The sequence below is a fragment of the Gossypium arboreum genome, chromosome 10, assembly GCF_025698485.1.
Source record: "Gossypium arboreum isolate Shixiya-1 chromosome 10, ASM2569848v2, whole genome shotgun sequence".
NCBI lineage: Eukaryota > Viridiplantae > Streptophyta > Magnoliopsida > Malvales > Malvaceae > Gossypium > Gossypium arboreum.
This window is the reverse complement of record NC_069079.1, coordinates 50565460-50637548: the sequence shown is the minus strand read 5'-3', so window position 1 is coordinate 50637548 and position 72089 is coordinate 50565460. Positions and strand designations below refer to the sequence as shown.

General features: G+C 33.9%; 2 protein-coding genes and 1 long non-coding RNA gene across 4 annotated transcripts; 1 reads left to right on the top strand and 2 right to left on the bottom strand.

Moving 5' to 3' along the window:
* The first annotated feature begins 27101 nt into the window (after positions 1 to 27101).
* Positions 27102 to 29588, top strand: LOC108465737 (60S ribosomal protein L13a-4-like). The gene is made up of 4 exons (XM_017766121.2): positions 27102 to 27610; positions 28497 to 28613; positions 28724 to 28811; positions 29254 to 29588. Exons 1-4 carry the CDS (start codon positions 27339 to 27341, stop codon positions 29395 to 29397), a joined length of 621 nt encoding a protein of 206 aa, XP_017621610.1. The 5' UTR covers positions 27102 to 27338; the 3' UTR covers positions 29398 to 29588.
* A 474-nt stretch (positions 29589 to 30062) lies between these two features.
* LOC108465739 (uncharacterized) lies at positions 30063 to 30867 on the bottom strand. The gene is made up of 2 exons (XR_001868536.2): positions 30641 to 30867; positions 30063 to 30369 (listed from the first exon to the last, which is right to left on the bottom strand). It is a non-coding gene; the product is annotated as an uncharacterized LOC108465739 (long non-coding RNA).
* Positions 30868 to 47783: 16916 nt separating this feature from the next.
* On the bottom strand, positions 47784 to 57276 carry LOC108465837 (protein arginine methyltransferase NDUFAF7 homolog, mitochondrial). Of its 2 annotated transcripts, XM_017766214.2 has the most exons (14): positions 57017 to 57276; positions 56861 to 56934; positions 56467 to 56578; positions 55938 to 56020; positions 54928 to 54993; positions 53761 to 53861; positions 52756 to 52874; positions 52232 to 52272; positions 51627 to 51715; positions 50640 to 50808; positions 50441 to 50557; positions 49386 to 49430; positions 48739 to 48867; positions 47784 to 48141 (listed from the first exon to the last, which is right to left on the bottom strand). In XM_017766214.2, the coding sequence occupies exons 1-14, from the start codon at positions 57075 to 57077 to the stop codon at positions 48007 to 48009; spliced, it is 1341 nt and encodes a 446-aa protein (XP_017621703.1). In that variant the 5' UTR covers positions 57078 to 57276; the 3' UTR covers positions 47784 to 48006. The 2 variants fall into 2 exon arrangements, with proteins under 2 accessions (XP_017621703.1, XP_052876700.1); XM_053020740.1 differs by lacking the exons at positions 56861 to 56934; positions 57017 to 57276 and having other exon boundaries at positions 55938 to 56063.
* Between the last annotated feature and the right edge of the window lie 14813 nt (positions 57277 to 72089).

Below are 72089 nucleotides of genomic sequence, written 5' to 3'. Positions count from 1 at the left end.
CCAGTTTAATAGTATAATAATAATAATAATAGAAAATAATAATAATAGAGAATAACAGTACATTAATAATAATATATGTTAATAACAATAATAATATAAAAATAGGAAATAATAATATACTAATAAGAATAATAATAGGTTAATAATAATAATAGTAATAATAATAATAATAATAATAATAATACTTGTAGTAGTAATAATAATAAAAATAGTAATAATAATATTAAAAATAATTAATTTAATAATAAAGTAGCCAAAATAACCAATAAATGACTAAAATTGAACTAAAAACAAAAATTTGGGGCAAATCTAAAATAAAAAGAAAGGGGGAGGGCCGAATTAAAAGGCGCGAATAACATGGAGGGGCTAAAGGGAAAAATATCCCTCCCTCCAAAACGCACAGCTTAAGGGGGGACCAATTTAAAATCGAAATAAAATCGTGGGGCTAAATTAAAAAGTAAAATAAATTTAATTGCAAAACCATAAAAAAGCGGAAGGGCTAAAAGTGAAATTAGTCCTTCCAAAATAAAACACACAGATCCTAGCTTGGAGGGTCGGGTCTCGCGGGTCAGGCATGAAACGACGTCGTTTTGGCCACTGATGCCAAGGTCCAAAACGAAGTCGTTTTGAAGGCCTTTATAAGTCAATTTTTTTTAAAAAAAATTCATTCTTCATTTCTCAAAAAAAAAAAAAAAAACAAAACCTTTCTCCAAAATTTTCACTCAACTATCCAATATCGGGCCAAGGTCCGATCGCCATCCGATCACCAGGCCACCACGACAGCCGTCGGTCCCCGCAGCCGTCCGCGATGACCGAAAAAATCAAAAACTCCCACTTAGCCTTTTCGACCCCTTCGAACCCGTTTTTGAGCCCAAAAAACTCAAAAATGCCCTCTAAAGAGCAAAAATGCATAAAGACTCCTCGGATCCCATCTTCGATTGCAACAAAAAACAAAGGTAAAACCCCTTTTTTTACTCTTATTTTTTTACACCTTAAAGCAATATAAAAAAAACTAAATAACAAATATAAAAGGAATCACCTTTTTATTTCAAAATCTATTTTTTTGTATTTGATACACTTTTTTGTATTGATTTCTCTCCGTCTTTTTTTTTTTTATCTCATATCTATTTTTACATTCCAAATGTAATGGCCTTTATAGCCATTTTACAATGCCCTTTTTTAATCTATTTTTTGTTGCTTGCGTGTTTGCTTCATTTTTACAGAGTGAAGGTGGAGCAGGTGGTGGCAGGTGGAGTGGCAGTATAGTGGCTGGCAGAGGCTAGGGCGGCTCCTAGGGTTTCTCTTTGTCTTTTCTGTTTTTTTGGTGTTGTATGTATTAGGTTTGGGTTGTTGGGTTTGGCTGATTGAGCTACTAGGGTTAGGTCTAGTTTGGGGTGGGTTTGTTTTTGGGTCTATTTGGTTTGTTGTTTTACAGGCCCGGGCAAAAATGGGTTATTACAAAATTGATGTATTTATTTTTTTAAATTTGTATGATTAAATTAAAATTAAAATTTTAAGTATATATTTGAACCATAACTAGAACTTCACGTGTATAATTACACCAAATTAAAATTTATGTATATAATTATACACTAAATTAAATTCATATATAATTTTAAGATTTATCTAAGAAAATGAAACCTATTGCATCTTATGTTGAATGTTGGGTAAGGAATTCATATTCCTCTAGTGCACCTTAAAACTTTTGTCTCATTACCATCTTCTTTTGAAATTTATTCATCCAAACGCTTCATCACCATCATTTATCCAAACAACCCAGAACCTCAAAATTAAACTTTCTTAATGTTCAATCAGAACCCCAAAATCAGAAAATTTCTTTATGAGCACTTAGTCAAATCTGCAAAATTTTAGGAACTATCCCAAATCTATTAAATAAAAAATTTCTTTGTTGAACACTCATCCATTCCACACTGATGCTCAGCCCCATGAGTTCACCACCATATTCCCATTCCTCCATCGTTAGTCCAAGAAAGGAAGAAGGGAAAAGCCCCCCAAAATAGTGTTAGGAAGTCTCCTTGTAAAGTTCTGTTCTGTCTCTCTAACTTTCAAAATTTCTCCAATTGATCCGCTCTCCTGATATGGATGAAAGTTTGAGAACAACGAGAGTGGCGGCTCATGTCAATAGCAGTAGTGGCAGTGATGGGGTTTTGATAGAAGAAGAAAGAAAAAGAAAAGAAAAAGAGAGAAAGACGGGAAAGAGAGAAGAGGGAAAGAAAGAAAGAAAAAAAGGGGGGTGAAGGACAACATGAAAAAAATAAAAGGGTAAAAAAAAAAAGAAATAGAAAAAATGGAAGGAAAGAAAAAAATAAAAATAATTATTTTCATTTTCTAATTATACATTACATGATAAAAATTCAATAAATTTATTTTTATTTTTATTTTATATATTTCTTCTAATTTTTAATTTAATTTTTGAAATTATTCTATATAAATAATAATGTGGCATTGTTATTTTTCACCATGTGTCACTTGGTGAATGGGCCACATTATTATTGACTATAGTTTACTAATAGTTGATTGACCAAAGTGCCAATTTCGGAAAAAAAAATTACATCTCTTTTGACTAAAAAAATTTTATGTACCAAAATAGAAAACAAGTATAGTTTAGGAGCAATTTTATATTAAGCAATTAAAAATTATCATATACAATTATGTTGATCAGTTTAATGATTAGATTGTTAAAATTAATTGTATGAAAATTTATTGAATTGTGTAAATTTACTTTAGTTTTATACTAGTGCAAGTAAATTCATCTTTTACACATTTGTGTAACTTTTGTAAAATTAATATTTTATCAATCAAATCGTCATACACATTGATGAATTTATACATGTCAAGTTTGAGTAAAATTATAATTTCTTAACTATTTGGCTTATATATATATATATATATATATATTAACAAAGACAATATTTCAAATTGATGTGATAAAAATCATATCGATTCGAAAATTTACATGCATAACAAGTAATTAATAAATTCAATGGTTGGATTGGGGAGGGAGCAATGTATTAATTTATTAACCTGATCGTGGAATATTTAAATCCTAAATGTGATATTTTGTAATGTTGTACTAGTATATAGTTAATGATAGGGATGATATAAATTTTGACCCTCGAATTTGGCAACTAGATTCACTTTAATACCTATATAATTTTTTATTCACTCTGTCACTTGAACTTGACAATTAGGTTCATTTTGATCCAAAAACTTGAAAAGTATAAAAGTTCGGTGATGTGACACTCTGAGATTATGCCACATTATCACTTGAAATTTTAATGGTTTAATAACTGGACCATTGGTTAAACAGGTCAAACCGTCAAACCAACAATAATTAATTAAATAATTAAAAATTTATTACATTGGTTCAACTGTCTATTTTTGTCCTAATTTTTTATTTTTATCAAATTCAAGTAGTTCTTGAGTCAACCGATTCAATCCCTTCGTTCAAATTGTTATATCGATTAATTTTTGATCTGTCCGATTTGGTCTTGTTCTAGTAACACTAGTCAAATCATTTTGTTCAAACCGTTATATCGATAAATTCTCAATTCATCTGATCTAGTCTTGTTTCAGTAACACTATTACATCATCACATTTTGGCAGAATCTAAGTTTAAGGACTAAAATGAATCTAATTGTAAAGTTCAAGAACCAAAGTGGATAAAAAAAAGTACTGGTACCAAAGTGGACCTATTATCAAGTTCAAGTTAAAGGCCTTAGGTTAGTGTAATATATAAGTGAAGAAATATTAAAGAGTGTGTGTTGAGAGTAAAAGAAAATAACAAGCGTGTGTAATAGAAAACTAGCAACAATTGATATATAGAGAGAAAATTTATTTGTATTGTGTAATATTTGTGTATGATAAAATTATCTTTAGGTATTAATTGTCCACACGCTTCCAACAAGTGGTATCAAAGCTAGGTTCATGTTGACATCATAATGACAAACATGATTCAACTGCAGATCTTGAAATTAATAAAGACAAAATATGGCAATTGAGCATTCAAATGAAAGCTTTGCTCGACTTTCAATATTGTTGGAATATTGTTGAAGAAGGCTATTTTGAGCTTGAAAATATAGTTGTAGAAGCGACTTTGTCAAACAAGAAGAAAAGAGCATTAAAAAAAGTTCGTAAAAAAGATAAGAGGGCATTGTTCCTTATTTTCCAAGGAGTTAACGGATTAACCTTTGAAAAAATTTTAGATGCGAAGACATCAAAGGAAACATGGGTAATTTTGCAAAAATCCCTTTAATGAGTAGAAAAGGAAAAAAAGTACGCTTACAAGCGTTTAGAGTTGAATTTGAGATGTTGAAAATGAAAGTTTCAAAAAGTATTGATGATTATGTCACTCGAGTCAAAGCAGTGATAAATGAAATGAAAAGGAATGAAAAAACTCCTGATGACGTAAGAGTAATGGAAAAAAAATTTACAGTCATTAACACACAAACTTGAGTATGTACTTGTTGCTATCGAATAATCAAAAGGTCTATCACAAATATCTATCGGCGAACTTGTGGGTTCTCTCCAAGCCCATGAGCATAAAATGAAGCAAAATGATGATACTAGAAATTTGGAGCAAGTCTTGCAAAGCAAGTTGTCCTTCAACAAAAATTGAGCTAGCAATAGTTTTGGACATGGTAGAAGCAATCATGTAGGATATTATGAAAGATACATAGGCAGAAATAGAGGTGGATGAGGAACATGTGGACAAGGCAATCAATCATATGGTACGGGCCAAACAAGTGAAGAGTATCAAACATCAAGTCATGGACAAGGAGTTCGAGGTTGAGGTAGAGACAGATTTCAACAAGGAAATAAATCTCAAATACAATGTTATAGCTGTAATATCCCAAAATATGGCCTAGAAGTTTGAGCCTAGTGAACAGAAGTTGCTAGCTGCTTTGGAGAAGCAGGGTTCGCAAGTGGATTTGGTGAACTGTGATCGCCGATAGGCTTGGTTAGCTGGAGTTCGCCAGAAGGCTTGGCGAGCTAGTATACACCAACAAGACTAGCGCAATGTTGTGCACCAGTAGGACTGGCGAGCTAGTGTTCGATAGTTAGTCTGGTGAGTTGGTGTTCTCTAGTAGGCTTGGCAAAGCAAGGATCGCTAATAACCTGGCGAACTGGGGCCGCCAGTAGGCTTGGCAAACTGTGATAGTTATTTTGGGCTGAGAGTCAAAACTAGGAGTAGTTGAAAGATAATTATACCAAAATTAGGAAGTCAACTTATTTTACAACATCATTCATGCACGAAACTTCTTTCCTACTTCTACTGCAACTAGGGTATTCTAAGAGCATTAGAACACTTAGTGCCTATAAATTAAGCCATCTCCATTAGAAATTTCATATTTTTTTAAGCATCAAAACTCTTTCAAATTCATCATCGACTATTCTATTATCAAGTTTTAAGAACTTAACACTTAACTATAAGGATCTAAGGTAAGACTTTGTTTCCTTGTCATGTTTAGAAGTAATTAAGGAAAGGATCGCAAACAAAGGAAACTAGGTTCGCCAAAAGTTTGGTATGTGCGAACTTAGTATCGTTTGTATCTATGTATGATTTTTCATGTGTTTTGTTTGTTAGTGACTTTTGAATGTTTGTAAAATTGTGAAACTGATAGAATCATCTACAAGCAAGGACAAGGGAAAGAGAAAATTTGTCTAAAGTATTAGTGAGTGTTTAAGGATTGCCACTTGGATGTGTGAACTATAGTGTCAACCTGGAGCTTAGGGTTTTAACCTAAGTTCTAAGAGTAAGCCTTCTCTAGAACCCTAATTCTGTGTTTAAGTTATGAATATGTGTTTTTATGAACATTGACATGCGAACTCCTTATTGTGAACTCAACATAAACAATACCCTGCGAGCTCCTCATAATGTGTGAGCTCTATGTTTTAAGTACATGTTTTGACAAATATGTTTTTCTGAAACCTTTGGATATAATGACATGCCATATAATTGTGAGTACTCATATTTATGTTTTTTTTATTTGGGCAAGAGGCCTTGGAACAGGTTGGAAAGATAAAGAAATGTCGAGCTAAGCTCCATTCACTAGGACATGTTGGTGTGATAGAGAGTGTTTAGCTTCATGCTACACTTATGGGACATGTTGAGACTCATTGATTCATTTTGAGGCATTATAAGAAGATTCGCTTATCCAATAGGAGTGTAACACCCTATAACCCATATCCGTCGCTGGAATGGGTTATGAAGAATTACTAATCCGAATTTCAACATTAGTACATACACATTTACATAATTTAATTAGCAGTTATACTTATAGCCAAACATCATCAAAGATAGAAATTCAACTTATATCGACATTCAAAAGTTGCCATATTCACATGGCATATATACAAAAACATCTCAAAATAACATTCACTTAAGTCTATTCTATACATGCCATACTAGTTCCAAAATATAGTAGTACCAAAAAGACAGATAGTGTGACGAGTTGTCGACAATCCCTCCTCAAGCGTGTGCTGGAATCGACAATCTATAAAAGCAGAGAAATATAACAAAAGGAGTAAGCTTTCATAAGCTTAGTAAGTTTTAAGCAATACAACAGACAAACTCAATTATACATCAATTATCCAATTTCTCAAAAGGTCATTTCCTATATATTTATTACCATTGGCCGAATATACACAAGCATATAATGCACACTTAGCATTCTAATTACACTTAATCTGAATTCATATGGCATAAATAAATCGAACATTTTCACATACATTCACACCTTGACCGAATATATCATAATCATAGATATAAATATATCATGTATTCACATATGTATCAAATTATACTCTTATGATTCAATTTAAATCATACTCACATATAAATACATAATACGTACCTGGCCAACTTAACGTATTGAATGTATTCATTCGTCGTTCTAACACGTGGTATCTTAGTTTTAGACTTTTATCAAATCATCGGCATTCAGCCTGCTAGGTTTAAAAAGCTGAATTCATTCACCGGCATTTCGCCTGCTAGGCTCGAGGCTCGAATAATATCTCACCGACATTATAGCCTGCTAGGCTCAAAGGCCCGAATAGTACTATACAATATTCAAATCAACAAGTTTTATACAACACAATCACACCAATTTAGGTATAATCATCAGTCGAATATATCATCCTATACTTCATTCACTTTTATCTCATTTCATCACTCACATTTAAATACATAATAGTTTACACGTAAAATCTTACTCATTCTCATCTCACGCTATCATTTGATCATGAAAACATATCACTTTTTACTTCCAATACAAATTGATATATGACAAGTAACACTTAATTCTCATAATCTGTCATATCATTTTCGAATAATATTATATATAACTACTTAAAACTTACCTCGAATAGTTTCAAATAGTCTCGGATCGGCTATTCAACTACTTTCTATTTTCCCTTATCCGAATTTGCCCCTCTATGCTCTTGAGCTTAAATTCAACAATTTTAAACTAGTCATTATTCGACTATTCAAGCATTACTTAAAAATATATATATATATATATATATATATATATATATATATTCGAATTTCAAACATATAGATCATAGTAAGTTTATAAGAAAACAATAAGCAACTCATTAACAAATTTTTATCAATGTTTACCACATAATCACAAATTCACTATAAGCTGTCTTCCTGAGCAACAGTCACTAAATTATTTATAACCGGAGCTACGAAACTCCAATTCAATTACCGTAAATTTTTCTTGAAAATAGACTCATATATATTTTATCCATAAAATTTTCAGAATTTTTTGTTTGGCCAATCAATACCGGATTTTTCTTAAAGCTTCCCCTGTTTCACTATTTGACTAATTTGACCACCCTTTACTACGAATCAAATTTCTAATTGTACAGAAGTCAAAATATGTTCTCGTTGATTTTATTTGCAACTAGACTCATAAGATTTAATTACATAATTTATTCAGCTTCTAACTCCACTCCCACAATTTATGGTGATTTTCCAAAATCACGTTACAGCTACTGTCCCAAGCAGATTTATTACAATTTACTCTTTCACAACTCTTTGCATTCATATTATTTAAACAGGTATATCACTAATCAATTTCATCACATATCTATAATTTCACTTAAACATAATCTTAATACACTACATCGTGCTCAAATCATTATTCAAGTTCAAATTTGGCTAACACACATATAAACACTAGCAACTAAATATTAACATTGCATTTATTCCTATTAATAAACTTAAGCTATCATGGAACATTTTCCTAACTTATTACCTTGCATTTTCAAATTTTTATAAATTAATATACATACACATCCAATTATCAAATCATGGACAAGTGCCGAATTACAAATTGAAATAAAATCAAAGCATAAATCTTGCTATGATATAATTATATTAAAACATTTTATTTATTTATTGATCAAATTCGGGTATAACAAAATAACCCTAACTATCAATTCTCTCTTACAACACATTGATTAAATACCACCACCTAATACACCTATACTATTATCCATGCATATCATAACTGAACTAGCCACAAATTCAACCCAAACATATTAACCTTTCTCAAAAACATAATACTTATCTCAAACTTACTTTATAACTATCTAAATCATTTGAAACATCCAACAACAAATTCTTCTTTAATTAAACACATATTCGGCAATGACAATGGTAATTTAGAAAACCTTAATTTAACTTATAATTGTTCATAACACATTTAAGGCATCCACTCCATTCCATCATTTTAAACACAAGCATTGCTCAACTATTATCTATGTTCACATTCGGCATTTTCACAATTACACAAGCCAATTGTTTTCTATCATTCAAACTATCTATAAGAACATTAAACTAGTTCAAACATCACCCATTCCTAATTATACCTTAAATCATAAAGGCAACAACCATTCCCTTAAACATCTTCCATAGCCGAATACTCATATTACTACCAAATTCAGAATTTTGACATGGGCAAGTAAGGGACTTAGTAACTAGCTTAATATATGCAAAAATTTCAAAAACTAATATGGATTTCATACCTTAATTCAAGCTCAAAGTGACCGAATGCTATATCCGCTTTTCTTCTTTAAGGTTCGGTTACTAAGGAAGAAGATGAAACAAATATTTTGTTTTTCTTTTGTTTTTCTAATATCTATTCTTATTTTACTTAATTTTTATTTCATAAATTAAACCATTATCATTACCATTATTATATTATTATATAATACATATTTTACTTATCATCATTATCATGGCCGGCCACTACAACTAAAGAGGGAAAGTTGACATGCAAATTCACTTATTTTACACTACAATTTATTTGGCCACTACAAATTAACCTATAGCATTTTCAAAAATTTTCACATAAGTCCTATTTAATAAATTTCACATACAAATGACAAAATCGAAGCATGAAATTTTCACACATGCAGTTTCACATATATTAAGCACAGAATATAACATCTAATTATTTTTGTGACTCAGTTTTGTGGTCCCGAAACCACTTTCTTACTGGGGTCAAACTAGGGCTGTCACAACTCTCCCCCCTAAGGAATTTTCGTCCCTGAAAATCTTACCAGCGAAAAGGTTAGGATAACGTTCTTTCATTCAGTCTTCTGGCTCTCAAGTCGCTTCTTCAACCCCGTGTTTGAGCCGCAGTACTTTCACTAATGAGATTTTCTTGTTTCGTAGTTCTTTTACTTCACGAGCCAAAATACGAATCGGTTTCAACGGACCATCGAAACATGAAAAACATTGTGAATCTTTTCAAGTTCAGGTGGCAAAAGTAGTCTATAGGCAACCAGGCCAATCCGTTCTGAAATTTCATATGGTCCAATAAATCTCGGGCTCAATTTGCCTTTACGGCCAAATCTGAGTATATTTTTCCACGGTGAAACTTTAAGAAACACTTTATCTCCGACATGATACTCTATATCTTTCCGTTTCAAGTCTGCATACGATTTCTGACGATCTGATGCTACTTTCAAACTTTCACGGATCACTTTTACTTTCTGTTCGGCCTCTTTAATTAAATCAACTTCGTAAATCTTATTCTCCTTGAGTTAGGTCCAAAACAAAGGTGTACGACATTTACGACCATACAAAGCCTCGTAAGGTGCCATCTTGATGCTCGATTGAAAACTATTATTATATGCGAATTCAACCAAAGGCAAGTATCGCTCCCACGAGGCACTAAACTCAAGGATGCAACATCTCAACATATCCTTGAGTATCTGAATAATTCACTCGGATTGACCATCGGTCTGGGGATAAAAAGCAGTGCTAAAATGCAACTTAGTACCCAATGCTTCTTGCAATTTCTTCCAAAATCGCGATGTGAATCTCGGATCTCTATCCGACACAATAGAAGTAGGTACCCCGTATAACCTTACAATCTGAGAAACATACAGTTCGGCTAACTTGTCAAGTGAATAATCCGTATGTACGGGAATAAAATGAGCCGACTTTGTCAATCTATCAATAACAACCCAGATCGCATCTTTCTTGCTTGGTGACAATGGCAACCCAGATACAAAATCCATCGTGATTCGATACCATTTCCATTCGGGCATCATAATCGGCTGAAGTAATCCCGAAGGCACTTGATGTTCCGCTTTCACTTGTTGACATATCAAACACTTTGAGACAAAGTCAGAAATATCTCGTTTCATACCATGCCACCAATACTGACGTTTTAGATCGTTGTACATTTTAGTACTACCCGGGTGAACTGACATTCGACTGCTATGAGCCTCTCTCAAAATCATTGGAATAAGCTCTGAATTTCTCGGAACACATAGTCGATTTCTGAATCTCAAACAATTATTGCTATCAATTAAAAACTTTGAATCCTATTTCGAAACACATAATGCTCGATTTGCAATTAATTCATCATCAACTTTTTAAGCTTCACGGATTTGTTGCACCAATAATGGTTTTGCTTTTAACTCCACTATTAACACATCATCAGCGGACACAGACAGGTGACATTCATTGCTCGCAAAACAAACAGTGACTTACGACTTAAAGCATCAGCAACCACGTTAGCCTTTCCCGGATGGTAATCAATGACAAGCTCGTAATCTTTCAATAATTCTAGCCAACGTCTTTGCCTCAAATTCAAATCTCTCTGAGTCATCAAGTACTTGAGACTTTTGTGATTGGAATACACATGACACTTTTCCCCGAACAAGTAGTGGCGCCAAATTTTCAAAGTGAAAACAATAGCAGCTAACTCGAGGTCATGAGTCGGATAATTTTTTTATGTGGCTTTAATTGTCTCGAAGCGTACGCTACTACTCTACCCTCTTGCATCAATACACAGCCCAAACCATTCAAAGACGCATCACTGTAGATCACAAATTCTTTACCAGATTCTGGCTGAACTAACACTGGGGCTTCGGTCAAAAGAGTTTTCAATTGATCAAAACTTTTCTGGCACTTTTCTGACCACTCAAATTTGATATCTTTCTAAAGAAACTTTGTCATCGGTGTTGCTATCATCGAGAAACCTTTCACAAACCATCTGTAGTACCCGGCAAGTCCCAAAAAACTTCGAACTTCTGAAACATTTCTCAGAGGTTTCCAATCGAGTATAGCTAAAATTTTACTCGGATCAACTCGGATACCCGATGCGGATACAATATGCCCCAAAAAGCTTACTTCCCTCAACCAGAACTCACATTTACTGAACTTTGCATATAATTGCTTGTCTCGCAAAATCTGCAATACTAACTTCAAGTGCTCGGCATGTTCAGTTTCATCACGTGAATAGATCAAAATGTCATCTATAAACACGACTACAAACCGATCCAAATATTGTCTGAAAATTCGATTCATTAAATCCATGAAAACAGCAGGGGCATTAGTGAGCCCAAACGGCATCACTAGGAACTCATAATGTCCGTACCTCGTTCTGAAAGCAGTTTTAGGCACGTCAGAATCTCTAACTCGCAACTGATAATAACTCGATCTCAAGTCTATCTTCAAAATATTGAGGCTCCTTTCAGTTGATCAAACAAATCATTGATTCGTGGCAACAGATATTTATTCTTTATAGTTACCCTATTAAGCTGACAATAATCAATGCACATTCTCATGGTTCCGTCTTTATTTTTCACAAATAGCACTGGTGCACCCTAGGGAGAAAAACTCGGTCGAGCAAAACCTCTATTTGTCAACTCTTGCAACTGAGATTTCAATTCTTTTAATTTTGTTGGTGCCATACGATACGGAGCTATCGAAATAGGTGTAGTCCCTGGTACTAGTTCAATACCAAACTCTACCTCCCTAACAGGTGGTAATCTAGGTAATTCCTCGGGGAACACATCCGGATATTCACAAACCACGGGCACAGTCTCGAGTTTCTTTTCTGATTCTTTACTATCCAGTACGTTGGTATGCTTCACACCCCTTTTACACATATTTCTGAGACAACATCGAGGATATCACTGCCGGTGATTCATTCAAATCGGTAGACTCAACTCAAATTATTTCATTATTTGAACACCTTAAATCAATTGTCTTTCGCTTGCAATTCACTACTGCATCATGCACAGTTAACCAATCCATATTGAGAATGACATCAAACTCGTCAAACGGTAATAACATTAAATCAGCTGGAAAGCAAGAATCTCGGATCATTAGGGGACATTTCTTACATACTTTGTCAACTAGTACGTAACGGCCCAAAGGATTTGACACCTGAATCACAAACTCAGTAGACTCAACAGGTAGAGTCTTACTGGATGCCAAAGTTTCACACACATGCGAATGAGTAGAACCGGGATCAATCAAAGTAATAACATCAGTATCAAAAAGAGTGAAAGTACCGGTAATAACATCTGGCGAGGAAGCATCCTCGTGTGCGCGTATAGCATAGGCTCTAGAAGGTGCACGAGCCTCAAAACGTATAGCAGTATCTTTGGTCCCTCTCTGATTTCCACTAGCATTTCCCGTATGTCTAGGTGGTCTACCTCGTGTTGCAGTATTACTAGGTCTCCCACTCAGATAAGTATTCTGTTCAGCTAATTTCGGACAGTCTCTGGTAAAATGATCAGCTGATCCACACTTGAAACAAGAGCAATCATGAAATATAAAGCTTCCTAAATGCCATTTACCACAATGCTTACACTCAGATCTGTCCTGACGATCATTGCCAACACTGGCAACAGAGGTGGCCCGCGTACTCACTAGGGGTCGATCACGATCTCGTCTGGAAAAACCCGAAGTATTCTTATATCGGCCTGACTCATCTCTAAATTTCTTCAATGACTGATGAAAGAATTTTCCCGAAGATCTTTTACGGAACTCTCTAGTTCCATCATCAGTTTTTCTTTTCTCTTTACTAAGCTCTTCGGCTTAACAAGCTCGCTCGACAAGTACTACAAACTCTTTGATTTCCAGAATACCCACCAACAGTTTGATGTCTTCATTCAACCCGTCCTCGAAGTATTTACACATGATAGCCTCAGACGAAACACATTCCCGAGTATATCTACTAAGTCTGACAAACTTTTGCTCGTAATCGGTAACTAACATAGAACCTTGTTTGAGCTCGAGAAATTCCTTCCGTTTCTGATCGATGAATCTTTGACTAATATATTTCTTGCGAAACTCGATTTGAAAGAATTCCCAAGTAATCCGTTCTCTCGGCACAACTGAAACCAAGGTATTCCACCAATAGTAAGCAGAATCACGTAACAGAGATATAGCACATTTTAAGCATTCATCGGGTGTGCACGATAATTCATCAAACACAATTATGGTATTATTGAGCCAAAGCTCAGCCTGCTCGATATCATCACTGTCAGTAGCCTTGAACTCAGTAGCCCCGTGCTTTCGAATTCTATCAATCGGGAGCTTGCTCAACCTCAATGGGTCAACTACTAGAGGTACCACAGGTGCAGGGGCTGTATTAGTCGGGGGTGGAGGATGTGAAACAGCCGAATTAGTCCGAATATACTGAGTAAACCAATCGTTCATCATAGCATAAAAGGCTTGTTTAGCCTCATCATTTGATTACTAGTATTCGGTTGAGAGTCCAACGACGCTGTCCCTAGCGCGGGAGCAGGCGCTACGCTCTTTACATCATCAGCTACTACTCGATCGGGATCGGAATTCATTACTACGTGAAAAACATGTTTCAATGGTCAGAAATCATCACACTATCATATTAACACTTTATGGCATGTATAGCTAGACTCACACACGCTACGTTAGTCCTAGAATCGACTAAACCGTAGCTCTGATACCAATAAAATATAACACCCTATAACCCGTATCCATTGCTGGAATGGGTTTTGAAGAATTACTAATACGAATTTCAACATTAGTACATACACATTTACATAATTTAATTAGTAGTTATACTTATAGCCAAACATCATCAAAGATAGAAATTCAACTTATATCGACATTCAAAAGTTGCCATATTCACATGGCATATATACAAAAACATCTCAAAATAACATTCACTGAAGTCTATTCTATACATGCCATACTAGTTCCAAAATATAGCAGTACCAAAAAGAAAGATAGTGTGACAAGTTGTTCGACAATCCCTCCCGAAAGTGTAGCTGGAATCAACAATCTATAAAAAGAGAAATATAACAAAAGGAGTAAGCTTTCATAAGCTTAGTAAGTTTTAAGCAATACAACAGGCAAACTCAATTATATATCAATTATCCAATTTCTCAAAAGGTCATTTCCTATATATTTATTACCATTGGCCGAATATACACAAGCATATAATGCACACTTAGGATTCTAATTACACTTAATCTGAATTCATATGGCATAAATAAATCGAACATTTTCACATACATTCACACCTTGACCGAATATATCATAATCATAGATATAAATATATCATGTATTCACATATGTATCAAATTATACTCTTATGATTCAATTTAAATCATACTCACATATAAATACATAATACGTACCTGGCCAACTTAACGTATTGAATGTATTCATTCGTCGTTCTAACACGAGGTATCTTAGTTTTAGACTATTATCAAATCACCGGCATTCAGCTTGCTAGGTTTAAAAACCCGAATTCATTCACCGGCATTTCGCCTGCTAGGCTCGAGGCCTGAATAATATCTCACCGGTATTATAGCCTGCTAGGCTCAAAGGCCCGAATAATAACTCACCGGCATTATAGCTTGCTAGGCTCAAAGGCCCGAATAGTACTATACAATATTCAAATCAACAAGTTTTATACAACACAATCACACCAATTTAGGTACAATCATCATTCGAATATATCATCCTATACTTCATTCACTTTTATCTCATTTCATCACTCACATTTAAATACATAATAGTTTACACGTAAAATCTTACTCATTCTCATTTAACACTATCATTTAATCATGAAAACATATCACTTTTTACTTCCAATACAAATTGCCATTCGGCCATGTACATATATGACAAGTAACACTTAATTCTCATAATTTGTCATATCATTTTCGAATAATATTATATATAACTACTTAAAACTTACCTCGAATATTTTCGAATAGTCTCAGATCGGCTATTCAACTACTTTCTCTTTTCCCTTATCCGAATTTGCCCCTCTATGCTCTTGAGCTTAAATTCAACAATTTTAAACTAGTCATTATTCGACTATTCAAGCATTACTTCAAAAATATAATATATATATATATATATATATATATATATTTGACTTTCACACATATAGATTATAGTAAGTTTATAAGAAAACAATAAACAACTCATTAACAAATTTTTATCAGTGTTTACCACATAATCACAAATTCACTATAAGTTGTCTTCCTGAGCAATAATCACTAAATTATTTATAACTGGAGCTACGAAACTCCAATTCAATTGCCGTAAATTTTCCCTGAAAATAGACTCATATATCTTTTATCCATAAAATTTTCAGAATTTTTGGTTTGGCCAATCAATACCAGATTTTTCTTAAAGTTTCCCCTATTTCACTATTTGACTAATCTAACCACCCTTTACTACGAATCAAATTTCTAATTGTAAAGAAGTCAAAATATGTTCTCGTTGATTTCATTTGAAACTAGACTCATTAAGCTTTAATTACATAATTTATTCAGCTTCTAAATCCACTCTCACAATTTATGGTGATTTTCCAAAATCACGTTACAGCTGCTGTCCCAAGCAGATTTACTACAATTTACTCTTTCACAACTCTTTGCATTCATATTATTTAAACATGTATATCATCAATCAATTTCATCACATATCTATAATTTCACTTAAACATAATCTCAATACACTACATCGTTCTCAAGTCATTATTCAAGTTCAAATTCGGCTAACACACATATAAACACTAGCAACTAAATATTAACATTGCACTTATTCCTATTAATAAACTTAAGCTATCATGGAACATTTTCCTAACTTATTACCTTGCATTTTCAAATTTTTATAAATTAATATACATACACATCCAATTATCAAATCATGGACAAGTGCCGAATTACAAATTGAAATAAAATCAAAGCATAAACCTTGCTATGATATAATCATATTAAAACATTTTATTTATTTATTGATCAAATTCGGGTATAACAAAATAACCCTAATTATCAATTCTCTCTTACAACACATTGATTAAATACCACCACCTAATACACCTATACTATTATCCATGCATATCATAACCGAACTAGCCACAAATTCAACCCAAACATATTAACCTTTCTCAAAAACATAATACTTATCTCAAACTTACTTTATAACTATCTAAATCATTTAAAACATCCAACAACAAATTCTTCTTTAATTAAACACATATTCGGCAATGACAATGGTAATTTAGCAAACCTTAATTTAACTTATAATTGTTCATAACACATTTAAAGCATCCACTCCATTCCATCATTTTAAACACAAGCATTACTCAACGATTATCTATGTTCACATTCGGCATTTTCACAATTACACAAGCCGATTTTTTTCTATCATTCAAACTATCTATAAGAACATTAAACTAGTTCAAACATCACCCATTCCTAATTATACCTTAAATCATAAAGGCAACAACCATTCCCTTAAACATCTTCCATAGCCGAATACTCATATTACTACCAAATTCAGAATTTTGACATGGGCAAGTAAGGGACTTAGTAACTAGCTTAATATATGCAAAAATTTCAAAAACTAACATGGATTTCATACCTTAATTCAAGCTCAAAGTGACCGAATGCTATATCCCCTTTTCTTCTTTAAGGTTCGGCTACTGAGGAAGAAGATGAAACAAACATTTTGTTTTTCTTTTGTTTTTCTAATATCTATTCTTATTTTACTTCATTTTTATTTCATAAATTAAACCATTACCATTATTATTATTATATAATACATATTTTACTTATCATCATTATCATGGCCGGCCACTACAACTAAAGTGGGAAATTTGACATGCAAATCCACTTATTTTACACTACAATTTATTTGGTCACTACAAATTAACCTATAGCATTTTCAAAAATTTTCACATAAGTCCTATTTAATAAATTTCACATACAAATGACAAAATCAAAGCATGAAATTTTCACACATGCACTTTCACATATATTAAGCACAAAATATAACATCTAATTATTTTTGTGACTCGATTTTATGGTCCCGAAACCACTTTCCGACTGGGGTCAAACTAGGTCTGTCACAAGGAATATAAGTTTATGTTTTCTAAAATAACGTGTTTTACTATTTTTAAGCTATCTGATAGTAGGTATTTGCAAACTAGACTTTGCGTAAGTATGACGAACTATGTTTGCAAGTTCTATAACTATGCCAAAGCTTTTGTTTAACTTATGCTTTTGCTATATGGTTATTCTTTCTTATATATTCAATGAGTTCGCATAAACTCACCCACTCCTTTCCATTCACTGCAGATAGCTAGATTAAAATGTGCGCAGTGGCAAAGTGAGTGATCCAGATGATGTAACACCCCTTACCTGAGACCATCGTCGGAGTCGAGCACAAGGTGTTACCTGACTTAACTTACTAATTCGGGGCATAAAATTTGCTTTTAAAATTAATTTATTTACATTCACTCAATATGTACCTAAAAAGGGCCCTCGAGACCCTAAAACATGCAATTGAAACAGTTCGGGACCAAATCGGGAACATTAAAAATTTTCTGAATACTTAGACAAATCAAAATAATTTATTTCATTATTCCTTATAAAACTGCCCACCTGCATCATAGTCACTAAATAAATCATAACTTGAGTCACAAAACTCAAATTTTAAATTCATGAATTTTTCCTGAAACTAGACTCGTATATCTTCTTACTAATTTTTTTTTCTCAGAATTTTTGGTCTAGCCAATTAGTACAGTTTATTAGTTAAAGTTTCCCCTGTTGCATTGTTTGACTACTCTGATCTCTCCTAACTACGAATCAATTTTCTCCCTGTACAGAATTCAAATAACTATGCTGTTTGTTTCTCTTGAAAGTAGATTCAATAAGGAATCTGGAAATATAAAATATAACTCCAATTCGTTTTGTAAACTTTTTAGTGAATTTATAAAATCAGAATAGGGGATTTAAAAATTGCTCTGACCCTATCTCACTAAAATTCAAATATCTCTTAATACACACTTCTTTTGCTTACTCTGTTTCTTTCATATGAAAATAGACTCAATAAGCTTTAATTCTATATCTCATTAATCATGTAATTCCATTTATACTATTCTTGGTGATTTTTCAAGATCACGTCACTGCTGTTGTTCAATACTATTTTAATGCTAATTTCACTTTTTCATGATTTCTTTGTATTAACTATCATTTAGGCATACATAACACCGAAACATGTTCTTCATTAGCCATTTCAATAGCTAATCATTATCAAATATTTACATACCATTCTTTAGCCATATCATAAGGACATACACACAAAATGGCTAAGTCCCTATACATGCCATAAACTAGAACGTTTGTAAACGAAGATACCCATTTGGTAACTTGATAGTCGATAGTGTGAAGTGATCTCCGACGACCTCCAACCCGAGCTTGCTTTTAAGTACTCTAAAACATGGGAAAGTGAAAGAAGTAAGCTTATAAAGCTTAGTAAGTTCACATGTAAAATAATAAGCATTGGCAATCAATTTAGCTTACTACTATGCTGTCATAATTTGCTTAAATAATGTTTAGTTCTTGCTTTCCCATCTTACTCATCAGTAACCTTACCAAAGGCTCAGAATACAAAAGGCACCTTATTTAATAGCTTGCTTACATACCTGCAACATCTCACTTAATATAGGCATATTGCCAATCACGTCATAAAGTGTCACAAGCATAACTGAAAACTGATCACTTACTTAATACTTGATAATCTCAACTACTTACAATCTCAATATTAAATAAGCCTTAAATGCATACCTGTACTCTTTCTTCATGTTCTCACCATGTCGTTTCTTTGACTTACTCTTTGGATTACTCAGGAACCTTTTTCCTTTTTGAACTTACCATTGTCATGTCTTGACATGGTTTTACATGGTATCCTTGCCTTATGAACTTACCAACGCCATGCCTTGGCATGGTCTTACATGGGACCTTTTCCTTATAGTAACTCATCAATGCCATGTCTTGACATGGTCTTACATGGTATCCTTGCCTTATGAACTCACCAATGCCATGCCTTGGCATGGTCTTACATGGGACCTTTGCCTTATAGTAACTCATTAATGCCATGTCTTGACATGGTCTTACATGATTTCCTTGCCTTATAGAACTTATCAATGCCATGCCTTGGCATGGTCTTACATGATATCCTTATCTTACCAAATGTCATGTTCCAAACATGGTCTTACATGGTATCCTTGTCTTATAGAACTTATCAATGCAATGTCTTGGCATGGTCTTACATGATATCCTTATCTTACCAAATGTCATGTTCCAAACATGGTCTTACATGGTATCCTTAACCGTCAATTCCTCCTTAAATGCCATGTTATAAACATGGACTTTTCCATAAATTCTTCCTTAATTGCCATAGTACAACCATAGACTTTGAGATATCAATGCCTTGTCAAGTCATAGTTGAAACATACTTGCTCAAATTCTCAAGGTTAGTTGCATAACTCAATAATAACAATACTAATAACAATAATTGCATAATAATAAAATGCTACTCAACTTACATACTTACATTCTCAATCTCATCATATCATCAACTTAACTTATTCTCATCAAACTATGCTAGTCAATACTTTTTTGTTATCATACAAAGCCATAATACAAAATATGGTCTTACATATAAATTATACAAGTTCTCTTTCCAATATCGAATTATTATCGAACATTAATCATTATATCAGAGACTCAATACTAAAGTATTTATGGCCAAAATATCAATTTATCATTCAAATATGCATAATTAAATGCTTATTAAACATATGAACTTACCTCGATACCAAAACGACCATTTTACCAACTTTCCTAATATTCGATTGTTCTCCCGTTCTAGGTCCAAATCTCACTTTTTGAGATCTAAGACATCATATTTCACTTATTTAATTAATTTAATATTCAAAACATTCCCTAACTCAAACTTTAGTAAAATTACAATTTTGCCCCTAAACCTTTGCAGAATTATGATTTTGCCCCTAGGCTCGGAAATTAAAATCTATCCATTTTTCTTATGTTTTATGACACGCTGAACATTTTTCCCTTCTATAGAAACATCAAATTCCCACTCTATCATGTACTTATGAACATTAGGTATTTTCATCGACTATGTCGTTTTACTCGTTTTCACTTAAAATCGCTTAGCAAAAGTTGTTTAACATAATTTCAAGCTTCATATTCTACCATAAAACATAAAAATAAACACATTTAACCTATGGGTATTTTTCCAAATATGAACCCTAGCATGAATTATTGCTAGAATAAGCTAAATCAAGTTATCGGGACTCCAAAAACGTAAAGAATATTAAAAACGAGGCTAGAACGGACTTACTGTTGAGCTTGGAAAGCTTGAAAACCCTAACCATGGCTTCCCCCATGCTATACTTTGCCTCCATGAAGAAGATGGACCAATTTTGGCTTTATTTTCCCTTTTTAATTCTTTTAATTACTAAATGACCAAAATGCCCTTAAAGGCTTTTCTTTCAAATTTGTCCTATTCTTGCCCATTTTTGTCCAACCTTAAATATAATGGTCTAATTAATAAATAATAACCTCCACTTTAAGAACCCATTTCAATTAAATCCCCTTTATTATCTAGAACACACATTTTGCTAATTTTACAATTCAGTCCTAATTATCAAATTAGGCACTTATACATAAAATTTCTTCACGAAATTTTCACACAATTATTCAATCAATGAATAAACCTTAAAACTTAATCAAAATAATATTTTTAACCTCAGATTCTTGGTTCGCAACCAGTATTCCGTTTAGGACCTATTTCGGGATGTTACAGATGAAGTATACATGTTGTAAAAATAGAACAAGTGAACTCTGGATTAAAGAAAATGTAGGAATTCTACTTGGGCTAAGTGATATAATTCTATTGACTTCGTCGAATATTTAGGACTTAGTTATTTCTATGCTTTATTATGTTTTTCTTTATGTTTATAATTGCGAACCGATAATGTTTTATAATCACATCTGAATTTTAAATATAGTCCAAAGTTTGTTTGATGTTCTCTTACACATAAAAGTACACTCTTATGTATTAATTTATAACATAGTGTTTGCCACAAGCAATAACATAAAGTATTCAAACTTATAAACTATGCAGAGTGTGCCAAAATTGCTACAAAGTAATAGGGTTGCGAACTGTATTAAGTGCAAACCTTGCATTTGGTGAATTGGTATTTGCGAACCTCTAATAACTTTTAAAACACGAGAAACTCTACTAACTGTGGGCAGTTCGCGAGACCTACTCTGTCATAAAAACTTACTCCATGAAGGTCTTTAATTATGCGAGCTATTAAGGGTGCGAATCCCTATGTCAAAACTATTGGGCTCCACGAGGTACTTTGATTTGTAAAATTTAGGGTTCACATGTACTTAATTTCTTTCTTAAAATATTTATTACTTTAGGTAAAGAGAAATCTTAGTATTTTCAAGCGAAATAGGTTAGCAAAATATTTCCGCTGCATATCATGAATCATGCAATGCGAGTTCGCAAACTTGTGCTTCCTTATATTGCATATGCTTTATGTTTTGACTTGTAGTGTGTTGGATGTTAGATTGGGTGTTAATGCAGAGTCACTTAGTGGTTAATGTGGCATTCCATAGCTCGGGTTCAGCAACGAACCGAGTATGGGGTGTTACAATAATTGCAATAAATATGGTTATTTTAGCTCTGAGTGTAGATCAACTCCCAAGGTTAGAGAAGAGAAATCATGTAGTAGTAGGTAAAGAAGAAGTATTCCTTTATTACAAAAAAAAGTGAAAAATCAAAAAAAATAAATTGATATCTTAATAATTATGCCAACCATCACTTGTGTGGCAAAAAAGACTTGTTTTCAGAGTTGGACGAGAACATTCATGGACAAGTAATGTTTGGAGATAAATTACATGCCACGATCAGAGGTAAAGAAAAGTTACAATTATATAAAAGAATGAAGAGAAGAAGTACATATCAGATGTTTATTATGTACCAGCTTTGAAAAGCAACATCATTAGCCTCAGATAGCTTCTAAAAAAAGGATATGAATTACATATGAAGGATCGCACGCTTACCCTAAAAAATAATAGAGGTGAATTAATTTCCCAAGTTGATATGACACGTAATCATCTATTCACTATTGACATTGAATATGAAGAAGTGAAGTGTATGAAGAATGTGATCAAAGATGATTCATGGTTGTGGAATTTAAGGTTCAGACATCTTGGATTTTCTAGCTTAAAGTTATTGTCAAAAGCAAAGATAGTGAATGGGTTGCCAGAAATTAACACTTCTAATCAACTGTGTGAAGCTTGCACTAAAGGAAAACAACACAAACAAAGTTTTAAAGTTGGAAAATCTCGACGAGCCAAGAGGCCATTAGAGATTGTGCACTCTGGAATGGTAGGTCTTTTTGATATACCATCACTTGGAAAAAATAGGTACTATCTTACTTTTATTGATGATTTTAGTAGAAAAAAGTTGGATATATCTTCTTAAAACAAAATCAAAAGCACTTGAAAAGTTTATCAAGTTCAAAGCTATAGTAGAAAAATAGAGTGGACATTATATTAAGACACTCAGATATGATAGAGGAGTGAGTATACCTCGAAGCTATTTGAAAGTTTCTACAAACAACACAAAATCATTCACTAGTTGACAGTTGCATACACGCCACAACAAAATGAAGTTGATAAAAGAAAGAATCGCATTATTCTTGATATAATAAGAAGTATGGTTAAAGTTAAGCATTTATCAAGAACTTTCTAGCCTGAAGTTGTTCAATGTGTTGTTTATTTGTTGAACCAGTGTCCAATAAAAAGTGTGAAGTACAAGACAAAGCTAGAAGATGGACACCTCAAGATTTTTGGATGCCTCGCATATGCTCATGTTCCTGAATAAACAAGAAAGAAGCTCGATAGCAATATAGTGAAATGCATTTTCATTAGTTATGATAAAATAAGCAAGGAATATAGACTATACAACCCTCTCACAAAAAAAGTTATTATTTCAAGAGAAGTTGAACTCAATAAAGTTGATTACTGGAGATGGGGTGTAGGTGAAAAGGAAATTGAAAAATTATTTTTCAGTGATGATAAAGATGATGGCTTCATTAATCAAGATGAACAAAATGATCATCAAAGCCCTCCACCAAGTCATGTTGCAAAAACTCCTACAACAACGTCATCACCAAACAACAGCATTAGTGGTTGCTCATAGGAAACACCTGTAAAAGTGTGTAGTTTACACAATATTTATGATATCAAAGAACCCATAGAAACAACACTTGGTTATTCCTTATTCTATTTAATGACAGAATGTGATCCAATAACATATGAAGAAGCAATTGAAGATGTCAAATGAAAAAAAACCAACAAATGAAGAAATTGTAGCAATAAGAAAAAATGAGTGGTGACTAGGGGATTTTAAAAAGAAAGAAAAAAAACAAAAGAGAAAGACGAGTGAGAAAAAAGGATGAATGATAGTATTGGATAGGGAATTAGGCTACAGAAATCTAGCAATAGCAACAATAAAAGGGGTAGCTACTAGGGTTTGTGGGAAGAGAAGAAGAAAGAAAAGAAAATGAGAAGAATAAATAATGACAATTTTAAAAAAAAAATCTAAAAAAATAAAAACTGAAGAAAATTGAAAAATAAAGAAGTGAAAATTCCATGTCATCATTTCTTTACCATTTAACAGTAGAGTGACTAGTTTGATCAATTTTTTAACGGTAGTGACAAAATTAACAAAAAAAAAATTAGGGTGACCAAAATTGGAATGACCCTATTTAGAGTGATTAAGGAAATAGTTTTACTTTTTAAAATATATCATATAAAATAACATCTCAAATAGATCATGTACATATTTTAAAAATCAACCCAAAATAAATATAAAACAATTTAAGAATACATCATTTAAAACTGAAAAAATGTTAAAATTAAATTTAAAATTTAAAAGAAAAATAATGAAAAATTAAAATAATAATAATAGGAAAAGACCTAAATGGAATTCTTATAGTGGTAGAGATAATAGATAGAGCAAAATATTTTTTAAGGTGTGATATTTTAAAAAAAACTCTCTTGATAATCGTGTAATAAAAATATCATTGTAATAAATTTAATTTTAATATAAAATTTTAACGGTATTAATAATTATTAAAAGTCATGTTAGTATTTTAATTAGAATAAAATATTTAAATTAACTAATTATATTATAAATATTAGGATAATAAATTATGTTAAAATTAAAATATAAAGATTAAAGGCTAATTTAACCGTACTCTTAAAAATCACTTTTGACTTTAAAAGCTATGCTAACTAAACACCTTTTGCTTGAAAATTTTTGCTTTTGAACGGAGAACTTAAAAATTTTAGCTTTTCTTGAGGCAAAGCACTTCTAGAAACTAATTTACATTTTCTATCTCTCCATTTTTTTCTTCCCAAACACACAACACTTCCATTTTCTTTTTCTTTCTCTTTCAAAGCTGAAGTTCTCTGGTTCTCCCTTCTTTTCTATGTTCTTTGCTTTTTCCATTTTCTTCAAGGTTTTTACTACTCTCTTTCTCCTTTCTACTCCCCTAATCTTATCTTCTCGTTTCAACTACCCATTTAATTTTTTCATTTTTTCCCCATTTCCGATTAAGCTCTTTTTGATTGCTGCTGAGTTTAGTTGCTTTCCATTTTCAAGTTAACTTTTTCATTTCACCTTTGATTTTCATAGGTTTTCTATTTGGTTGCTCATTTTGATTCTTCTGCTGTTTTTTTCATTTAACTTAGATGCTTTTGCTGATTTTTTCTCCTTTGTTTTACTCCATTTCGTTCAAACTTGTGTTGATTTTCCAAAGCTTTATAATTATTATTACATAATGGAAATTAGAATTGTTGTATTTATGGGGGGAATTTCAATATCGTTGAAAGGATTTGCTTTATTTTATTCAATTATGTTGGTTTAATATGAGAGGGAAATGATGTGGGTATCTGATGCCATTTCCCCTCATGATGTTATGGCTGATATGATTATTTTGATGTGAGATGAGAGGGTTACAGTAATGTTCTAGTTGTAAAGAAGATTCTTAAAGTCTAATTTGGATTCCATGAGCATCATTTAGCCTAAAGAACATTAATGGTTAGGGGTTGCAGTACCTTGAAGTTAGAATTATGAATTGAAGTATTTGCTTTATGCTCTGTTCGGTTGCTGAAACATGGGCTGCAAGATTAAAATTCAACATCTTGTTCTTTTGAACTTAGGAATTCCAAATTTTTTAGCTTAATTTGGAGATTTTTCAATAATAATGGGCACAAGTTGTGTATTATCTATGCTTAAATCATTAACATATTGTTTATGATTCATCAATCCTTGCATTTCTCATATTTTATGTTCTGGTTGCGGCATTTAGAAGTGAAGAGTCTCGAACTTTGCCCCTCTTTATTATATTTAAAATTTCTTTGTTTTTTTATCTTTATAATTTTTAAAATTTGTGTTTTTACATATTTATAATATTACAGTTCATTCATTTTGATCAAATTATGTAATATTTATAATATTATCGTTTGTATTTTTAAAGTGTGTAAAAATATGTTGATAAAAATGATGCGATTTTATGGAATCGAAAATATTAACAGGGCATATGAGAATATAATTGATTCATAAGATGTGCATGATGGTGAAAGTGATGATAATGATAATGATGGTAAATTAAACAATTCAAGTGGTTTTGAAATGAAATTAATAAGATATATTATAACTTCTAGTTTAAGGAATTTACTTTAAATTACAAATGTTAATGTAAGATTTTAATATTTATATTTGGTGTATAAATATTACCCCTTTTGAAACTTTAATCTAAATACATATAATATTTTAAATTTTTAGGTTTATGTTATTTATGTTATGTTAATATTCAATATGATTAAATATTCAAATTACATTTTAAAATAAAATCATTAATTAAAAAATTTCTCAAAATATCATAATATTAACTAATTTGGACATTATTTAAATGTACATTTGTTACTTTATAATACCATATTTAAAATGGACATTTTATTTCTTAAAAATAATTTTTGACAACAATACTAAATACTTAAATATTAAACTAAACTTTTCAAAAGTATTTTCACTCTTTTATATGACCTAACAAATAAAGAGATCAAACTTAAAATTTTACCATTAAATTTTTGTATATAGAAATTTAATACCTAAATTTGATTTTGATATATTACATAATTTTAATATTACATTAATTATTACGAGATTAAATAAAAATTATATCATACAAATTAAATATATAATTAAAAATATAAAAATAATCAAAATCTAATTGAAGTTTAAAAATGCATGATTAGTTATAAATTTAAAGAGGTTATTTTGGTAATTTTATAGGAAACCAAATTTAATTGATTAAAACTCTTCAAATCTCGTGGGGTTCAGGCTATTTTGCTATTGAATATGCAGAGGGTTGTAAATTTAGGTCAGAGTAGTTGGGCCTGAGTTAACGAAAGTCCATTCCTTTTCTCTTACTTCATGTCTTTTTGTTTCTTAACCCAAAAACCAACCCTAAAAAAGAGCCTGTTAAAAACCCTAGAGGCTGCAATCAACATAATTTTGTTGGAAGGGCGGCAGTGGCAGCAGCAGCAGCAGCTGGGCAAAGCTATCAAGCAAAGAAGAAGAAGAGGAAAAGATGGTTTCAGGCTCAGGGATATGCGCGAAGAGGGTGGTGGTGGATGCTAGGCATCACATGCTAGGAAGGCTGGCATCGATATTGGCCAAGGAGTTGTTGAATGGGCAGAAAGTAGTGGTGGTGAGATGTGAGGAAATTTGCATTTCGGGTGGATTGGTGAGGCAGAAGATGAAGTACATGAGGTTCTTGAGGAAGCGTATGAACACTAAGCCTTCTCATGGTCCCATCCACTTTCGTGCTCCTGCTAAGATCCTCTGGCGTACCATTCGTGGGTATGTTTCTGTTTTCATTTTATGATGGATATCTGGTTTATTGATTTCAAGTTTTTTGTATATGTTGCTGGAAAATCTTGTAAAGCATGAAGAGGAAGTTGCGTGCTGTTTATGTTTGATAATAGAAAGTTTAGATGGATTTTCTGATTCCTCATTATTCATTTAAGAAATGGAAAGTGTACTACGAATGTGCTTGAGGTTATTATCTGTGAGTTGAGAGAATACAGCTGCGAAGATCTATGGATCTTATGGTGCAAAGGGTGTTTTGATTCATTATATATGAAGTTTACACTTACTGCATTTTCAGTTGTGATGTAGTTTTGCTTATGTTACGTGTTGTGAATGGCGCATGAGGTATGGTGTGATGGTTGCTCACTTCGTCCCTTAATCATGTGGTTGAGTTAAATTCTTGCTTATGGAAATCAAGCACATTTCATGGTCAGCTGTTTACCTCTTTAGAGAGCATTTGTGATGAGGGGATTAGTCACTACTGTTAGTGGTGGATACTCTGGTTCCGAACAAAAAAAATGGTACATTAGCCATTTTTAGGTGTTAGAACATTTATATCGTGCAAGGTGCTAAAAAGTGCTTGCTTGACTGAAAGGAGCTCATTGAATGTTTGTGTATATACAATTCTGATAATAAACTCCTAAGAGTAGTTTAGTTTATCCTACAATGCTTGCAGAGTTTTCTTTTTTCCTTTGTGGTCAATAGACATGATTTCTTTATGGTTCACATATATTGTTGAATACTCGAATATTGAGAAGTAGATAGTTCATTTATTCCTTTTCTTACTAGTAAAAGTATAGTGAATGAAATAAATTAAATGAAGGTGCACACCTTAACTACGCTGCTTTTCATTATTTATATTTGTTTTTTATTGCAGTATGATTCCTCACAAGACTAAACGTGGAGCAGCAGCTCTTGCTCGCTTGAAGACTTATGAGGGGATTCCTGCACCTTATGATAAGATAAAGAGGATGGTTATTCCTGATGCTCTCAAGTGAGTTTTTGATGGTCAATTTCTTATCTGCAAATTAGATTTCCTTCACTTGCAGTGATCACGACTAGTTATGTACAATGATTTAAAATTCTTTTTGGTTTTTAAATTAGGGTTTTGAGGCTTCAGAAAGGACACAAGTACTGCTTGTTGGGCAAGCTCTCATCTGAGGTTGGATGGAATCACTATGACACTATCAAGGTGAAGACTGATATTTGGCTTGTTTTCGTTTAAAGTTCATCAACATAGAACGTTGTTTATTACATTGTTATAACCTAAAAGCTTTTTTGCTGAACGCTTTAATCCTAGTAAAACTCCAAGAAGGTTTTCATAGAAAGAGATCTTACATGCAAACAAGAGAACGTCACTTTTTGTTTTGTACTCTCAGCCTCTGTTGCTCAGTCTCTGTTTTGAAGGTTGGGATCTGATTTGAGCATGCATGCTCGACTTTTCCCAACATTTTTTACCATGTATTGCTGACTGCTCAATTCTTTTATCGAGTGTTATTTACTTGGATGAAATACTCTTATTTTGGTATTTGATATTGTACAGTTCTTCATCTTTTTGTTATACATACAACTATCTAAACCTTGGGAGTTGATAACATCTGTTGATTTCCTGATTCCTTGTTTCTTCCCTCCAGGAGCTCGAGAGGAAGAGGAAAGAGAGAGCTCAAGTGGCATATGAGAGACGGAAGCAACTCGTTAAGCTTAGGGTTAAAGCTGAAAAGGTGGCGGAGGAGAAGCTTGGTGCGCAGTTGGAAGTTATTGCTCCTATCAAATATTGATTCATAGACCAAGGAGTGTTGAAACAATCTGGTTAAGTTCAATGCATTTTGATAGTGTCTTTTTTTGAGTGGCTCATAATCTTATTGTCCTTGTATCTTTTGAAGTAGATGATGTTATGCTTATATACATTTTGTATGGTACTCTGGTTTTTTTGTCCTCCCAATATTTGCTTCAGAATCATTTTCCTTCACTTGGATTATATGGCTTACTTTATATCCGATTCGTCTCATAACATAAATTATTATATTATATTTGACCAATATTATAGGTATTTCAAACCTAAAATGTATAGGCATATTCTAACATTTGTATTTTTGTAAATTCATTTCAAAATGAATGAAAATTTAATTTTTAAACTTTGTTGATGTGATGAAATGTCAGTATTTAATTAATTTTAAAATTTTTGAAATAAAAATATTTTAATAATTTTTAAAAATTTTAAAATTTAAACATTAATTAGATATTAACATGTTATTCATATGTATGTGAAGTAAAATTTTAAAAAAAGTTACTTCTTCATTCATGATTTAATAGTTTAAGAATTAAAATGAAAAGCTAAAATCAAATGAAATGTATATATATTAGAGCAACTGAAACTATGGAGCTTAAGCACACTATGTTCATAAAATGATTAATTTGTGAATCGAGCTTTAATATTTAATACTTATTGTAAAAGGCCCATTTTGCCCGGGTTTTTAAATTTCTGTAAAAATCAAAATAAAAATACAGTCCAATATAGATTTTGAAGCTCAAGTTTAAATGTCGGCCCAAAATACAGCTTTGGCCTAAATTAAACAGGCTCAATACATTGATCCAAAATTCCAAGCAAAATAGTCAGCTAACTTAGGAATCCCTAGGTTACCCACGCCGCAACCCCCACGTTCAGCGCCTCTCCACCACACACGTCGGCACACTAGGCATGACCCCCAACTAGTTCGTTGCTCGCCCACGTCCATTCACGTCTCCACGACCTACGATTTGAGCAAGAAAATAGCAGGAAAACTACTTGTATTCGGCTATAAAGCCTCCAAATTTTTCATTGTAAAGGGTTGGGTTTTTTGGATTTTTTTTTTTTAGAAAAATTGAAGATAGAAATAATATCAAACACATACAGAAAGATATAGCAACCATATTTGTTTGAGGTGATTTAAAGTTTCATTTTTCTTTCAACTTTATTGCCATTTTCTTTGATTTTTTTTATCTACTGTATATAAGCAATAAGAGAAAGGGGAAGCAGCTCACCGGAGTCATCGTAGGAAGACCTTCGCTGGTTGCGAATGGAGAGCTTGGGCATTAGCCTTTCGACTGAAGAGTAAAGGGAGAGTGAGGGAGATGGAAAGCATAAAGTATTTAGGTTTTTTTAAACAAAAAATAAAATTCAGAATGTTTATTTGTTTTTTTCAGAGTAAAAATTGTAAAACAGGTTTTAATAAAATGGAACAGCATTTTTGGGGGAAGGGAAAGTTTCTTCGCATGTTTTGGCTATAAGTGGGGGATTTGTGCATTTAGTCCCCCACTTTCATGCTAATGTTCATTTCGATCATTAATTTTACATTGTTCTCATTATTATTTCTTTTTTTTATTCATTGTATTTTGCGTTTTATTAGTTTTAAATTTTCTTTCATATATTCCTATATTTAAAGATCTATAGATGTTCAATTCAATACCATTATACATGTATATATGTAACTTATACTAAATTATTTTTACTCTTAGTATACATTATTGATTTCCTATTATTTTATGTAAATATTTCCTTTTTTAATTTTTTATGTATATATATTATTGATTTTATATTATTTTATGTATGTATATCTTCTTCTAAGGACCTTATTTTAAATGGTATATTTTATTTATTTTAAATACTTTCGTATAGTAGTATCTTTGTTTTATATATAAAATTTTCATTTCATGTATATTATTTATTTAGATTGACAAATACTATGTTATATGTTACTTACTTTTCTTTATATATACATTATGTATTTTGAAATTTCATTTAAGTATTATTATTTCATATATGATTTTTATTTTATTATTTTTTATCTATTTGAACTTTCATGTATGCTACTTCAATATTTTTATATATGTTTGTTTATTTGCATATTGATAATTCCAAATTGCATTTCTTCTATATCATTTATTTGTTTGTTAGTTTTAAAATTTGCCACATGTTGTCTGTGTTAATTTGCTTGGAACTTCTTTAAATTTGCTTTTAATTCATTAGCCTTCAAATGTGAATATTGGTATTTTTTTATAATATATGGTATGTCGCTTTTGCATGTATCCTAATCCTTTGTATTTTCTCATTATTTATCCATGTCATATTACTGCTTCAACTCTAAAGTGAACCGAATGAATATACTTTGAGCCGGTTTTGCAATTATTTATTTAAAAAACTTCCAAAACAAAGGTAATGTTTGGCATTTGAAAATTTGAGAAATCGTGCCCTAACGTGCTGGGTTTCGATTTTCTGCTTGCCCAAAATAGTCAAATATTCCTTTAAAATTTCATTCATGTTTTCTAAATTTTAAAACAAGGTAATATTCTATGTTTGAAAATTTGAGAAATCGTGCCCTAACGTGCTGGGTTTCGTTTTTTCGTCGGACCAAATAATTGAATACCCTTTTCGTTGCATTTTGGAAATCGTGAGGTGATCTCAGTTTTTGGAGGCTTAAAATATCAGGTCCTAATGTGTTGGATGTGGTATTTTATTCCTTTGGAATGAGCGAATCTTAAAATCCAATTCGATCTGTTCACACATTTTTAAAGAAATCGTATTTTAGCATTTTTTTCCTTCAAATTTTCAACAATAGGACGTTAAATAATCAATTGGTACCAATTTTGGGCGTTATGAGGGTGCTAACCCTTCCTCGTGCGTAACTGACTCCCGAACCCTTTTCTCGATTTTCACAAGCTTAAAATTATTGTTTTAATAAATCAAATGTTTTATTAAAATGATTAATCTCAAGGTGATCCGATTACACCTCGAAAAAGATCGGTGGCGACTCCACAATTCGTTTTTTAAAGTCGATTCCTTTTTTTTTTTAATTTAAAAATGGTTTTGACACTTATATTCGACTTTATCTATTTTCTAATTTTATTTATATGTTATGTATTTATATCATTTAAAATAAATATAATATTATAATTTGAATAGTAGAAAAATATGTTAAGTTAAAATTTTAAGAAAAGAAATATATAAAATCAATAAATTTAAAAGTTAAAAGAATCATATGGCCAGATTAATTAAGATTGAATTAATCGATAATATTATAAAACGGCCTTGCAATTTACAATTAAATATGAAATGATGCTGCATAATTCACCCTTGCTGTGTGCCACTACATGACGATTGCATGTATTCAAAAAAAAATAAGTTTTCTTTTAATGAAAATTTTTGAAACATGATATATTTTCTAAATATTAACAGTAAAATGTAACATATGACGCCACACAACAATATGTAATGATTTATGCGTATAAAAATTTATCATTTTATTTTTAAAAACATGCAAATTGGTTGGTGAGAATTGAGATGTCACGTTTTAAAATAATATAATTATTTTAAAATTAAATATAATTTTTTGGCAAAATGAAACTTCTTTTTTTTCTTCTTTCTAAAATTTTCTTATGTTCATGAAATGTTTTCTTTTCTTTTCAAAATTTTGAAAATTTTAAATAATTGTTTCAAAATGTTTAAATAGTTATTCGAATCTGATTTTTTTTAATTTTTGTAAAACATATTTTTCACAATTTTAAGTACTTTAAAATATTATTAATTTTTTAAAAATACACTAAACTTTTTAATTAAATAATTTAATTATTTTAACATTTCAAAAATTAGATATTAATGATGTTATATTTTTATTTTAAAAATAGTTTAACCCGTCATATTTTAAAATTAATTCAAACTCATATTTTTACCATCATTAATTGTTTTTCATTTTATTTTCACATAGCATCATTGTATATCGCCTCATGTCAATTCTAATATTAAAATTATAAAAGAAAAAGAAGAAAGTTCTTCAAGATGTAATAAGCGTCACTTCATTTCATATTTAAGGGTGTTAATGACACATGTACTATATTAAATATTCAAATATAGTTATTCATGATATTATTTTTACAAATATGAATGAATTTGAATAAATTTTGAAGTCTACATTTTATTCCAAGTCTTAAGTAAATATGAATGATATAAAATCAACTTCACCCATAAATACATTTGTTTTCATTACCCCTCACTCTCCCTATATATATATATATATATATATAGTTGATATTAAAAAAATGGCATAGAGATTGAAGTCAATTCATCCAATTTAGGCAGAAAGCTACAAGGTGTGGACAAAGAAGTTAAGTTGAGATGAAAGAGCTTGGAAGAGAGGACGAAGGGGTAAGTTTGGAGCCTAAAAGACAGTCTGTGTTTAAAGAGTCCTTGGCTCAAGGATGAGTGAGACATAAATATAGATTGACTTCTTTTGCCACATGTTGGCTCCTATTATTGCTAGTAGAGTCATTGTTCATAAAAAGTTGTGCTAACATTTTCATATTTCTTGCATAAGTGTAAATTGTTGTGAATCAGAGTCTAGATTTTGTGAAGTTTCGTCACCATGGAGGCGTTAGGATTGCCCTAAGAGGGTGGTGGGTTGTTTTGTTAGTTCGGGTATCGAGGATAATACCTAGGTAGGTGTAGTGTGTGTAACTTATATGAAATAGATAATGGGGCCATACAAGTTGTGTTGTGATTGTTGCTAAGGATTTTGTTGCCTCATGTTAATCTGGAACTAATTTTGAATCATTCGAGGTTGTGTTTAGGCTTGTGATATGATTTTAGTTCTTTTTTATTTGATGGAACACCTAAGGCAAAGTGAGCCATGTTTGTAACGCCCTCACGCCTGAGACCGTCGCCAAAGTTGAGCTTGAGGTGTTACTAAACTTAATTCATTAATTTAACAGCTCAAACAATTTATTTTTAAAATTACCAGACAAGCTGGCCAACTGCATCACAGTCGCTTAAAAATTCATATCTCGAGTTCCGAAAATCGAAATTAAGATCCGTAAATTTTCGCTGAAATTAGACTCATATATATATTTACTAATTTTTTCTAGAATTTTTGGTCGAGCCAATTAGTACAGTTTATTAGTTAAAGTCTCCCCTGTTTCAGGGTTCGACTACTCTGACCCCTGTGTATTACGAATTATATATATCCCTGTACAGAGTTTAAATGACTATGCCGTTTGTTTCTTATAAAACTAGACTCAATAAGGATTTCATAAATGTAAGATAAAACTCTAATTGTTTTTGTACAATTTATAGTGAATTTTTAAAGTCAGAACAGGGGATCCAGAAATCACTCTGGCCCTGTTTCACAAAAATTTAAATATCTCACAAAATATAACTCATATACCTGTTTTGTTCCATCCATATGAAAATAGACTCATCAATATTCAATTTCATAACTTACTTATCATTTAATTCCATTTCTAAAATTTTTAGTGATTTTTTAAATTTACATCACTGCTGCTGTCAGATTCTGTTTTATGGCAAATTTTACTTTACTATATATTTTCATGGACTAAATAGCATTTTAAACATACATAACATCAAATATGACTTAGATTGGTCATTCCAATGGCTAATCATTTACAAACCCTTTTCTTGCCAAACCATAGCCATATCATAAGATCATTTACACAAATTGAGCCATATCATAAGATCATTTACACAAATTGAGTATTTTGCCATACATGCCACATTCAAAACACACAAGCCATTTTACCAATTTAGGCCTTCGGATAGTGTGGATGAATCTTCGACCTATCCCGATTCTCAAGTCGGCTTGTCAACAACTACAATGAATAAAAAGGAGGGAGTAAGAACAAATGCTTAGTAAGTTCACATGCAAATAGTAAGTAACATAATCATGCAATTCCACATAAATCATCATTTGCATAAACAACACCAAGACATTCATGTTACGTTTGCATTTAATATCTTACTACGATTTCATCATACCAAGTTCTCAACCCGAGGGTTTAAGCACATACCTGTTAAAATTTCTCATTCACCACACTTACCAACATATCACCTCCGTTTTAGGCATTCTTCTCATTCACTTAAGATTCACCCGTTGAACACATCGGGATATAATTCGAATACGCGAATTTCATGAACGTAAGTGCCATACCCGCAGCTAGACAAACTCAATAGCTTGCGGAACTTATGTAGCCAAGCTACCATGTAACCCGCCCATAAGTGAACTCAGACTCAACTCAACAAGCTCGGACGTTCACATCCATAAGTGAACTCAGACTCAACTTAACGAGCTCGAATGCTTAGTTACATCTCACGAACTCGGACTCAACTCAACGAGTTCGGAACTCAAATATCCTAGTGACATGTCACTTGTATTCTAATCTATTCCCAAGGTTCAAACGGGCTTTTTCCTCGATCACACATCTTTGCCATCTTCCACGGAATATCGAAACCGATACTCGGTAACAATTCATATTTAACAAGTAGCACACATAATTTGCATATTACTCAATAATAACCACAAAGCATAATATTTCATGATATTAATCATCATATCACATAAATAACATTAAATTACTTAAAATGACAATTATGTTACTACATTTACACATGAACTTACCTCGATACAAAATTATTAGCAATCGAGCCTATTCTTCGTAAACTTTGTTTTTCCCTCAATCGCTACTTGAATCTCGTTTCTCTTGATTATGGAGCTTGAAAGCTTGAAACAAGCCCTAGCTATGGAGAACCCTTAAAATTTCGGCCTAATAAAGAAGATGGACAAAAATTTGCTTTTAATTTTGTTTTTAATTCATTTTAATAACTAAATGACCAAAATGCCCTTACTACTAAACTTTCCAAAAATTCCATCCATGTCCAATTTTTGTCCATAGACTTAGAAATTGGTCAAATTGCTATTTAAGACCTCCTCATTAATATTCCAAAGCAATTTCATACTAAAAACTCCTAGAATGCAAATTTTGCAAATTATTCGATTTAGTCCTTAATTTCAATTTAAGCACTTTAGGCATAGGATTTCATCACGAAATTTTCACACAATCATGCAATCATATCATAAATATCAAAATAATTATTTCTATATCAAATTTGTGGTCACGAAACCACTATTTTGATTAGGCCCTAATTCGGGATATTACAACTCTCCCCCCCTTTAAGGATTTTCGTCCTCGAAAATCTTACCGGTAAACAGGTGTGGGTATTGGTTTCTCATAGTTTCCTCAGGTTCCCATGTAATCTCTTCTACCCCGTGCTTTTGCCACAATACTTTCACTAGAGCGACAATTTTATTTCTTAGGTGCTTGACCTCTCGAGCTAAAATCTTAATCGGTTCTTCTTCGTAAGTCATATCAGGTCGTAGTTCAATTTCTATCGGTGAAATTATATGTGAAGGATCCGAACGATACCGACGTAACATAGATACGTGGAACACATCATGCATCTTCTGTAATTCAGATGGCAATGCTAACCGATAAGCTACTGGTCTAATTCTTTTAATTACTTTATACGGTCCAATAAAACGCGGACTTAACTTACCCTTCCGTCCAAATCTAAGGACTTTCTTCCATGGAGACACTTTCAAAAATACCTTATCACCAACTTGAAACTCGATTTCTTTTCGTTTCAAATCCGCATAAGATTTCTGTCTATCTGAAGCAGCTTTCAAACAATCTCGAATCACTTTCACCTTTTCTTTGGTTTCTTTTATTAGATCAACTCCATAAATCTGATTTTCCTTGAGTTCAGTCCAATACAACGGCGTCCGACATTTACGACCATACAATGCTTCATAAGGTGCCATCTTCAAACTCGTCTGATAACTATTATTATAAGCAAATTCTACCAATGGTAAGTATCTTTCCCAACTACCTTGAAATTCCAATACACAACATCTGAGCATGTCTTCAAGAATCTGAATCACTCTCTCTGATTGTCCATCAGTTTCTGGATGAAAGGCAGTGCTGAAATTTAACTTCGTACCTAATGCCTTTTGTAACTTTTGCCAAAACCGCGAAGTAAACCTCGGATCTCTATCCGAAATGATTGACAAAGGTATTCCGTGAAGGCTAACAATCTCACTGATATACAATTCAGCCAACTTATTAAGAGAATAATCTGTATGTACAGGAATAAAATGAGCCGATTTAGTCAGTCTGTCAACTATTACCCAGATGGCATTTTTCTTCCCCGGAGTTAACGGAAACCCTGATACAAAATCCATAGTAATCCGATCCCATTTCCATTCAGAAACCATGATAGGCTGGAGTAATCCGGAAGGTACTTGGTGTTCAGCTTTCACTTGTTGACAAACTAAGCACTTTGATACAAACTCTGAAATATTTCTTTTCATTCCACTCCACTAGTACATTTTCTTCAAGTCATTATACATTTTCGTACTGCCCGGATGAACCGCCAAACAACCATTATGTGCTTCATGCAAAATCTTTTGAATCAACTCATCATTTTTTGGTACACAAATTCGATTTTTAAACATCAAGAAACCATCAGAACCGATTCTGAAATCTGATCCTGTATCAGCTTCACACTGCTTTCTCTTGGCTTGCAAATCTTGATCATTTTTCTGAGCTTCACAAATCTCTTGTAAAAACATCGGTCTTTCTCTTAACTCTACTAGAATCGAACCATCATCTGATACCTTTAACCGAGTGTTCATAGCTCTCAAAGCAAATAGCAACTTTCTGCTTAAAGCAACGGCAACCACATTCGCTTTTCCCAGATGGTAATCAATAAAAAGCTCGTAATCTTTCAATAACTCCAACCATCTTCGCTGTCTCAAATTCAAGTCTTTTTGTGACATCAAGTACTTAAGACTTTTGTGGACGGTATATACTCGGCACTTTTCACCATACAAATAATGTCGCCAAATCTTCAAAGCAAACACTATAGCGGCCAATTCCAAATCATGAGTCGGATAATTCCTTTCATGAGATTTTAACTGCCTCAAAGCATAAGCCACCACTTTTCCTTCTTGTATAAGTACACATCCTAAGCCATTTCGAGAAGCATCACTATACACCACAAATTCTTTACCTGATTCGGGTTGTACCAACACTGGTGCTTCAATTAATAACTTTTTCAATTCTTCAAAACTCTGTTGACATTTTTCCGTCCACTCAAATTTAACATCCTTTCGGAATAGTCTAGTTATAGGAGCAGCAATCATAGAAAATCCATTTACAAACCGCCGATAATACCCAGCTAGCCCCAAGAAACTTCTAACCTCGGTTACATTTTTCGGTGGTTTCCAATCAACAATGACTGAAATTTTACTAGGATCAACCCGTATACCATCACCTGAAACAATGTGACCTAAAAATCCAACTTCCCAAAGCCAAAATTCACTTTTACTAAACTTAGCATACAACTGCTTATCTCTCAAAGTTTACAAAACTATCCTCAAGTGCTCAGCATGTTCTGTCTCATCTTTTGAATAAATTAAGATGTCATCTATAAACACCACAATAAATTTGTCCAAGTATGACTGAAATATGCGATTCATTAAATCCATAAACACAATAGGAGCATTTTTCAACCCGAATGGCATAACTAAAAATTCATAATGACCGTACCTTGTTCTAAAAGCAGTTTTAGGCACATCCGACTCTTTTACTCGCAGCTAGTAGTACCTAGATCTTAAGTCAATCTTTGAAAACCATGTCGCTCCTTTTAGCTGATCAAACAAATCATCAATTCTTGGCAACGGATACTTGTTTTTGATTGTCACCTTGTTTAATTACCGATAGTCAACACACAATCTCATAGAACCATCCTTCTTTTTCACAAATAACACGGGAGCACCCCAAGGTGAAAAATTCGGTCTCACAAAGCCTTTGTCAGTCAACTCTTGCAATTGTGACTTTAATTCTTTCAACTCTACTGGTGCCATTCTATACGGAACAATCGAGATCGGAGCTATTCCCGGTATCAATTCAATACCAAATTCTACTTCCCTGACTGGAGGCAAACCCGGCAACTCTTTTGAAAATACATCCGCAAATTCACACACAACCGGCACTGATTCAACTTTCTTTTCAATTTCTTTTGTATTAATTACATACGCCAAATAAGCTTTATAACCCTTTCTCAAATATCTCTGAGCCAACATCGAAGAAATCACACTAGATAATGCCTCTGATTTGCCTGGTTCAACCCGTAGAATTTCACCACTTTCACACTTTAATTCTATAACCTTTTCTTTGCAATTTACTATAGCATCATGCAATGTCAACCAATCCATACCCAGAATAACATCAAATTCATCAAACAGCAACAACATCAAGTCGGCCAGAAAGTAATGACCCGAATCATTAAAGGGCATTTCTTGCATTTCTTGCATTCTTTATCAACTATCACACATTTACCTAACGGATTCGACACTCTAATCATAAATTCTTTGTTCTCAACAGGTATATTCATACTGGACACCAGTTTCATGCATACATATGAATGAGTAGAACCGGGATCAATCAAAGCAATAACATTAACATCATAAAGAGAAAATATACCAAGATAATCACATCGGGTGATAAAGCATCTTCACGTGCCTTTATAGCATAAGTTCTATTGGAGCCCTTGCTTGATTTACTGTTGAATGTCGACTACATTTTCTTTGCTTGCTTCATTTCCGACTTTTCTCGAATATCTTCCCTCGAGTCCGCACCACTAGCTTTTACACTCTGAAATTTTTCTTTTTCAGCTCTCTCTGGGCAGTCTCTAATAAAATGATCTGGAGAACCACACCAAAAACATTCATTCGCTCTACATGGGCCAAAATGATTTCTGCCACACTGCTGGCACTCGGGCTTAACGGATCTCGTATTTCCCACACTAGCCGCAGAAGTAGTCTGAGATTTAGGACCCACATTTTGCTTCTTAAAATTTCCATATGATTGTCCAGCCGAAACCTATGAACGAGGATTCATATTTCTAGATTTTCTAGATTGCTGTGAGAATGAACTGCTCGTCGGTCTTTTCTTCCAATTTCTAGTATCAGCCTCTACTTTTTTCTTCTCTTTAAGTAGTTCTTCAGCCTTGCAAGCTCGATCAACCAGTACTACCATTTCTTTTAATTCAAGAATCCCAACAAATACTTTGATGTCTTCATTGAGTCCGTCTTCAAATCGTCTACACATGTTAGCTTCTGTAGGAATATATTCTCTAGCATACTTACTCAACCTGATGACCTCCCTTTCGTATTCAGTAACTGTCTTGTTCCCCTGCTTTAATTCAAGAAACTCTTTAAAATTCTGATCAATAAATCTTTCACTGATGTATTTCTTCCGAAATTCTTCTTGAAAGAACTCCCAAGTTATTTTCTTTTTCGGTACTACTGAAGTCAATGTCTTCCACCAATGATAAGCTGAATCCCTCAACAACGATATAGCACATTTTAAGCATTCCTCAGTTGTACAAGACAATTCATCAAATACTCGAATAGAATTCTCAAGCCAAAACTCTGCTTTCTCGGCATCATCATCAATATTTGCCCTGAATTCTTCGCCCCCTTACTTACGGATTCTATCAACTGGAGTTCTGTGAAATTTCATCAGATCTACACCTTGAGGCATCAAGGGTACAGGTTGAGGAATCGGGGGAGGTGGGAGAGGTTGTACATTCGGGTTCGTACGAACGAACTTCGAGATACGTGCACTCATTATCTAGAGAAAGGCTTCCGAGCCCTTCTCCTCCTCCTTGACCAACATGAGGAGGTGGATTTTCGATTAGCACCGCCCTTCATTGAGCTGGTGCATTACTCTCTACATCATCACCAGAATCGGATCGGGATCCATTTACTATAAAAAAATCATTTGAAAGGTCAGAAGTCGTCACACTATCACAATATATATATATATGGCATGTATAGCAAAACCCGTACATACAACACATTAGTCCGAGAACTGACTAAACCTACTCTGATACCACCAAATGTAACGCCCTCACGCCCGAGACCGTCGTCAAAGTCGAGCTTGAGGTGTTACTAAACTTAATTCATTAATTTAACAGCTCAAACAATTTATTTTAAAATTACCGACACAAGTGGCCAAGCGCATCACAGATCACTTAAAAATTCATATCTCGAGTTTCGAAACTCGAAATTAAGATCTGTAAATTTTCCCTGAAACTAGACTCATATATATATTTACTAATTGTTTTCTATAATTTTTGTCAAGCCAATTAGTACAGTTTATTAGTTAAAGTCTCCCCTGTTTCAGGGTTCGACTACTCTGACCCCTGTGTATTACAAATCATATATCTCCCTGTACAGAGTTTAAATGACTATATCGTTTGTTTATTATAAAACTAGACTCAATAAGGATTTCATACATGTAAGATAAAACTCCTAATTGATTTTTTACAATTTATAGTGAATTTTTAAAGTCAGAATAGGGGATCCAGAAATCACTCTATCCCTGTTTCACAAAAATTTAAATATCTCACAAAATATAACTCATATACCAGTTTTGTTCCATCCATATGACAATAGACTCATCAAGCTTCAATTTCATAACTTACTTATCATTTAATTCTATTTATATTATTTTTAGTTATTTTTAAAATTTACATCACTGCTGCTGTCAGATTCTGTTTTATGGCAAATTTTACTTTACTAGATATTTTCATGGACTAAATAGCATTTTAAACATACATAACATCAAATATGACTTAGATTGGTCATTCCAATGGCTAATCATTTACAAACCCTTTTCTTGCCAAACCATAGCCATATCATAAGATCATTTACACAAAGTGAGTATTTTGCCATACATGCCACATTCAAAACACACAAGTCATTTTACCAATTTAGGCCTTCGGATAGTGTGGACGAATCTTCGACCTATCCTGATTCTCAAGCCGGCTTGTCAACAACTACAATGAATAAAAAGGAGGGAGTAAGCACAAATGATTAGTAAGTTCACATGCAAATAGTAAGTAACATAATCATGCAATTCCACATAAATCATCATTTGCATAAACAACACCAAGACATTCATGTTACATTTGCATTTAATATCTTACTACGATTTCATCATACCAAGTTCTCAACCCGAGGGTTTAAGCACATACCTGTTAAACTTTCTCATTTACCACACTTACCAACATGTCACCTCCGTTTTAGGCATTCTTCTCATTCACTTAAGATTCACCCGTTGAACACATCGGAATATAATTCGAATACGCGGATTTCATGAACGTGAGTGCCATACCCGTAGCTAGACAAACTCAATAGCCTGCGGAACTTATGTAGCCAAGCTACCATGTAACCCGCCCGTAAGTGAACTCGGACTCAACTCAATGAGCTCGGGCGTTCGCATCCATAACTGAACTCGGACTCAACTCAACGAGCTAGGATGCCTAGTTACATCTCACGAACTCGGACTCAACTCAACGAGTTCGGAACTCAAATATCCTAGTGACATGTCACTTGTATTCTAATCTATTCCCAAGGTTCAAACGGGCTTTTTCCTCGATCACACATCTTTGCTGTCTTTCACGGAATATCGAAATCGATATTCGGTAGCAATTCATATTTAACAAGTAGCACACATAATTTGCATATTACTCAATAATAACCACAAAGCATAATATTTCATGATATTAATCATCATATCACATAAATAACATTAAATTATTTAAAAGGACAATTATGTTACTACATTTACACATGAACTTACCTCGATACAAAATTATTAGCAATCGAGCCTATTCTTCGTAAACTTTGTTTTTCCCTCGATCGCGACTTGAATCTCGTTTCTCTTGATTATGGAGCTTGAAAGCTTGAAACAAACCCTAGCTATGGAGAACCCTTGAAATTTCGGCCTAATGAAGAAGATGGAAAAAAATTGGCTTTTAATTTTGTTTTTAATTCATTTTAATAACTAAATGACCAAAATGCCCTTACTACTAAACTTTCCAAAAATTCCATCCATGTCCAATTTTTGTCCATAGACTTAGAAATTGGTCAAATTGCTATTTAAGACCTCCTCATTAATATTCCAAAGCAATTTCATACTAAAAACTCCTAGAATGCAAATTTTGCAAATTATTCGATTTAGTCCTTAATTTCAATTTAAGCACTTTAGGCATAGGATTTCATCACGAAATTTTTACACAATCATGCAATCATATCATAAATATCAAAATAATTATAAAATAATTATTTCTATCTCAGATTTGTGGTCACGAAATCACTATTCCGATTAGGCCCTAATTCGGGATATTACAATGTTCCACACTCACCACACCAATTGTTATACTAGAAAGTAGCGTAGATAGTAGAGTTGATTTGTAATACCCCTAACCCGTATCCATCACCGGAATAGGTTTACGGAGCATTACCAGAGTTTTCAAATCAAACAGACATAAATTTCCAACTATTCAAATCATATCAATAAACATTTTAAAACCAATTCAAAACATACATATTGTCTCTTAAATGAGCCATTGAGGCCCAAATTACGCATTAGAAACAAATCGGGATTAAATCGAAAATTCAAAGAATTTTTTATAAAGTAGTGAAAATTTTCAAAACTACAAGGGTCACACGACCGTGTGGCCAAGTCGTGTGGGCATTCTAAGTAGGGACACACGGCCGTGTCCCAGCCTGTGTCCGTGCTCGTGTAACTCACTGACTTGGGTCACATGGCCAAGCCACATGCCCATGTGTCAGGCCGTGTACCCTTCGAAATAACCCCACACACCCGTGTGCCAAACCGTGTGCTAGGCCATGTAACAGCCTGACTTGTAACCCTTCGAAAGCTACAAGGGACATACGGTCGTCTCACCTGACCGTGTGTCACACACGGTTGAGACACACGCCAGTGTGGACGAAAATAGGCCATTTTACAAGCCATTTTTCTCACTCAAACTAGCATGTACCTATAACCAAAATGCACTTATGCACAAGCCTTTATAAGGCACCAAAATCAAGCATAAACAAATCATATACATATGGTATAACATCATACAACCAATTTGCCCTTAGGCACTTTAAATGACAAAACATAAACATGTTCAACCATGTGTTCAATTTGGCCAAAATGACTAGCTAACTTTCAACTAAACTTGTATTAACTCAAACCATTGAATTAACTTACCATAGCCTATCACATGGTACAAAATATGCCATTCATCCACTAATATTAATAGACATATATACCTTTCTTATCAAGCTACCAAACAACAACAAGTTACAAGACTTATACAATATGAATATTCATCTATCACAATTTAAAAATATTAAGCCAAACATCGACCATATTAAGGTTAATTTTTACATACCATAAACTAAGCTCATAACAACATCAAAATGCTAAATCACAAGCCAAACCATATGACTATTCCTACAACCAAAATATATGGCCAACATTAGTCATAATACCTATACATGCCATTATAAACAAAATTAAAAATCCAAAAGTTTCGAAAGAGCTGATAGATAGTGTGATAGATCTTCGACGACTTTCCCATCCGAACGAGCTTCCGACAACTACAAACACAGAAAAATAACATGAAGTAAGCATGTCATGCTTAGTAAGTTCGTAACAAATATAGTCTAAAACTGTTAACATTAAACAACCACAAAGCATGTATATCCCAATTCAACATGAGTACAACTAATTTGAAAACTCATATATATACATTCTTAATTTTAATTTCCATAAAGGTACACATTACCTACCTTTCATCATATTAATGTAATTTACATTGAAAACTCTTACCAAAGCTCACACGAGATAATAATACGATGGTTGACACATCCCTTTTCTTAATTTGATAACCGAAGTTATCCCTTTCAATAGTTCGATAGCTGAAGCTATCCCTTTTCATAATTTGATGGTCGTCACCAACCCTTTTCATAGATCGATAGTCGAAGCCATCCCTTGTCATAGTTCAATGTTCGTCACAATTCCTTTTCATTGTTGATGGTCATCACCATCCCTTATCATAGTCGATAGCCGAAGTTATCCCTTTTCGCATTCGATAGCCGAAGCTATCCCTTTTCATTTGTCGATGATCAACATTACGCCGTTGCATTTTTCCATCAACACTCAATTTAATATTATACAATAATAGCATTCAATTCATAAAATAAAAATGAAACTTAAACGTACGAACTTACCACGACGATAAAAGTAGAAAAATGAAGTCGACTAATCCGAAACTTTTTCTTTGCATCAATCTAGAGTCGTACATGGTTTATCTTGATCTAAATGAATAAATTCAGCTCAATTCAATAATCATTCTATTCAATTTAACTCAATTTCACATTTTAGCAAAATACAATTTTGCCCCTATACTTTTGATTTCTTTACAATTTAGTCATTATGCTCGTAAAATGAAATTCATGCAATTTCACCCCTATTCAAGCCTAGCCGAATATTATACAAGCTTATAGCAACCCACACATTTCATTAATTCACAAATTACACCATGAATATTTCATAATTTTCAATTTAATCCGCAATTAACAAATTTATCAAAAATCACTTAACAAAAGTTATTTATCTAACAACAATGACTCATTTTCTTCCATTAAACATCACCAACAACTAAAATGCATTCATGGTAAACCCTAGACATTAAACAATTTTGCAAATTAGTCCTTCGGCTAGCTAGATTAAATTAAAACGACTCCAAAAATATAGAAATCATTAAAAATGGGATGAAATACACTTACATGCAAGAGACTTGAGTAGCCGAAAGTTGAAGCTCCTTTAATGGAGTTTTCTACCCTAATTTTCAAATGAAAGGATGAGTATAACAAGATGATGGCTTTTTTTTTAGCCATTTTACTATTATGCATTTATTAAATTACCAAATTAACCTTAATTAAAAACCTTTAAAAACACATATAAAATGTCCATAATTGTCCACTCATGATACCAATAGTTTAATTACAACATAGACCCTCTAACCATTTAATAGCATAACCATTAGATCCCTTTAACTTATATAACTCAAGTTTTGTACTTATTACAATTTAGTCCTTTTTATCGAATTAAGTACGCAAACGGTAAAATTTCTTAACAACATTTTTATACGGTACTACTATCATGCTGTAGGCAATAAAAAAAATAAGAAAATATATATTTTAACGTCGGATTTGCGATCTCGAAACTACTATTCCGATTTCACTGAAAACGGGCTATTACATGATTCACCCTAATTAAGCGAAGAGCTATAAGGTGTGAATGGAGGAATTAAGTTGAGAAGAGAGAAGAGTCTGGAAGAGAGGATAAAGGGATGACTTTGGAGCCTAAAAGAGAGTATGTTTGAGATGAATTTGAACACACTATGAATCCTGTGAGTGAGAACGAAAGTAACAACCATATGGAGATGCCTCAGGCCAAACTATTCCATGAGGTTTCCAAGTTTTATATTGTGTTGTTCGGTCGACAGCAATGCAATCAAACTTTGGGAGAAAACTTAAGACATTTCTTCCATAGTGTTAACACATATATGTTAGGTAAAGAGCATCGAAACATTATAATCACTTGGCTCTACCAAGCATGTCTCATTTGTCAAAGATAATTATTTTGTTAAATCACTCGCAAACCAACAATCTTTGAATAAATAAGTCATTTCATCAAGACACTCATCACTTATCAACTATATACCTTGCAACCTGACTATCTAATACCACGTCACCAACCTAACAAGAAACCAAGAAACGATTGATTGACCCATCTAGAGGCGATGGAAATCGATCCATATTTATGTCCCACTCTGTCCCCGAACAAAGTGCACTTTGGACTCCAAATTCACCCTTCATCCTTCTTCCTCCAGGCTCCTCTCCCAGGTCGCCTCCTCCATCTACACTTCACGAGAACCAATACCAATCTCTACGCTACTTTATATTGAAAGAGTTATATCAACTTTGACAATTAGAAAACATTTAGTTCATTATTATTTTCAACTTTTTTAGGGCATGCTTTTATAAATTTTCTCGCAACCTTTTTGTACCGTAATAAAAAAATTGCCAGCGAAGGTATTTCAGTTTTGTAGCAAGACTGCAAATGATAGTGGCATCTTAACAGGAAGCAAAATGCGTTGGGTTTTGACTTGAGTAAGCATATCAGACAAGCTCGATTCTTCATTAATCCCCCTTCCCCCACCTTTTTGTACCGTAATAAAAAATTGCCAGCGAAGGTATTTCAGTTTTGTAGCAAGACTGCAAATGATAGTGGCATCTTAACAGGAAGCAAAATGCGTTGGGTTTTGACTTGAGTAAGCATATCAGACAAGCTCGATTCTTCATTAATCCCCCCTCCCCCAAAAAAAAAAATAATAATAACAAAAGAATTTGTCCAAGTAATTTATTATCCTCCTTTCTCTATGGGGAAAAAGTAATATTTCCACAGCTGAAATAAATAAGGGAAAAAAAAAGTTAACTCTGTAACTTCGTAAATGCATGTCAGGCCAGCAAACTACTCAGATTCCATCAACAATGACCTTGAGGTATTATAAACCAGTTACTTCTGAAAGTAAAAGGGGCCGGCATTTCCGCATTTTCACTGTTGATAACTTACTTGATATTATGTGTGGGAACGCTGAGGTAGAATTTAGTGTTCTTGAAGTCATCCAGAAGAGGGTTGTATCCGTCTTTTGCTCTTGTCTTGGACGGCAAGCCAAACTCTTCCATGAATGAAGATGTATCGAGCTACAAATATAGGAAAGAGGAAATGGTTAGTGAGTGAATTTGCTGAAAAGAAACTACTTTTACCAGTAGAATATAGTCTGCTGTCAACAATATTAGGGATTCCTCGGAGATTTTTGAAATCCAAGGACAAAAACCCTCTTCTGGGATATGAATGACAGATTTAAACGATAACAATGCTGTCAGCAAAGGTCTAGCTGCACTGATATTTATAATCGGTTGAGTTATTACACTCCATATTCATAAAAGCAGTTAGACGAACACATTGCTATCAATAAATTTTCATCGGTGCAAATTGGAAAATTGTCCCAAAAATTGTCCGAATGCATTTTTTGCCTCTTATATTGCAGAGGCTCTTAAGGTTATAAGATTAACACGTTTTAACAAACCAGACTTGCTATATTTATATTTGGTTCCCCAGAGAATTGCTGGTAAGATTGGTCTCATGCCATGATACTGTTTTGGAAATTTACCCTTCCATGGTTTTGAAATTTCACAATAACCAAGAGAGACAGCCGGCCAATATTTTATATAGTTTTCTCCTAAATTACTCTTTTTATTAGAAATAGAAATCCCACATCATAAAAGAAGTGAACTTACTGTGATAGTTCGCCTCTTTCTCCCCTGCAGGGATGATATATCCTTTTGCAGTTTCAGCCATCCAGAACAGTAATGATCAATGCGTTCCAAAAGCCAAAAGTCAGTAGGAAAGAAGATGTCAGCATCTCCCTGTCGAAGAAAGTACCACAAAAACAGATCTTGACATTTTAGATAGGTTCAACTTCAAAACCTCAAAATTAAAGAAAAGAAAACTATACTCGAAACCTCAAAATTAAAGAAAAGAAAACTATACTGCCAGATGCTATCAACTTGCATTATGATTTTATTTACATAATGATGCTAGAGGTTCATAGATAAGGAAAGATGTAAACTAGCCCTCATATCTCAGTTTGTAGAGTTCGTCACTTGGAATATGGGAAAGGTTGTGGACTCTTCGTTAAAGCTGAAGAGCTTTGCCAAGAGTTTTCCACAAGATCTCAGTCTTCAGCATCATTTGGAGATATATTTAGTTAAATAATTTTATAGTCCATTGAAAACCTAGTACTACTTTTCCTAGTTGTTGAGCTTTATCCAGCCAGAGAAAGCTAACACTACTATAAACAGTATGTACAATGTCATTTACATAAATTTCATTTAAATTTAGCATTACCAAATGAAAGAAAAAAAAAAGAAAAAAAAGAAACCACCTTTGCATCAAGATAATTGCTGTAATCTGAGCTCTGGCCATCTTTCTGCAGGAAATTAAAAAGGTGCACAGGTTAGACAAGATTGCGGAACCAGTGTCAATCGTAAAATCTTCATCGGGACGCTTTCTTTCTGTAGTTTCCAGGAAACCAATAAAGTATAAGACCTAGAAAACCATACAAATATCTAACCATGCTTCTAAGCACTCTCATTCATATGGGAAAGTGAAGACCCCGATATTAGAGTAATTACACAATGTATCTCAGGCAACTATAAACCACAAAATAATACTAATAAAGCATTAGATGGATTATGGCTATTTGCCGGTTGGATATACTGGCTCTTCTGAACAACTGTCATCCACAGTAAGCTTTATGCTATGTTACTTGGACACAAGTGTGAGCATCAGACATGAGAACGGTCACATTTTGTAAGGTTTTCATTATTTGGGAGATTCTTGGATGTGAAATCCCCATATCCATGAGTCGAACACAAGTATTGGACACAGGTACTTCAACAAAAATGAAGAGCCAGAGAAACATAGTTTACATGCACCTTGACAAATTTGTAGTTTTAGAAAATGTCACAGCTAAGATACAATCAGCAGCAGAATAAGCAATGTTGAGAATAAGATTCAAATTTGATGAATTTAGGACAACTTCCTTTTGGAATTTTATTTATTTTGAAGCAATGTCAATGCAGTACTGAAGAAATATCAGCATAGTTAAAATCACAATTTGCTCTAATCATAATAATGAAGATCTTCATAACAGACATTGCGAATTTTTATTCATTCTGTATAATAGTTAAATGAATAATTTAGTCAGAACTAGCAGCAACAAAATCCATCTTCATTGGTGAAGAACTCCTCTCTTGGACGGCTCTAGGCACTAGTTTAAGGAAATCATTCTTAAAATTATACCTATATCTATATCTGAGAGTAAAAAGTAAAGAAACCCTGGCTTTGCTCTTCACTACCAAAGGCTCATTCAGGGATCAAACCCTAACAACTTCAGCTAAAATAAATAAAGAAATAAAGAAAAGACAAAGAAACTACCTTGGTTGAAACTAGTGGAGCTCTTTCACCAGGTACCTTCACATCAGGTAGGAAACTGAAGTCTGAAGCAATCAAAGACATTTTTGGTAATGCTGCATGTAAAACTTCAAGAAGTTTCTGCATAGATCAAAAGAAATATTATAGCAAAGAGTAGTTTGCACTTTGAACCAAAAACAAACCTTTTAAAAAGTTCTCTAACCATGGAACCAGTTGGAAGCCAACATCTTCGTGGTTTTGGAAACAATTTAGACCAAGCTTTAGACACAATGCTGCTTCGCTTGGTATCGTTTTTATCTAGTTCCAGAATTTCGACACAATGTTTAATTAATGAGTCTTGTAAAGGTTTATATAGCTCTGATAGTCCTCCCCTGCAAAAGAAGGAAAATGAGGGTGTTGGCAGAAGATCATAGAAATCATCACACATCTAACAATGTACTAAAGATATTAATTCTTTGCAATGTGAGTAGCTCTGCTAAAACTCTAAAGATATGTCCCTTCACTATAGAACTAAAAATAAGTAGGCATAAAGGAGTTCTTTGAGTAGAGTAGGATGTTTCTGTTTCAACTTTAGAATCTAATAAACGAGCAGAGTATGCCTGAAGTCAACAAATAGTTAAAATTGTTAAAGCATACTATATGGAAGTTATAACTTCGACAATCATTTGCTAGAGATCAGGAGATATTTTACCAACACCTTTAAGGTGAACATTCTGCCCATGAGCAGAAGTAGATAACAATAAAGACTAAATGTCTATTTCACCACAATGCATTAGTGACAAAATTCAATGAAGTCTCATTGCTATTTTCTGGATAGAAAATTAATAAAAAATAATGGAACCTTGATGACTTATTTACAAACATAATGTCATTGTTAAGTTGTGTGGATCTCACATTGGCTCCGTCTGAAGTGCGTGTGCCTTTATATAGGTAGGCCATCTCCACCTATTGCCGATTTTTCTAAGTTGGATGCTTAACACAGTTTTCAGTTGGTAGTAAACAAGGTATTAGAACTCAATTTGGTTTCCCTTTTGCAATCTTGTTGTTTGTTATTCTGTAGTTGTCCACATGGTAGATCAGTCTGTATTAGGTTTTTTTCACTAGGCCAAAATGTGAAGAGAGAGCTTTAAAAGCTATGATGTAATACATAATACATAAAAGCTGTAAATTATAGCATAGTGGTGAATACCCGTCCAGCTGTTTTTCAACCCATACTTCCATCCATGGGGAAACTTGACTTTCAGAATAGATAAGATCATGTGGAAGATTATCAAGCACCTGTGAAAAATCAATCACGTAAATTTGGTTTGGTACACAGGACCTAAAATGACCTGCTAGAACCTAAAAGAAGCTTGCCCAGAGACTACTTTTATTTAGAAGGTGAAAATATTTTTATTATTCATGAATATAGCTGACACGGTTAGAATTAGAGTCTTTTCACATGGCACAGCAAAAATTTGTTCCCATCAATTTATCATCAGCTGGTCTTACCATCAGCTCTGAAAGAGAATCATCATATCAACTGCCAGTTACATAAAGCAATTCCCATCTCCATCACTCTAACCAAAACCTACATTCATATATTCATATTGATCACCTTTTGGGAAGAATAAATTTAAAGAAGCTCATTCCCAATTATTTGTTTGATCTTTTTACACTTGACCTATTTGTTTATTTGCTTTGATGTGTTGCAATAAATGTGCAAACTGAACAATTTTAAATTATCTAACCATTGCTCAAGTAGCAAAAACTGGTTACATGGATGACAAAGGATAAAGTTGAGGTAAAGCACACCTCAAGCATTATTACCCAACACGGCTGTTGCTCCACATCTCCTGTTAAAAACAAGAACTCGTTTAATTTCTTTCTTCATGATTGCTAATTCAAGACAAGACCAAGCTAATAAGATACACATATCACCTAAGAATAATTTAAGGTAACAAGGTTAAGAAGCAAACATAGATGCCACAAACTTGATTCTCTTTCTTTTGCTAATAAAGCATGCAAACTACAGAATAGTGAAAATGTACCAGCCATGAGAGAGAGAGAGAACACAATGCTTTTTCTGTCTATCTGTTTTGCCCAGAAAACTGTACTTATATATTCACATACATGAAGATCAATATGATCATTCATTTCTACAAGTTCAGAGGCTAGAAAGAACAAAAGAAACACTAGAAAATAACATCACTCAGAATCTTGGTAGAATAGCATAACAATAAAACATGGAATACCATCCTTGAATATCGTGTATATATAGTTCAAGTAGAAATTAAGCAAATAAAACTCAAAAAAGTTCAATATTGAAGAAGGCCTACCCCATCCACTCCTGTCCATGGCATCCCGGTGTTCTACTTTAAATTTTGAAAGGTGACTACAAACTTCGCCTACAGTTTGTTTTTGTATCTCAGCCAATGTAGGACTGATTTCCACTGAGCTGCACAAAATAACTTTCAGGTACAAGATTGTACGGTGTACAAATTGGATTCCAAACAGGCCTTTTCATATTTAGAGATGCCAATCAACAGCAGTTAAAGTCAGTAAGATATGCCTCAACAACAAGAAAATTCTCTTACGTTATGCTTGTGAAGATGAATTCAAGAGAGTGGGTTTGGATTTAGTTGGCTATACAAATTATGAGAATGAAATGCGCACCCTGAGCAAAAATTAGTTAAGATTTAATATACACCTATATATTTAAAAGGGCACAAATAGATGAATTTCAAATTCACTACTAAATAGGCATCCACCAAAATTTGAAAATAATCATGATGGTCATGTTTAAATGAGCTTTATCACACAATTTATCCTAAACTTGAAATTTTAATTACCAAATGCAACCTTAGGTACTTTTAATTGGTGTAAGCTAAATGTGAAATTTGAAATACTGGCAGTCTCAACTGCAAATTTTGATTATTAAAGCTATGTAAAAGCATGCTACTATCTGCAGAAAAGACCTTGAGGACATTGAAGATAACATCGAAAACCAGTTTCTTTCCCACACTACATAACTTTATTTGAATGATACCTTCAATCATGAATCAGTTTCATTCCCATGCCACATACCTTTGTTTGACTGATACCTTTTATGAAGTTATGATCTCGGCTAAACTGGGAATTTTATTTATTTGCTTCTAGAAAGAACATGGACCCTTTTCTCTCAAATTTTAAAACAATGTAATGGAATTTTTTAAAGGTGCAGTGCCTGGAAATGTTTATTGTGTCCTTACAGAATACATATATTATAAGTAATGCAAAATAGGACGACGGGATATGATAGCACATTATTTCATCCTAAATAAAGGATTAGCTAACACACATACATGTATGTCATATTGTTGTAAATTCTTGGAGGCGCATTCAACATTATGTAATCCAGTATGCCCTTTGCACATGTACCAGATCCACCGCCAATTTCATATATCTGAGCACACAGCACAAGCAGAATTAATTCAAATATTAGGTTTATATCCATACAATGATCCCAAGATTTACCACCATTCATGATGGTTTGGGATAAAGATGACTATCAATGTAAAAAGACAATCTAACACTCTATGTCTACATCTTGTAGAGTTTAAACTGAAACGAGGCAGCAGTTATGTAAACAAACATAGAGGATACTTGTCTTGAAAAGCAGGTCTTAAAGTACAATGAGATAAAAACATAAATAACTATACAGAATCGTTTCGAACATAGTTTAACCCTCCAATACCAGATAACCACTGATCAGCTGAACAACAGATATAAAAGTGACAAAAATTCAGCTTTCAATCTCCAAATATAGATTTTTCCCTTATATACCTGTGATCCTACACCTCCAAGTCTCCAACAGTGGAACAATTTGTATTCACCTATTATTGCAATCCTAGCGTAGTTGTGTCTTAGTTAAATTAAGTGAAAGTATTACTTCCAAGACTCTAAAGATGACCATTGTGCTTAAAAAACACAAGCAGTTTGGATTCTATAGTCTATAAAATACACAAAAGGAAGAACATATGATTATGTTTGCATATTAGGATCTTGAACGATGAATTGGTTCCCACAAGATAGGCATCTTCTGGATATTGCCAAATGAAAGCATGAAGGAGGGCAAGTCACTGTTTTGCATCTAATTATTAACTCAAGAGGATTCAAAAGGAAAATAGAAGCGAACCAAGAGTTCCAAAGCATACATTCTAACATTTGCACCGCAAATTTAGAAATTTTACTTTCCAACACAGAATATCCATGCTAGTGGCACGGAATTAAACATTGTAACAAATTGTACTATGAAGAATCATTATGATGCCTAAGAACTATTAAGTTTTCTCATAAGTTCTAGCTGGAGTGAGAAAATTATCAAAACCATATTCCCCTAAAAAGTAGAGCAGTTTTTCTAGAAAAAGAGAGACTGAAAAGGTCAAATTGATTTTGAAAATATAGAAGCTAGAAAATTATAAGTTGACAGCTTGTATGATTTTTAATATAAAGAGAATGAGGGAACTTACTTTTAGTGGAACTGAAAGGTTAGCTGTACGCAATATGGCTTCAGCAATTCCCTGGGCATACCATGGCTACAAGGAAGGTAAAGCTCATAAAAATCACCTCAATAAAGCTCACTAAAAGGAAAAGGGGTTAAACTGTTTTGCTATATATGAAGCTCGGTTCAATAGTTTAATGGCCATGGAAAGGAATAAGAAATCAAGAAGACACATAAGGTTATACAAATTCAGACATTCAACAACAGTCCCCACCAACACAGAAGCATGATTACATGCACATATTTATGTGTGTGTATTTATACAATGAGAGAATAATCAGCTATAACCACCTTGCAAGGTGCAGAGAAAAACAAATAAAACATATATCAACGTTTTTCCTGCTCATACTACTACGGCCACCTTAAACAAAAGAAAAAGAAAAAAGAAATGTCTAGCTGCAAAACCATCTCATAATATGAAGGCACAGTAAATAGCCTTCGCAGGTGTAAGCCAAATGGTTAATAACATGACAAGCCTGAAGCAGAAACCTATGTAACTCTTCCATAACATAGATGGAGTAAAAAAAAGGACAAAAGGAAAAACCCAAAATCAGAAAATGAAACAAAGAAACCAAAGGGAAAGGGGAAGCAATAGAAATCAATTACATAACCAGAGTACAGGTCTTCTTGAAGTAAGGGAATAGAGAGAAAATCAGTTTCCTAAATCTTTTCCTAAAACAGCCATTCTTAATAACATCAGTTAGTGAACTTTAAAGGCACAACAAAAAGATATCATACCCTTCAAGTATTTTTAATCTCAATAATTTAAAACAACAAAAAAAAAAAAGTTAAAAAGTACATAAATAACAATAAAAACCGTACTTGCTGAATTAACAGAAAGAGTGGCATGAGCAATGTCACACCAAAATACATGCTATGATACTGTGAACAATAAACTTCTTTTTAAAAAATTTGAATAAATAGATCTTTGCTCAAGTGCCAGTAATGTTATGGTTGTGAAGTCTGCTAGAGCATTACCTTAAAAAGCTCCACGGGGGTGAACCATGCAATGCCACTCTGCTTATAAATCTTATCCAAGTGTTTCATGTATGCTTTCCTTCCTAAAACATGCCAAAAGATTGGTGCCAGCCTTAGCAATATAGTCTACAATAGAAGACCATCCAGCACCCACAAATGAAGCTTTTAAGAGCCACATCTACTAAATTTATATTTAAATTTGTCTATTGCAGTTCTTGCATTTCAAAAAACAAATACTTTTAAACATAAAAGCACAACACAGATTCTATGAGCATAGATTCAAGGACACACAAAAGACGCAACTAAATCAAGCTAGTAAGTGATCAATATTGAAGGTTTTGAAGCTACCTAAATATCAACTTCTTTGATGCATAGCTTATATATATATATGTGTGTGTATGTGTTTGGTACTGGTAAGTTAACCATCCTCATTATTTTTTTATTAAGAATCTATCACCAATCCACATGAAAAAGTACAAACACATTACAGAGCTTACAGATAACAAAATCCAAAAACTTCTAACAATACCTTCAAGTTGGTTGAACTTTATGCTCCTCTCGAGCACACCAACAGCACCTGACCTCTGAGAGAAGTACCCATGGTTAGGATCATATAAAGCCGAATGTATGAAATCCCTAACCTGGAATGAAAAAAAATCCAACCCATCAATCAAAATTGCATGAAATTACAAGGATGAACATAAATGAACAAGCCTTCAAATCTAAACCAGCGCAAAGCAACCAAGTAAAGAAAATCACAATAAATAATCCAATAAACAATGAAATGAAAAACAGACAAAAAAAATGAATGTAGCCAGAATAATGCAATGATATAAACAAAATATCAAAAAAAAAAAAGAGAGAGAGAGAAAGAAAAGGGAAAACCCAACAATTAAAAGTGGAAAGAAGTTAAAATGACTTACAAGAATGGGTTTTCCAACAATGCGGGTGGAGAAGAGAGCTTGAAATGATGGAGCAAATGGCTCATTTGGGGTAACTTCAGAGACATAAGTGAATGAATAAATAAAATATTTAAATCAATTAAGAGAGTGAGAAAGAGAGAAAGAGACAGAGAGAACCTTTAAGCTTGTTAAAGATAAATGGAAAAAGCTTTCCACTGGAATTAGAACGAGGGAGCATGATCTGAACCTGTGTTAGATTCTTTCTTGAAGGACCTGGCTTTTTTTTCCTTCTGATGAGGGAGAGGGACTCCTTAAACCCTTGCTCCCTTTTCCCTCTTAGTTTTCTTGGTTTACAGCATGATTGGTTAACTGGAATGGTTTAGGGCTACATTAGAATCTAACAGGTATTTGATTGAAAGAAATATATATTCAATAGGATTGACGAATATATTCTTTAATATATTTTATTTAATATTAAAATTAATGTTTATCAAAAGAATAATATTTAAATGTAAAATATTATTTAAATATTTTATATTAAATTATATTTATTTTATAATAAATTATAATCAAAATCTTTAATATATTTTGTTTTAACATTTAAAAGATTTTATATTAAATAATATTAAAAGGGTTTTTATTTTTATATTAAATTATATTAAATAAAAAGTGATAATATTAGTATGATATACTTCCATGTCAATATATCATCCTGTAATTATAAACAAAAAGTTAAACTACCCTACCACCACACTCATTTAATAACAACATTTAACCAAGAATTCATGTGTACTTCTATACAAACAGAAAATAGAGAATAATCACCGGCATTTAGAAAGAAATAAGAAAGAATCGAGTGGAGAATACTATTCCTAGACAACTCAACTGAATCTCTCTATTCCCTCTTGTCTCGCACTTAGGTCTCCTTGTCAAAAGCTAACCTGCATCAATTTTCACGTTGGCTCACCCGTGAAAGGCTTAAGCTGCCATAGCCACAAGCTTCAATGTAGGATGAAGAAGATGATGGTCAAGAAAAAGCTCTCCTCCTCTATTTTTCTTCTCACAACAACCTTTTATGTCCTCCTCCAACAGTATAGGTGTCTTTTCCTCAGAATTATTCTGTCCTTGTACGTACAGGTTGGTTATACTAGACTAGACAGCTCATGCATTTTTAGTTCTTATCCGGACAGCTGTCAAGTGTGACGACAGTTCTAGATGCAATCTGGAATTAACTCATGCAGCAACATTAATGCAAAAAGATAGAAAAATTAAGGATAAAATAGGCTAGGATTCACTGAGTTATAAAATGTAATTTGCTAAACTGAAAATGCTAAAATATATGCTAAGGATAACAAAATAGGAACAATTTAACCAATAAGTAAGGAGGAAAACCTATGTTCTTTCCAGTGCTATCACACCCCAAACTTGAGTTTTTACTTGTCCTCAAGTAAAATAGAAACTAGCAAGGCTACAAAAATTTTACTAAGGTAAATGATCATTCTAGCAACTTGGATCCTCTAAATTCCCAATGAATGAATCACATTCAGATGAAAGAATATTGCATCGACAATACATAAGCATGAATGAATAAGGTTGCAACTTCATTAATGCTAGCATCATGCTTCGAACCCTAAGTTCTATCTACCAATTCAACATTTATTATATTATATACATATATATATATATATATATATTTGGAATAAGGGATATCGTTGCATTACTGTACCCTTGTTCCTGAGAAGTAACGATGGAGTGCAATAAACCCCTAAGGAGTACGTAATTGTGCTTACACATATTCATGCAATGATAGCCTTTAGCCAGATTGATTTTTCTAACGCTTGTATTGGAGTGTTCTCTATTTAATATTCTATACTACACCCACTTTGGAGTGTCTCTAATTTATAACTATATATATATAAGCAGCTGTAAAAAGCAGATTCATTCATGATTTAAGGAATGATGAAGTCATCCATTACTAATGCAACCTAATCCATTCATCAAAGAATTGAAGCTATAACCTTCTGTCAAATTTATCCAACTCATTCATTGATAATTCACATGATTCAAGAATTAAGCATCGAATGTAACAAAAATTTTCGAACAATTTTCATTAATTATAATTAAACCTTGCATGCTTCATTACCGAAAAAAATTAAAATGTGGGTGCATTTTCAAACCCCATGTGCATTCCCCCAAACTTAAAGTTTGCATTGTCCCCAATGCACTAACGTGAAAATGTAATGACAATAAAAATGCAATGACAATGTGTACTTATCAAAATAAAACTTACAGCTACATGCAATGCATGAATACTACAACTAAAGCTTAAAATAAATTAACTCAGTTATCCTCAGCCATCGATATGGCTACATGATGTTTCTTCCTCCTCCTTTTCTTCTCTTCCTTCTTTCGTTTTTTATCATTGGAGTAATTTCTCTTCATTTCTTTGGACTTCGCACGGTCCTCGGATTTCTCCTCAGTTTCTGTCTTTTCCCCAGCATCATCGGCTGCTTCCTGTGTAGGAGAGGCCACCTGGAGTGGTCCAATGTAAACCATTATTGCCAATAAATTACATTTCTCCTCAGTGGTTACCTTAACAACTTTCGCCGGTCTCGCTCCATCTCGCTCCAAATTATCAATATTTGCACCCACGGACTCGGGTGCGGTGATAATGTTCACAGCAGAATCTTCCTCTTCTTTTTCTTTTTCATCTTTAGGAACTTCTTTTTCTTCAGCAGCAACTTTCTCTTCTACAGCAACAACTTCCTTCTCAACAACAGTATCCTCTTGATCAGCAAAAATACCATCCTCGAACAAGCTATCAATCTTTCGTAGGTATTTTTCAATATCCCTAAACTCCTCTTCTTTGTCATTATCAGAGACTTGCACAATGGGTGCCACCGATCTGTCTCATTCTTCTAAATCGTCATTCGCGGATGAGAGTTCATAATTTCGAATGATTGGTGGAAACACTAGGAATTCCAGTAGTGGGGATAGGCTCAATTGGCTTAATGTGGCTACAATAGAACTGTTCTAGGCTTTGGTATAAGCATAAAACAAATTTTGGGATTTCTCCATATCTTTTATTGTAGTGACAAGCCTGATCTGCCTATTGTTGATGGAATTGACCATTTTTTTTTGACATTTTTCATTTTGAGCCATAATGATGTCTCTGCATTCAGGTTTGTTCCTTTGTTGTCGGCTTTGGTTTTCCCCTTGTTTCTGCCTCATTCAGTATCGGTGTATCTTTGCCACGAGTCATTCTTTCTATAGAGGCTTCATTGATTAGGCCTTTATTTTCCAGGACTTTCTTACTATCACGGGGCACGATTCCTCTTTGTTGGCACAATAACATCACCAATGATGGGAAAACTAAGATTCTTGTTTGCCTTGCGACGCAGTCAGCAATTTCTTAGTGGAGTATTATACCGACATTAATCTTTCTGCCCTTGACGATGAAATGTATCAGACACATTCTATCGAGGGTGACTGTGGTGCTATGAGTAGAGGGCTTTAACTTGCAGTTGACTAAATGAAACTGTATTTTGCTTTACAGCATCAGAAAGTGATAGTGCATCGTATAATTCTTTTGATGGGAACACATCCACAATGCTCATTCGACATACAAGTCTTTCACCAACAGGTCTTGTTTTTCATTTGTGATATCGTCAATGAACTCGGAGTGTTTGTCTACATCCACTTTGGTGTTGTACAACTTGTTCATTTTTAGCGTCCCATGGTATTAAGTCTTCTCGAAAAAAAAATGAACTCTAACTCCTGATCATAAAGGCTAGCATAAAATTCACATACCAGTGAAGGAGAATAGCTTCTAGGATGGGTGCAAAAAGTTTCCCACTTCAACTTCGAGATGGTTTTGTAGACTTGCTTACCTAAGTCTTTTTGTTGCAAAAAAAGAGATGGCCTGTTTGGGGTAGAAGTTTCACTTCAACATGTTGTCTTAAAATTGCTCCTTTGTCACTTTATTGAAAAAGATTACTGGCTCATTTTTCTACACTAGCCTGGGGGATTTTGATTCACGAACTGTGGTAGTAGAGGATGTATATTCTTCAGCAGATTTGGTGGCTTTCTTGACCAAGCCTCTCATTTTTGCCATCTTTTGTTGAGGGAAAACTGTTTAAATTTGAAAAGGTATGATCTTGAGAAGAGAAAGGAAATAAAAATGGTTACTTGAATATGTTACAGTCGGTATAGTGGAAGAGGATTTATAGTGAGTGAAAGAGGAAGATGGAGAGGAGCGTTGTTTTGTGGAGGGATATAAAGTTGGCGGGAATAGTTGTGTCCAATAGAAATTGTGCCCGCTTAAAAGGATCAAACGGCTGAGTGATTTTTTATCCAACAGTGGAATCTGAATTTCCCTGAATTTTGATGAGCTATAAATGGTAGTACAGAATTATGAAATGCGTTGACAACAAAATTTCAATATGTCGACAAATGTACCTAATTAGTAATAATTAAAAATTAAAACTTTCGACCAATTTAATGGTCTCTACCTGCTTTTGATCATTGTTGCGAAAATAGTGTTTCAACCTCTGTCCATTTACTTTAAACTGGTGTCCATCACGTTAATCTTGAATTATGGCTGTACCATGAGGAAATATGTCGACAACTTCAAAAGGTCTAGGCGAACATGAACGCAATTTACCTGGGTGCAATTTAAGTCGAGAATTGAATAATAAAATCTATTGAATTGTGATAAATTGTTGCTGTAAAATAATCTTGTCATGCCATTGTTTGGTCTTTTCCTTATAAATCACAATGTTTTCATAGGCATTTATCCTAATCTCCTCTAGTTCAGTAATATCTAACAGCCTTTTTCTTTCCAGCCACTTCATAGCCTATGTTCACTTGTTTAATTGCCCACATTGCTTTGTGTTCCAGTTCAACTGGCAAGTGACATGCTTTCCCAAAAATCAATGGAGTTTTGTATGCTGTCCACAATGTCCATAAAGCGTTATCCAATTGGAAAGACTAATATTTCTTTGAAGGGTTTACAACCTTCTCAAGAATGTTCTTAATTTGTTGATTCAATACTTCAGCTTATCCATTGATTTGAGGATGATAAGTAGTAGCCATTCTATGATTAACTCCGAATCTCTTCAGTACGATTGCCACTTGGTTGCAATGAAAGTGTGTACCCTGATCACGAATCAATGCCTTTGGTGTGCTGAAGCGTGTGACTATATGCTTGTGAAAAAATTTTAGCACTATCTTTGCATCATCCTTTAGGACTGCAAATTCTTTCTCTAAACCTTTACGGTCATTTATCTCGATGTCAAATTCTTGCAACAGTAATATCCAGCGTATCAGTCTTGGTTAGGCATCCTTTTTTGCAAAGAGATATCTTAACACTGAGTGGTCAGTGAATACAATAACCTTTGGGCCAACAAGATAGGAACAAAACTTGTCGAAAGTAAAGACTACAACCAACAATTCTTTCTCTGTAGTGGTATAATTGAATTGAGCCTCTGTAAGAGTTTTGCTAGCATAATAGATGGCGTGAAATATTTTTCTCTTTCGTTGTCCTAGAACTAAACCCACAGCAAAGTCGCTTGCATCGCACATAACTTCAAATGGTTGAGACCAATCTGATGCAATGACAATGAGTGTATTCACTAGCTACTTTTTTAACTGAATAAAGACATCCAAACATGTATCGTCAAAGAAGAATTTTTGATTCTATTCTAGCAATGAGCATAAGGGCTTTGCAATTTTCGAAAAATCTCTAATAAACCTTCAGTAAAACCCCGCATGTCCAAGAAAACTGCGAATACCTTTCACATTTGTTGGTGGAGGTAATTTCTCAATAATTTCCACCTTAACTTTGTCTACTTGAATGCCTTGACAAGAGATGTGATGGCCTAACACAGTGCCTTTATTTCTATGAAATGACATTTTTCCCTATTCAGGACAAGATGTGTATCCTCACATTGCTTCCATACTTTATCCAAATTATTAGCGCAATGATCAAAATCATTCCCATAGACTAAGAAATCATCCATAAAAACCTCTAAAGAGTCTTCGATCATATCTGAGAATATTACCATCATGCATATTTAAAATGTGGTTGGTGCATTGCAAAGACCAAAAGGCATACGATGAAAAGCGAAAGTACTAAAGGGGCAGGTGAAAGTTGTTTTCTCCTGATCCTCCGGTGCAATAGCAATTTGATTGTACCTAGAATAGCCATATAAAAAGCAATAATTGGCCTTTCTAGCAAGTCGATCCAGCATTTGGTCAATGAAAAGAAGTGGGAAGTTGTAACACCCTGTACCCGAGACCGTTGCCGGAGTCGAACACGAGGTGCTAACAGACTTAATTCATTTATTTTCACAGACCATTTTAAAAATTTCCAGACAAGCTGGCTAACTGCATCACCGTCACCTTAAAAATCATATCTTGAGTTCCAAAACTCGAAAACCAATTTCATAAATTTTACCTAAAACTAGAATCATATATCCATCTACAAATTTTTTTCTAGAATTTTTGGTCGAGCCAATTAGTACAGTTTATTAGTTAAAGTCTCCCCTGTTTCAGGGTTCGACTACTCTAACCTTCATGCATTACGACTTAGATATCTCCTTGTACAGGGCTTCAATACTTATGCCGTTTGTTTCTAAAGAAACTAGACTCGAAAAGGAATCTGTACATATAGGGCATGACTTCTAATTATCTCTGGTTAATTTATAGTGAATTTCCAAAGTCGGAACAGGGGATCCAAAAATCGCTCTGGCCCTATTTCACGAAAACTTAAGCATCTCATAAAATACGGCTCATATGATCGTTTCGTTACTTTCATATGAAAATAGATTCATCAAGGTTCGATTACATAATTTATTCACTATTTAATTCCATTCCTACTATTTTTAGTGATTTTTCAAATCCACACCACTCTTCTGTCAAGATCATTTTTAAGGTAAACTTTACCTATTTCATGGTTTTCCATGAATCAACTAGAATTTGTCATACAAAGCACCAAAATGATCATGATTAACCATTCCAATGGCTAATCGTTACCAAAAATTTCCATACCTCTCAATGAACAACATACAAAATGATTATAATGCTATGCTCAAAGTATATATAAGCCATTTTCGCATGGCTATCCAAATTTATACAAAACCAAAGGGTACATGACCAACAACAACAAGGGTAGTCCTATACATGCCATTTTCAGAGTTCAACCAAAAGTGTACCAAAAGGGCTTTGATAGTGTGGATGACTTCGACTTCGACAATCACGAGTCTAATAGCTGACGAACCAAAATCTATAAAACAGAGATTCAAAGAACGGAGTAAGCATTTAATGCTTAGTAAGTTTTGAGCAATGAAATTAGGCACAACTGAAGTATAGCATTCATATTACTAAACGGATAATTTCATATACACATATTCTCAAAAATCAGCCCTACTTCACATTTCCAACCCTCATATTCACACATAAGGGATCAACTTAACCAAAGGCCGGAAGCTCATTAATTGGTGAGCGAATAATATTTAAAAGGAATCAACTACTCCAATGCATATCTGAAGCGTACCTCATCGTTGGGATTTTACGAGCGTATTAATTGAAATTATTACAGCAAGATCGCTCATTCCCAAACCAAGTACCTTCGAATTTAGCGGATATAGCTACTTGCTCAAATGCCTTGAGACTTAGCCGGTTATAGTAACTTCGCACAAATGCCTTCGGGACTTAGCCGGATATAGTAACTCGCACAAATGCCTTCGGGACTTAGCCCGGTTATAGTAATGTAACACCCCGAACCCGAGACCGTCGCCGGAGTCGAACACGAGGTGTTAACAGACTTCAAACCACTTATTGAGAATTTCCCAGACAAGCTGCCAATCTGTGTACTAGTCGCTTCAAAAATCATAACTTGAGTTTTACAACTCGAAAATCAGTTTCGTAATTTTTCCCTGAAACTAGACTCATATGTCCATCTACAGCTTTTTTTCTAGAATTTTTGGTCAAGCCAATTAGTACAATTTATTAGTTAAAGTCTCCCATGTTACAGAGGTCGACTACACTGACCTTCGTGCGTTACAACTCGAATAACTCCCTGTGAAGGGCTTCAATACTGATGCCGTTTGTTTTTATAGAAACTAGACTCAAAGAGGAATTTATACATATATGGTATGACTCCTAATTATCTATGGTTAATTTATAATGAATTTTCAAAGTCGGAACAGGGGATCCAGAAACCGTTCTGGCCCTGTTTCACAAAAACCCAAATATCTTTTAACATACAACTCATATGACCGTTTCGTTTCTTCCATATAAAAATGGATTCATCAAGGTTCATTTACATAATTTATTCACTATTTAATTCCATTCCTACTATTTTTAGTGATTTTTCACATCCACGTCACTGTTGCTGCCAACATCTATTTCTAGGGTAGACTTTCTCTAACACATAGTTTCTATAATTCAACCACCCCTTTTACATATATAGTCCAAAATATAATCATGATGACCCATTCTAATGGCTGGTCATTGCCAAACATTTCCGTGCTTCTTAATGAGCATATACATACCAAATGATTATAACATTATGCTCAAAACATTTATAAGCCATTTTCGCATGGCTATTCAAAATTTTACATACCAAGTTCAACAAAACATAATAGCCTATACATGCCGAAATGTACTCCAAGACCAACTAAGAAGAAAATACCAAAAGTTGTTAGCCGGTGTGATGACTTCGATGACGGTCCCGAATACGCAAAAAGTCGAGTCCAAGAAACCTAAAATAGGTGACAAGCAAACACCGAATGAGTATATAACTCAGTAAGTCATAAGCAATGCACTAACAACCATTAATAACATTATCGCAAGAGGAAACAAAATGGAACGAGGCTAATTACTCCATTCAAACCGAACTATACCATAGTTCCTTAGACCTTTCTATTCAATCATACATCTACATGACCTTTCACTCATTCCGTGATAATTCTTATGTACGTGACTTCAATTTACATTGTCACATAGGTTCAAACTTACCAAGCTCGACCCCAAATATAAACATAGCGCCTATTAGCCATGAACTCAAGGTACTTACCCGATCCGCTGTCCATGGTCAACTCAATAATGTCGCACACTCAGTGTCAATAGTGATTCAAAAGCATATAGTGAGTCCGCACACTCAGTGCTAGTGTTACGAATTCTTTTATCTCCAAAATACCCACTAGTAGCTTTAGATCTTCATTCACTCCTTCTTCAAACCTCTTGCACATAGCAACCTCATCAGCCACACACTCCCGAGCATACCGACTGAGTCTTACGAACTCATGTTCGTATTCAGATACTGTCATACGGCCTTGCTTGAGTTCCAAGAATTCCTTACGCTTTTGATCGATGAACCGTTGACTAATATATTTCTTTCGAAACTCCGTTTGAAAGAAATCCCAAGTAACTCGTTCGTTTGGAACTATGGAAATCAAGGTCCTCCACCAATAGTAGGCTGAGTCTCGCAACAAGGATATAGCACACTTTAGACATTCATTGGGTGTGCATGATAGTTCATCAAACACCGAATGGTGTTATCAAGCGAACTTCGGCCCTTTCGGCATCATCAAGAACTAGGGCCTGAACTCTTCAGCCCCGCTTCCTAATCAAGTCTGGTGGCTTACTCAGCCTCACGTGGTCGATGAATCGATGGCATTACGGGCTCTTGGGTGGATTATTCAAATTCGGAATTGTTGGATGTAGGATTGGTTCGGGCATATTATGCGACCCACTCATTCATCATGGTAAAGAAGGCTTGTCTAGCCCCTCACCCCGATTATTCGCAGATGGTGAGGTTCAACAGCGGCGTCCCTTGTGCAGGAGCAGCCGCTACACTTCCAACGTCATCCGCCAAGGTTCTCTCTACACCGGATCCATTTACTAATCAAAACAATAATTTTAACCGTCGAAGTCATCACACATTTAAACATTAACATTAAAGCATGTATAGCTAGACTCATACGTGCTATGGTAGTCCTAGAACCGACTAAACCATAGCTCGATACCAATAAAATTGTAACACCCGAACCCGAGACCGTCGCCGAGTCGAACACGAGGTGTTAACGGACTTCAAACCACTTATTGAGAATTTCCCGGACAAGCTGCCAATCTGTGTACTAGTCGCTTCAAAAATCATAACTTGAGTTTTACAACTCGAAAATCAGTTTCGTAATTTTTCCTGAAACTAGACTCATATATCCATCTACATATTTTTTCTAGAATTTTGGTCGAGCCAATTAGTACAGTTTATTAGTTAAAGTCTCCCATGTTACAGAGGTCGACTACACTGACCTTCGTGCGTTACAACTCGAATAACTCCCTGTGCAGGGCTTCAATACTGATGCCGTTTGTTTCTATAGAAACTAGACTCAAAGAGGAATTTATACATATATGGTATGACTCCTAATTATCTCTGGTTAATTTATAATTAATTTTCAAAGTCGGAACAGGAATCCAGAAACTGTTCTGGCCCTGTTTCACGAAAACCCAAATATCTTTTAACATACAATCATATGACCGTTTCGTTTCTTCCATATGAAAATGAATTCATCAAGGTTCATTTACATAATTTATTCATTATTTAATTCCATTCCTACTATTTTTAGTGATTTTTCACATCCACGTCATTGTTGCTGCCAGCATCTATTTCTAGGGTAGACTTTCTCTAACACATAGTTTCTATGATTCAACCACCCCTTTTACATATATAGTCCAAAATATAATCATGATGACCCATTCTAATGGCTGGTCATTGCCAAACATTTCCGTGCTTCTTAATGAGCATATACATACCAAATGATTATAACATTATGCTCAAAACATTTATAAGCCATTTTCGCATGGCTATTCAAAATTTTACATACCAAGTTCAACAAAACATAATAGCCTATACATGCGAAATGTACTCCAAGACCAACTACAAAGAAAATACCAAAAGTTGTTAGCGGTGTGATGACTTGATGACGGTCCCGAATACGCAAAAAGTCGAGTCCAAGAAACCTAAAATAGGTGACAAGCAAACACCGAATGAGTATATAACTCGAGAAGTCATAAGCAATGCACTAACAACCATTAATAACATTATCGCAAGAGGAAACAAAATGGAACGAGGCTAATTACTCCATTCAAACCGAACTATACCATAGTTCCTTAGACCTTCGATTCAATCATACATCTACATGACCTTTCACTCATTCGCGATAATTCTTATGTACGTGACTTCAATTTACATTGTCACATAGGTTCAAACTTACCAAGCTCGACCCCAAATATAAACATAGCGCCTATTAGCCATGAACTCAAGGTACTTACCCGATCCGCTGTCCGTGGTCAACTCAATAATGTCGCACACTCAGTGTCAATAGTGATTCAAAAGCATATAGTGAGTCCGCACGATCGGTGCTATATAATCAACTCGCACACTTAGTGCTATATGATCAAACTCGCACACTTAGTGCTGTACAAATTTTAAACCCGCACACTTAGTGCCATTCTCATGATCACAAATGTTTATACCCGCACACTTAGTGCCGAAATCAACAACTCAATACTTCTCACCTCTTTTCTTTTCATTCAATACTTTCATCACCACATACACACATGTATATAAATTTATCATTCCTTTCGGCATAATTACATAGACATTATGTCTATTTAAATCAATACAAAATATATGCTTAGTGACCTACCTTGTGTTGGGTAAAACAGTCCAAGTCGGCTACTCGATGACCTTCGTCTTTCCCTTGCTTGATTCTCATTCTTTAACTCCTTGAGCTTAATCAATAAATCAACTAGTTTAACCATCTTGCTAAACATTCATAATTCAATTACACATGCATATGTATGTTTGTATATTCGGCAACCATCCTCACTTATTACCCATTTAGTCAATTATCTAAGCCAAGATAAGGCTTCAATACGGTTGCCTCTAACCGAATACATGCACACCAATCTACTTCATTTGGTCGAATATGCATGTCTATGTTGAGGCCAATTTTACACTTAATACCACAGAAAAAAAACAGCATACATTTTACTAACTAACGCATTACATATTGTAGCTCAATACACATCTCTCATTTACTACATAACCGAAACATCATCACAAGCAAATATACACCTTGAAATAGTATATATGTCATACCAATTCATCATGTGCAAACACATATTCATGTAGGTGCAAGGGCCGAATCTCAAGTTGTTTATATCCAAATATAAACACATCCAAAGCTCAAATCTTACCTACCATGCAACATGCATGAATCATACTTATGGATATACCATGACCGAATACATCACAACACCATAATTTTGGTCATGATTAAGCAAAGAACTTAATGTCTTACTCAAAATACTAAAAAGAAAGTCCAAGAGCCATCAATCCCCATCACATATACCATTAACAAGCTTCATATTTAACATGCAATGGCATTAACACAAAATCCACCTTGGCCAAATACCATCCCCATGATATAACAAAGATTTGAACCATGGGCTAATAAGAACATCAAGCTAGTAACTAAAACATGCATGAATCTCATGGCACAACCTCAAACATACCTTAATCTTGATGCAAGTATAGCCAAACCCCTTCCTAATCCTCTTCCAAACCAAACATGAAGCAAAAATTCCCTCTTCTTCCTTAGGATTTTCGATCAAGAGAGAATGGAAGGATGATCAATTTTTTTTTCTTTTCTTTTCTTCAATACACGGCAATAGGGGGTTCACTCACACATTTTTTTTCATTCTTTATTACCCATGCTTATTTGTTTATTTCTTTTCTCCCTAATGCACCAACAAAACATGTCTATGACATGTTTTGCCCATCCCTCATTGTCATGGCCGGCCACCTCTTATAAAAAGAGGGATATTTGACATGCAAGGCCATTGTTTTGCATGCATGCTTTAATTAGTCATTACACATTCCCCATCATACTTTCAAAGTTTTCTACTAGGTCCTTTCTAGTGAAATTCACATTTATAACTCTAAATCAAAACATCAAAATGTCACACATGAGTTAACACATATTATAGGCAATAAAATAAATATTAAATTATTTTTATGCCTCGGTTTTGTGGTCCCGAAACCACATTCCGACTAGGTCGTTTTAAGGTGTCACAACTCTCCCTACTTAAGAAATTTTCGTCCCCAAAAATCTTACCGGTAAATAGATTTGGGTATCGCTCTTTCATAGAGTTCTCGGGCTCCCAAGTAACTTCTTCTATCCGTGTTTGAGCCATAACACCTTCACCACGGAACCCTTTTGTTTCGCAACTCCTTCACTTCACGAGCTAGGATACGAATCGGTTCTTCTTCATAACTCATATTGGCTTGAATTTCAACCTCTGATGGACTAATTACGTGCGACGGATCAGATCTATAGCGTCGAAGCATCGAAACATGAAAGACGTCGTGAATCTTTTCAAGTTCGGGGCAAAATCGACGATCATAAGCTGGATCGACTCGTTCGGATATCTCATATGGCCCGATGAACCTTGGACTCAATTTGCCCTTGCGCCCAAATCTGAGTATCTTTTTCCAAGGCGAAGCTTTAAGAAACACTTTATCTCCCACGATACTCAATGTCTTTTCGTTTGAGATCCGCGTCACGACTTCTCGACGATCGGAGGCTATCTTGATTTTCACGGATTACTCTTACTTTACATTCAAAGCATCTTTAATCAAATCCACTCCGAAAATTTTGCTCTCACCGAGCTCGGTCCAAAACAATGGTGTACGGCATTTACGCCCGTACAAGGCCTCGTAAGGCGCCATCTTAATACTTGATTGAAAACTATTGTTGTAAGCGAATTCAATCAAAGGTAAATATCGTTCCCATGAACCACTGAACTCCAGGATGCAACATCTCAACATATCCTCAAGTATCTAAATTATTCGCTCGGATTGACCATCGGTTTGGGGGTGAAAGGCGGTGCTGAAATGCAACTTGGTACCCAAAGCTTCTTGCAATTTCTTCCAAAATCGCGAGATGAACCTCGGATCTCTATCCGACACAATAGAAATCGGTACCCCGTGTAATCTCACAATCTGAGAAACGTACAATTCAGCTAGTTTATCCAATGAAAAATCCGTACGCACAGGGATAAAGTGAGCCGACTTAGTCAGTCTATCAACAACAACCCAAATCGCAACCTTCTTACTAGCTGACAATGGCAGCCCGGACACAAAGTCCATTGTGACTCGATCCCATTTCCACTCGGGTATCATGATCGGTTGAAGTAACCCTGAAGGCACTTGATGTTCCGTTTTCACTTGTTGACATATTAAACATCTCAAACAAAGTCGAGATGTCTCGTTTCATACCATGCCACCAAAACCGACATTTCAAATCGTTGTACATCTTCGTACTCCCGGGTGAATTGACATTCGGCTACAATGAGCTTCGTTCAGAATCATCGAAATGAGTTCGAATTTCTTGGAACACACAAACGATTTCGAACCTCAAACAATCGTCATCATCAATTTGAAACTCCGATTCCTTGTTCGAACACACTCGGCCCGCTTTTGCAACCAACTCATCGTCAACTTTTCGAGCTTCGCAAATTTGATGAGTCAATAATGGTTTGGCCTTTAATTGGCTATTAACACATTGTCGGGTAGGATAGACAAGTGTACATTCATTGCTCGTAAAGCAAAGTGATTTCGGCTTAAGGCATCCGCAACCACATTAGCCTTTCGGGTGATAATCAATGACCAGCTCATAATCTTTCAACAACTCAAGCCAACGTCTTTGTCTCAGATTTAAGTCTCTTTGAGTCATCAAATATTTGAGACTTTTATGATCTGAAAATACATGGCACTTCTCACCAAATAAGTAATGTCGCCATATTTTCAAAGCGAATCGATGGCGACTAATTCGAGATCATGGGTCGGATAATTTTTCTCATGTGGCTTTAATTGTCTCGACGCAGAGGCCACAACTCGACCTTCTTGCATCAATACGCAACCTAACCCAAGTAGGGAGGCATCACTATAGATGACAAACTCTTTACAGATAAAGCAGTACTAGTCTTTGGAGCTTCCGTCAAATGAGTTTTCAATTGGTGAAACTTTTTCGACACTTTTCCGTCCATTCAAACTTGACATCTTTAAAGCGGTTTCGTCATGGGTGTGGCTATCATCGAGAATCCTTTTACAAACCGTCGTAGTAATGTAAGCAAGTCCCAAAAGCTCGAACCTCGTAATATTTCTTGGAGGCTTCCA

Coding starts and splice junctions, on each gene's coding strand:
- LOC108465737 (XM_017766121.2), top strand. CDS start 27,339: ATGGTTTCAGGCTCAGGGATATGCGCGAAGAGGGTGGTGGTGGATGCT. Junction 28,614..28,723: donor GTTATTCCTGATGCTCTCAA/GTGAGTTTTTGA, acceptor TTTTTAAATTAG/GGTTTTGAGGCTTCAGAAAG. Junction 28,812..29,253: donor ATCACTATGACACTATCAAG/GTGAAGACTGAT, acceptor TCTTCCCTCCAG/GAGCTCGAGAGGAAGAGGAA.
- LOC108465837 (XM_017766214.2), bottom strand. CDS start 57,077: ATGCTCCCTCGTTCTAATTCCAGTGGAAAGCTTTTTCCATTTATCTTT. Junction 56,579..56,860: donor TTGTTGGAAAACCCATTCTT/GTAAGTCATTTT, acceptor TTTTCATTCCAG/GTTAGGGATTTCATACATTC. Junction 49,431..50,440: donor CTCCACTAGTTTCAACCAAG/GTAGTTTCTTTG, acceptor AATTTCCTGCAG/AAAGATGGCCAGAGCTCAGA.